This window comes from Octopus sinensis, linkage group LG9 (genome assembly GCF_006345805.1).
Source record: "Octopus sinensis linkage group LG9, ASM634580v1, whole genome shotgun sequence".
NCBI lineage: Eukaryota > Metazoa > Mollusca > Cephalopoda > Octopoda > Octopodidae > Octopus > Octopus sinensis.
In genome coordinates this window covers 88,142,275-88,214,363 of record NC_043005.1, presented here as the reverse complement: position 1 = coordinate 88,214,363, position 72,089 = coordinate 88,142,275, and the positions used below count along the sequence as shown (strand labels likewise).

The 72,089-nt window shown below is 36.6% G+C and overlaps 2 protein-coding genes and 1 long non-coding RNA gene across 4 annotated transcripts in view; 1 reads left to right on the top strand and 2 right to left on the bottom strand.

The window, feature by feature from the left end:
- Window positions 1-22,793, bottom strand: part of LOC115215458 (organic cation transporter protein-like) — a 68,115-nt gene extending 45,322 nt beyond the window's left edge. Inside the window, exons 1-3 of one of the 2 annotated variants that reach the window (XM_036506072.1) lie at window positions 22,557-22,793; window positions 19,682-19,835; window positions 14,020-14,242 (exon numbers count right to left, since the gene is read on the bottom strand). In XM_036506072.1, the coding sequence (XP_036361965.1) occupies window positions 14,020-14,242; window positions 19,682-19,824 (366 nt within the window). In that variant the 5' untranslated portion in view covers window positions 19,825-19,835; window positions 22,557-22,793. Of the gene's footprint in view, window positions 1-14,019; window positions 14,243-19,681; window positions 20,127-22,556 lie in introns of those variants that run through there. The other variant, XM_036506071.1, reaches the window with a different exon arrangement.
- Window positions 8,889-25,491, top strand: LOC118764899. Its single transcript, XR_005000735.1, has 3 exons — window positions 8,889-8,898; window positions 11,239-11,241; window positions 25,405-25,491. It is a non-coding gene; the product is annotated as an uncharacterized LOC118764899 (long non-coding RNA).
- A 13,434-nt stretch (window positions 25,492-38,925) lies between these two features.
- Window positions 38,926-70,279, bottom strand: LOC115215457 (organic cation transporter-like protein). The gene is made up of 10 exons (XM_029784621.2): window positions 69,993-70,279; window positions 65,914-66,017; window positions 62,239-62,393; window positions 60,136-60,307; window positions 58,960-59,172; window positions 57,437-57,663; window positions 48,356-48,537; window positions 44,710-44,873; window positions 43,082-43,161; window positions 38,926-38,959 (listed from the first exon to the last, which is right to left on the bottom strand). Exons 1-9 carry the CDS (start codon window positions 70,047-70,049, stop codon window positions 43,083-43,085), a joined length of 1,353 nt encoding a protein of 450 aa, XP_029640481.2. The 5' UTR covers window positions 70,050-70,279; the 3' UTR covers window positions 38,926-38,959; window position 43,082.
- Between the last annotated feature and the right edge of the window lie 1,810 nt (window positions 70,280-72,089).

Genomic DNA, 72,089 nt, shown 5'->3' with positions numbered 1-72,089 from the left:
TATCAGAAATAGAAATAGAACATCTAAAAGAAAAAATACACCAGGAAAATGTAGATAGAAGCCACACAACAATGCCCAATAATATAAACACTGAAACTGTAAAACACGAAGACAAACGCAACATTCCCAACAAACACGATGTAAACAACGAAGGGGAGCCTACTGATTATTATAATATAAAAAAATAAAATAATCAAAGAACTGAAAACCACAGAGCTCAAAATGGACCACCGACCATACCTCCCAACTAATAGCCACTGAAACAAAAAAAAAAGTGATATCACTGAGCTAAATGACTTACGCAGCAGCCACTGCAGCCACAAAAGAAGCTGGATACTCACCCTAAACAGGAGTACCACCACCCAAACAAACCCTGTGGATAAATAACATCCAAAACAAAATTTAAAAAAATTAGAAAAGACCTGTCGATTCTTAATGAAATCAGCAAACAATCAACGCTACTGAGCAACAAAAAGAAAACAAAAATACAAAAATACTCACAGAGAAAGATTTGCCTGAGATAACAGAAAAGCTGAAGCAAGATATCCTTGCCAAAGCACAAAGGATCCGCCGGTACGAGAAACGCCAACGCTTCTTTGAACAGAACAAAAAGTTCAACTCCAACCCCAAAAAGTTCTACCAAGAACTGGGCAAAAATAAAATAGAAGTCACTGCAGCACCAACGGTAGAAGAATTGGAAGAATTCTGGAGAGAAATGTGGTCGGCGAACGAACAACCAAAAAAAAAGGAGTATCAAAATAACAAACTCGGCATCTGAACAACTTTGGACCCCCATAACAACTGAAAAGGTCACCCAGGCACTGCAAAGGCTAAGCAACTGGAAGGCACCTGGGCATGACAAGATCCCCAACTTCTGGTTGAAATATCTAACAGGAATGCACAAAATGCTGGCTGAAAACTTTAACAACATACTAGCAGAGCCAGAGACAATGCCTGAATGGCTCACGAAGGGGAAAACCATCTTAATTCCCAAATCAAATGAAACAGCAAAACCAGAAAACTACAGACCAATAACCTGCCTCCCTATGTTCAAGGCATTTACTGCAGTGATATCGCAAAGGCTGAACAAGCACCTGGACGAAAACAACCTGTTCCCAGAAGAGCAGAAAGGATTCCGCAAAGGCTCATATGGCTGTAAAGATCAACTAATGATTAATAAAGCCATAACTGAAGACAGCCACAGAAAGAAGAAAGGCCTCATTATGGCCTGGATTGACTACAAAAAGGCGTTTGATAGCATCCCCCACACATGGATCCTCGAAACACTAGCCATTAACAAAGTAGCACCAACAATCATAAAATTCATAGAGCACTCTATGAATAAATGGCAAACAGTCCTACACCTCCAAACAAAAGAGGGACTCATGAAAACCAAAGACATCCCCATTAGAAGAGGAATATTCCAGGGAGACACGCTCTCTCCACTCCTTTTCTGCTTGGCACTGTCACCTCTATCTGATATACTAAATAGAACTGGATGTGGATATAAATGTTACGGCAAAACGATCAGCCACCTTTTATATATGGATGACCTAAAACTATACGCTGCAAATAACAAACAGCTGGAAACACTATTAAAGACAGTTCATGGATTTACCAAAGAAATAGATATTAAATTTGAATTAGAAAAATGTGCCAAAGTAACCATGAAAAGAGGAAAACTAGTTAAGAGTAACAACATCACACTAGATAAAACCAATGAAATAAAAGAATTAGACCAAAGCCAAACTTACAAATACTTAGGAATCCATGAACTAGATAAGACACAACACACACAAATGAAGGAGAAAATAAAAAAAAGAATATTATAGACGAGTTAGATCAATACTAAAAACAGAGCTCAATGCTAAAAACAAGATAATAGGTATCAACACTTTAGCTGTCCCAGTTATAAGTTACAGCTACAATATCCTTAACTGGACACGAAATGAAACTGACCAAAATAGATAGGAAAACAAGAAAATAATGACAGGATCTAGGATGCATCACCCAAAATCTGACATAGAAAGACTATATATACAACGTATAGAAGGTGGTAGAGGCCTTATACAGCTGGAAAACTACTATAAAATAACCACCATAGGACTGCAAAAATATCTACTTCAGAAGGAAGGAAAACTGATCCAGATAGCGGCAAAACAAGAGCAAAACAAAAAACTGTACTCAGTATTTAAGGAAGCTGACAAATACAAACAAGAAAGCATACCACCTAATAAACATGAAGAAGAAGAAGAAGAAGAAGATGAAGAAACAACAAAAGCTATAAAACAAATGAAATCCAAACTAAAAATAGAACAGCAACGAACCATGATAACACGATGGCAAGAAAAGCCCCTTCATGGTAAATACTGGACTAAACTAAACGCAAAAGAAATAGACAAAGAAAAATCCCAGCAATGTTTGAGAAGCTCAGGACTTAAAGCAGAAACAGAGGGATTTTTAATTGCAGCACAAGACCAAAGCCTCCCCACCAGAAATTACCAAAAACATGTAATGAAAAGAAATATTACAAGTAACTGCAGAATATGTGGAGATGGACAAGAAACAATAAATCATATTATCTCTAGCTGCCCAGTCCTGGCTAAGAAGGAATATATTCACAGACATGACAGAGTTGGAACCTACATACATTGGAAGCTATGCCAACATTATGGAATAACAACAGAAAAAAGATGGTATAGGCACACACCAGAAAAGGTCACAGAAAACGAGAAAGCAACCATACTCTGGGATATGCCGATACACACAGATAGAGAAATTAAGACCAACAGACCAGATATAGTTGTCAGAGATCATGAAGAAAAAAAATGCTTTCTAATTGATGTATCAATACGGCAGATGACAACGTGTCTCTAAAAGAAATGGAGAAACTCTCAAAATACAAAGACCTGGAAATAGAGGTAACTAGAATGTGGAATCTGAAAACAGAAACAATTCCTATCATAGTAGGTGCATTAGGCATGATAAAATAAATATTCAGACAAATACATAACAAAAACACCAGGACTTACAAACACATATAACATACAGAAAATTGCACTACTAGGCACTGCACACATCCTACGCAGAACACTTTCCATACAATAACCATCAGAGCATCACAACAAACCACAGCACATACCCAAGGCACACAGAGCTGCGCTCGGTAGTGAAGTGAAAGCACGCTATAAAAATAAAACTACTGAATAAATAATAATAATAATAATAATAATAATAATAATAATAATGATAATGATAATAATAATAATAATAATAATAATAATAATAATAATAATAATAATGATTACAATAACAATAACAATAACAACAACAACAACAACAACCATAATAATAATAATAATTAATCTTCTTCTTCTTCTTCTTCTTTCTTCTTATTATATTATTATTATTATTATTATTATTATTACAACTGTATCTGTTTCGATATTAAGATTGAAAAAAAAAATTGACGTTTTTTGTAAAAAAATTTCCACCTGGATTTGCACCCCCGAAACAAATTTTATTCTCGTATTTATGCCACTGTTGAGGGTTAACCCAGAATATTTTGTGTAGAGGGACTTTATTGTAAAGATTGTTTTCCAAGATTGTTTTAGTCTCGGAATCTATTCTGACCCAGGAGTTATATTGGAAAGATTATTAAATACCATTTCCAGAACACTTCACGCTATGGCGACAATGTCTTGGAACCACAATCAATATCCAGTCCTAACATACATTGCATCATAGAGATGTACTTTTGTAGAAAACTCTATCAATAAAACCCCAGAACATATTCCATTTTCTTCACTCCCCGATATCTCCCTGGATAAAATTGTGTCTATCTTTGCTCTGGACCTTGTCAATCTGGGTCTTGTAGGAATTATCCTAAACCCATTCTGCCAGTTGCCATGTTGCACATGAACTCCTTTGGTATTAGGCATAACCTTGAAACCTTCCATTTCCACTTTGATGCCAATTGATGACACCTTCAGGTCCCAACTGTCCCTTATTCTATGATTTCTCTGCTTGGTAATTGAGGGGATTTGAAGGATGGCAGAGATTTCAGAGCTGTGTAAAAGAGTTCTCCTGATTGTTAATTAGTAATAAAGTGACTGCTGGTTATAGACAGTAAGAAATGGAATTTTTCAACCATCTTCCCTTTCTCTGGCATCATGGAACTTGATTTGATGGGTTGTAAGTCTTTCTTGGTAAAGTATGTCTTGCAAAATTCACCAACTGTTTGGGACTAATGTCACCAATGTCAGCTATAAATACTCTTACTGGGGGCTGTCCAACCCCTGACTTAGATGAGGATCTTCCTTATTTCGCCGCAGTCCACTTGGTCCCCATATTTATGGCAATGGCCAACAGGAGAAGAAGCTGATGCTTGTCTTGTGTTTTTGATTCTGAAGTGACCGGCAGATTGAAATTTCTGAATAAATCAAAGATCGGGTGGTGCAAACATGACTGTGTGGTAAGAAGTTTTCTTCCCAAGCACACAATTCTGGGTACAATCCCACTGCATGGCACCTTGGGTGTGTGTATATATATATATATATATATATATATATATATATATATATATATATATATATATATATACACACATACATATATATAAATTTGAATTTAAAATGAGGGTGAGAAATTAGATATTTATTTAATCAACATCGATTTCACACTAGTGGTCGAGCATATAAAAAAACTGAAGGTTCAGAAAAATTGTATTATATACATGTTAGAGGGAAACCACTATGTGGACACCCTTGAGCTAGAAATAGATCCGCTATGGTCTTACCACTACGAAATGTTCTCAAGAAACATTTAACAAAACAACCAAAACGTAATCGAGCAAGACAAAAGAAAAAGCAATAAAAATATGGATTATTCGCATACATGTTCACTATTAACATAGTGTTAATAGTAAAACATGTATGCGAATAATCCATACATAAATTTTTCTTGAGAACATTTCTTAGTGGTAAGACCATAGCGGATCTATTTCTAGCATAAGGGTGCCCACATAGTGGTTTCCCTCTAATATGTATTTTATACATATATATATATATATATATATATATATATATATATATATATATATATATATATATATATATATATATATATATATATATGTATATATGATAGATCGTCAGCCACTACACACATTTTTCTCTCCTTGTTTCTCGCCTTGTTTTCTGTGTCCCTTTCTGTAGAAGAGCGTAGGCTCGAAACGTAAAAGACTTTTTCTATTCCTGAGCGTTATACTAATACATCTGTTTGTTTTGTATACCACCTGTCTTCGTCTTTTTTTTGTGAACACTCCCTATATATATATATATATATATATATGTATAAGGGTGAAAAGGAACACACGAGTTGATATATATGAAAAAACAAGTAAAAAATAGAAAATGCTAAAATTATTTTATAGTGAACATTTCAGTACCGGTTTCGGTCATTTTGAGACCTTTTCAACTGTAACGATTAAATAATTAAATTTAGAAAAATTAGAAGAAAAGTTTTCTTAAAAGAATATTTCTATAGTAGTGTTCAGATTTAAGTGGCATTCTGCCTTTCTCTGACTCCCTTGTTTGCACTTGTGTGTTCGAGGTAGTTGTGAGTTCTTGGTAGGGTAGTAGAGGGAAGGCTGGTGAGGAAAGGGGGGTGGGAGAATCTGGGAGTGCCCTGATGGTCGTATTTTGAATGGTCAGTGGCGGCTGGCAGTCTCAGTTCAATTCAGGAGAATATTTATATTCACAGGCTTGTTTATAGAATTAGCGTAGGTGTTATACTAAAAAACATTAGTGACAAACTTAAGGGGTAGGGGGTGGAGAAGAAGAAGAAGAAGAAAGAAGAAGAAGAAGAAGGAGAAGGAGAAGGAGAAGATGACGATGATGGTGATGGTGGTGATGATTATGACGACGATGATGATGATAACGATGATGATGAAGAAGAAGAAGAAGAAGAAAGAAGAGAAGAAGAGAAGATGGTGGTGATGATGGTGGCGATGATGATGATGCCGATGATGATGATAACGATGATGATGAAGAAGAAGAGGAAGAAGAAGAAGAAGAAGAAAAAAACAGAGAAGGGAGAATATGAATGGGTTGTAAATATAGCTATGAAGGGGCTGATTAGTAATGGATTCTATGGAGTGTAGTATTTGTGTGTGTATATATTTTTTTCTTTTATTCTAAAGTTGAGGTATATTAATTGTTTGTCGTAGACCCGTTAAGAAGTGGCTTGTATTTTGTAATAAAGAGATTTTCTTACTTATTCGTTGTCTCGAGGTTGTATCGTCCCTAAATTGGTAGAGGGGGAAATTCTGAAGTTGGTGTTTTTTTGTTGGCGCAAGTATCTATGTGTTGGCTAAAAGCTATTTTCTGTTTTGGGGAATTTTTATCTGGGATCTGTGCAGGGCCATTCGTTTACGCAAACCATTTTTTGTTTGGCCTTTCCTCACCAGCCTTCCCTCTACTACCCTACCAAGAACTCACAACTACCTCGAACACACAAGTGCAAACAAGGGAGTCAGAGAAAGGCAGAATGCCACTTAAATCTGAACACTACTATAGAAATATTCTTTTAAGAAAACTCTTCTTCTAATTTTTCTAAATTTAATTATTTAATCGTTACAGTTGAAAAGGTCTCAAAATGACCGAAACCGGTACTGAAATGTTCACTATAAAATTATTTTAGCATTTTCTATTTTTTACTTGTTTTTTTCATATATATATATATATATATATATATATATATATATATATATATATATATATATATATATATATATGTATGTATTCATTAACTCATTTACTTGTTTCAGTCATTTGACTATGGCCATGCTGGAGCACCGCCTTTAGTCGAGGAAATCGACCCCAGGACTTATTCTTTGTAAGCCTAGTACTTATTCTATCGGTCTCTTTTGGCGAATCGCTAAGTTACGGGGAGGTAAACACACCAGCATCGGTTGTCAAGCGATTTTGGGGGTCAAACGCAACACACAAACATACACCACATATATATATACATATATACGACGGGCTTCTTTCAGTTTCCGTCTAACAAATCCACTCACAAGGCTTTGGTCGGCCCGAGGCTATAGTAGAAGACACTTGCCCAAGGTGCCACGCAGTGGAACTGAACCCAGAACCATGTGGTTCGTAAGCAAGCTACTTACCACACAGCCACTCCTACGCCTATATATATATATATATAATATTAATATATATATATATATATATATATATATATATATATATATAATTAATAAGGGTGAGAGAATTAGATACTAATTTAATAGTATATCTATTCAACACCAAGTGGCCTAGTGCTCCGAGAAACCTGGATTATTATAATATTTTATAATATATTATAATATTTTTACAAAATAAATATAAGAGAGTGGTCACTATATGGCTCACTCTAGCACTAGTTAATCCAAAAGGTTTCGACCACAAAAATACATGTTTCCCATGAAAGTCAGTACGATTGTTAGCTCACACGGACAGGGCAAATAAAAAATAACAAAAATACAGATTATTTGGGGACAATTGTTTCGCTATTAATGAATTAAATGTAAAATTACATGTATTTTACATTTTTCATTAATAATTAGCGAAACAATTTACATAATCTGTATTTTGTTATTTTTTATTTGCCCTGTCCGTGTGAGCTAACAATCGTACTGACTTTCATGGGAAACATGTACTTTGTGGTCGAAACCTTTTGGATTAACTAGTGCTAGAGTGAGCCATATAGTGACCACTCTCTTATATTTATTTTATATATATATATATATATATATATATATATATATATATATATATATATATATATATATAGATAGATAGATAGATAGATAGATAGATGAATACAAAAATGGGACAACAACGCGAAACATCCAGACAGACGATACAAGGGTCATTCAGAGTTTTCTTTCCTCAATCGAGTTCCAGATTATCTTTGCAATTTCGGCTGGCTATACTCGAAGTTGCTCCAATCTGGCCAGCCCCATATATATCTCTATATTATAAATCTGAAATGCGAAAAGTTTGTTCGTTTGTTTGTCTGGTTTTGGCATTGAGAACGGGTTAAAGACCACTAGATCCCGTCGGATTGACTCCAAAATTTACAGGGAGATGTAAAATGAGGTGAGGATGTTAGTGGGATACGTTAAAAGGTGTCAATTTTATATTTTATATATTTTGTATATTATATTTTTATTTTTATGTTTTGCTTTATGTTTTTCACTGTTTGATTTGCCTATTAGTGGTTTTATCTCTAACTTAATTTATACATATATATATATATATATAATTTGTATATATTTGTATATATAATGCGTGCACACACACACACACACACACACACACACACCACACACACACACGCACACACACACACACATATATATATATATAATGTGTGCATTATGTGGTCGGTTGAGCTGAAAATATGCAGACCTATGTTAAAAGTGCTGGCAAGTTTACATGACAACTATTTTTTTCCTCAAATGAAAGGCGTGACCTCTAGGACAAAATTCCTCATCTTATAAAATGTGACCCCAGTAGACCCGAATGAAATTGGGTTATATTAACCAAAATGTGAAAAGGGGTCTAAATGGGGCTGGAAGGGGATTAAAATTTAAAGGAGCGGGTGTTTAGCAATTCTCTGTTACATCAAGCTAAAAAATTTGCACCAGCCTTTTAATCGTCATGTGTTGCCGTCCATGATGAAGTTTTGAATGCTTGCCATGGTGAGTCTACTGTCGTGAGAAAGAATCACTTCAAAACTTGGTGTTCAGGAATTTTCTTTTACATCAACTTCAAAATTTTACGCCAGCCGTTACACTGTCAATACGTTGCTGTCCGTCGTTAAGAAATGCCAGCCATGGTGACTCTACTAACCTCAGATTCTATCCCTTCAAACTTTGGTTTCCAATATTTTATTATTTTTATTCAGCTCGCAAGTTCGTCTGTCCCTTTTAAATGTTAGTGTTTTGCTGTCTGCCTTGAAGCAGACCTTTCCGTTGTCACTGCCTGATATTTATGATTAATCTTTCAAAATATTTTATTTCTCAACTTACTCAAGATCTTTTGTTGTTTATAAATGGGGGAGATATAGATAAAGATAGAGAGTAAGAGAAAGCGAGGGAGAGTCCGAGAGAAAAGAAAAGTAAGAGAGTGGGAAAGTGAGAGAGAAAGGAGAGACAAACAAAGAGGGAGAATCATCATCATCATCATCATCGTTTATCGTCCGTTTTCCATGCTAGCACGGGTTGGACAGTTTGACCGGGGTCTGGGAAGGTGGATGCCCTTCCTAACGCCAACCACTCTATGAGAGTAGTAGGTGCCTTTTTCGTGCCGCCGGCACAGGTGCCAGGGGGCTGGCAGCGGCCACGATCGGTTGGTGCTTTTTAGGTGCCATCGGAACAGAAGCCAGTCAAGGCGGCGCTGCAATCGGCCACATTCAGATGGTGCTTTTTACGTGCTGAAAAGAAGCAACAGAAAGTAACAACCACACTCTTACCCGCGCGTAGAGCGGGTCACCTTAAGCTAGTATATATATATATATATATATATATTACTACTATATATATATATATATATATATATATATATATATATATATATATATATATATATATATATATATATATATATATATATATATATATATATATATATATATATATGTGTGTGTGTGTGTGTGTGTGTGTGTATGTGTATGTGTTCATTCCTACCACTGCTTGTCAACCGATGTTGGTGTGTTTACAGCACGAGTGAGCAATAGATTAAATACCAGGCTTTATAGAAAAACGGTAACTATTGAGGTCGATCGTCCAAGTAGAAGTCTTCGAGCATTGCCCCAGCATGGCCACAGTCTAATGACTGAAACCAGTAAAAGATAAAAGATAAAGGATATTTACGATTATGGGGAAATGCTTATTTATGACGGGTGCATAGTCTCAAACAAAATTATATCGAGCAACGCCTCCTTTTTATAAAACGCAGACACCATGAAATTGTATGGATTCACACAGCAACAAGTTCTGAATGCTTCTTTCATATAACATTTCAATGTTTGTATTGTTAAAGCTGTTACTCACAATGCCATCTGTGGCAACCAAAGCGAAAATAATAACTTTTAGGTTATTGAGGAATATTCAATATTCAAGATTTGAAGAGGTTAACTGTACTTCTTTCCATGAACAACTTCAATATTTTTCATGATTATGACAGCTTTATACATATGCCCTCTCTCTCTCTCTTTCACACACACATGATATGTAAACATGCACACATATATATGTAAATATACGTACACATATTTATATGTACTAGCAGGCATACCCGCCGTTGCTCGAGATTAAGTAACACAATTGGCGAGTCACGATATCTTCCAATCGTGATATTTCACATTTGTTTTGTGGTAATTTCTCTTCTGTACCTGAAGATTTGCATACCTTTTCCCCTCTTGCTCTTGTCATCAACAATCGCCCACACCACTGCATGCAACAAGAATATTAATGCTTAAATTACACTCACCCCAACAGGGGCAACAGTTTTAACACGTTCGAAAGTTGATGGGTTAAAGCGAGAACAACTGATGTGTTATCAAACTACCACTGAAACCTTCTTTTTGGGTGCCGAAAACCATCATTCCCAAGTTCCTTCTCATGTCCCTTTCTCAGTTTTCAGAGTTTGCACTGTCAGTGTAGGCACATTGAAAAGTAGATCTAGCGAGATTGTTGAGATGCTTGAACGGGGTCGTGTCGATTTAAGCTGCTGCATCCAAGAGTTAAGGTGGGGAGGGGCTTCAGCCAGATTCCCCACAAGGAAGACACCTAGATATAAAATCTTCTGGGAAGGCAACAGTGACGGGATAGGGAATGTGGGCATACTTCTTGCTGAGAAATGGGTGGATAAGGTCAGAGTGTGCAACAGAGTGATTATACTCAGCTTACTCCTGCAGAATAGCTTATGCCCCACAAGCAGACCTACCAAATGAACAGAAGGACCATTTTTATTATATTCTTCTGCAGGTTACCTCAAAGACAAGTGACAATGATCGCATCTTTGTGGCTGGGGATTTCAATGGGCATGACCAGTATCATTCATGGTGTCCATGGGGGCCATGGAATTGGCCCTCGAAACGAAGAGGTTACAAGCCTACTGCAGTTCTGTGAAGCGAATAACCTATGGATTTACAGCACCAGCTTCAGGAAGCCAGACAGTTACCTGATAACCTATCAATCAGGTAACTGTGCTAGCCAGATTGATTACATTCTCACCAAGCAGCGGAATGCATGGCTGCTCTTAAATACAAAGACCCTCCCTGGTTAAGAATGTACACCCCCCCATCAGCATAGACTAGTCATTAGTGATTTTAGACTCCAAACCAGAAGGTTGCCAAGAAGCAGACGAATCTGGAAACGAAGGATTTGGAAGTTTAAAAACCCTTCATATGGTCAGAGATTTAGGGAGATTCTAATTGAGAAATTTGATGAGAGGGAGGAGGGGCTACAAACTTGTGACAGAGAGGGCAGCGCAGAATTCCTGCGGGACATCCTGCTGAGTTCCACAGACCAAATCTGCGGCTGGTGCAAAGTCCCTTCCAGACCTAGGGTAACATGGTGGTGGAACGATGCAGTAGACAGGGCCATTAGAGCAAACAAACAGGTCTGGAAGAGGGGTGGCAGGAAGCTGTATCAGATAGCTAGAAGGGAAACTAGGGGCAGGTGTATCTAGCCAAGGGAGAAGCGGAAAAGAGGTCTGCATATACTCAACGACGCGAGGACCGAAGAACTGAAGTGTTTCGGATTGCAAGACTGTGTGAGGGAAAATCGTGATGTCATAGGAGAGAAATGTGTCCGCATGGATGATGGTGCATTTGCATTTATCGATTCTGCAAAGAAAGAGGCTTGGAAATGCCATTATGAAAAACTGCTGATGAACGTGGAGAATGAATGGAAATATGAGGGTCTGCCAAATGATGACCCAACTGAGGAACCAGCTACCCTAATCGACAGTTCCTTGGTAGATAAAGCAATTAAGGATATGAAGATAGGGAAAGCCCCCAGCTCATCAGGAATTACTGCTGAGATGTTTAAAATATCTGGTGGTGTGGGTTATGATCTACTCACCCGTATTATAAATCAGGTGGTTCACGAAGGTGTCATACCAAATGACTGGTGTAACTGCACCATAGTCAACTGCTACAAAGGTAATGGTGAGCCTTAGATAGCAATAATTACAGACATATCAAATTGTTAGATCAGGTGATGAAACTTACGGAGAGAGTCATAGTCCAACTGATTAGGGAGAGAGCTTAGATGAGATGCAGTTTGGTTTTGTGCCAGGTAGAAGCACCACTGACGCTATATTTCTGATAAGGCAGCTGTAGGAGAAAATACCTAGTCAAAGATACACCTCTGTACTTGGCCTTTGTTGACTTGGAGAAAGCCTTTGAGACGGTCCTCCGACCCCTTATCTGGTGGTTAATGTGGAAACTAAAAGATGCACGATCATAAAAAGCAAGAGACAGCTTAAATCTATGAAAAGTCTCCTAACACAAGCCCGAATACACTCTTCAACACAGAAGCCGACAGTAAAAAAATGTGTAAGACCCAATTGCGGGATATGCGATTATCTAATTGAGGGATCAGAGTTCTCCTTCAAACAGGGACAACGGTTTACAGAGAAAAGCAACTTCACATGTGCTTCGGAGAACCTGATATACACACTAACCTGCTCTGGGTGTCAAGAGCAGTACATAGGCCAAACAAAAAATAGTTTGCGTAAAAGAATGGCCCTGCACAGATCCCAGATAAAAATTCCCCAAAACAGAAAAATAGCTTTCAGCCAACACATAGATACTTGCGCCAACAACAAAACACCAGGCTTCAGGATTTTCCCCCTCTACCAATTTAGGGACGATACAACCTCGAGACAACGAATAAGTAAAGAAACTCTCTTTATTACAAAATACAGGCCACTTCTTAACGGGTCTACGATAAACGATTAATACACCTCAGCTTTAGAATAACAGAAATACACACGCAAATATTACATTCCAAAGAATCCATTACAAATCAGCCCCAATCACAGCTATAATCCATAACGTGCCAACTTCAAGTCATACAACACCTCACTACTTCCACTCATTCATATTCTCCCTTCTCTTTTTTCTTCTTCTTCCTCTTCTTCTTCATCATTATCATTATCATCATCATCATTATCATCATCATCGTCGTCATCATCATCACCATCATCATCATCTTCTTCTTCTCCTTCTCCTTCTTCTTCTTCTTCTTCTTCTTCTTCTTCTTCACCATCATCATCATCATCAACATCGTCATCTTCTACTTCTTTCTTCTTCTGCACCACCTTCTACCTCTTAACTTTATCACTAATGCTTTTTAGTATAACACCCACGCAAATTCCATAAACAAACCTTTCAATAGAAATATTCTCCTGAATTGAACTGCAACTGCTAGCCGTCGCTGACCATTCAAAATACGACAATCAAAGCACTCCCAAATTTTCCCACCCCCTCTCCTCATCAACTTTCTTCTTCTTCTACCCGACCTTGAACACACAAGTGCAAACAAGGGAGACAGAGAAAGGCAGAATGCCACTTATATTTGAACACTATACAAATATTCCTTTAAAAAACTTTTCTTTTAATTTTTCTAAATTTAATTATTTAATCGTTACAGTTGAAAAGGTCTCAAAATGACCGAAACCGGTACTGAAATGTTCTTTATAAAATTATTTTAGCATTTTCTATTTTGACTTGTATATATATATATATATATATATATATATATATATATATATATATATATATATATATATAATAGATACATCTGTGCGTGTATGGATAGATAGATAGATAGATAGATAGATAGATAGATAGATTGATAGGTGGAGAGTAAGACAGTTTGGTAGGTAGATAGAATGATAAACAGATTAGCTTGTATGTGACTTGTGACTTTCAAAAGAACCTTACCTCAGTGGTGATTGAGTTGTGCGTATTGGTTTTATCATACACCCAAGAGTTGCACTTCTGTGTCGTTCGATTTCCATTTTCTGTGGTATTGGAATATATCAAACATTTATCATAAACCACCTCCCCTTCATCCTCACTCTTTGGAATATATTCGTTGATCAGTTCTTCATGGATTTCACTTTGGATTTTATACGTGTCGTTGTCGTAACCAGGAATAGCACACCTAGGAAAATATACAAAATATGTTTCTTTGATCTTTCATTTAAATTAAAATTACATCTTCTGTAGCGTTACCCTTCCCCACTTCTTACTTTCTTTTTCTTTTTCTGTTTCTTTGTATTCAAATGTCATAATTTAGACACAAGTTTGTTTATCTGGATAAGAAGTTTACTTCTCAACCATTTCGACTTAGGTTCAGTCCTACTTAGCAGCACCTTGGCCAAGTGCTTTCTACTAGGGCCACATGGCTGACCAAAGCTTTGTGAATGAATTTGGTGGATGGAAACTGAAAGAAGCCCATCATATATATATGTATGCAGGTGTGTGAATATGTGTGTATCTCTATATATATAAAACTGAGAATGTGTGTCTGTCTATCTGTCTGTCTGTGTGTTTCCCTAAAACTTGAGAACTACACAACCAATTTCATTCAAATTTTACACATGCCTTACTTAGGGTCCATGTAGTTTCATGGGCAAAAAATGTTCAAATTCTTGCCTTGGGCGAGCCCATAGCAATATCATATCTTCTCCATTATTTCAGTATTACGTGTTAAAAGTGAAACAAAAACATTTCTCTATTTTATGTCAGATACTTTCACTTTAACAATAAAAATTAGAGATAATAATAACAACTGAATTATATGTAGTAAGTAATAATTAAAATCAAACTAAAGTATAATATAATAATTAAATCGTAACATAACAATTAAAAGTAAAAATAGCAATTAGTATAAAATTGCATCAATGACTTGAACTTAAATAAGTTGTTTCACATGAATGGGAATAAATAAAAATAAAATTTAAGTGCAGAAATGGAATAGTCCAGATGGAGCTGTGCACATACCCTTTGCCATGGCTTTTACATTAGATTACCTGCTAATTAGCTAGCATTAAGTATCTATATGAAGTTTGGCTGTATGTAATGTCTGTTTTTCTCGAACAGCCGCTTCTACTGAGTACTGCTGTTGGTTTATTTCTGATCTATAAAAGACTATAGCTTCAACTGAGTACTGCTTTTTGATTCACCGTAAGGTTTGTTGTTATTATTATTACTGTTTAACTATTGTTATCACGTTTGTTGGTTCCTCGCAAGGGAAGCGTTGTTGTGTTGTATTTATTAAATAATTGTAAACCGTAACCCTACCCCTTTCGGAGAAGAGCTTTGGTTATTGTTTAAAAATTGAATTGTGTCCATGTTTGGGGAAATTGACAATATTTTCACCGTTTATACGGAAGCATTTTTGTTAAAATGTCTTCGATAGAAGAAAGTCCAAAAATGAATTTCGCTGCAGACGTCGGCGGGCGCGAACTCATTAAAATTACATTGGAAGAAATACAAACCTATTTCGGATTGATCACCGACAAAGACGGTGAATCTAGGATAACACCACCAAACGAAATAAAAAATTAAATTAAAGGAAAGACTATTGTCTATAAAGTATACAATGTAGGGAAAAAAGATTTGAACACCTGGAGGAAAGTACCATTGAAAAGTGTCTTGGTGCGACTATGAAAGATATCAAGTATCTAACCAGAAGCGGTAAATTCGCCACAATAGAAGCAAGGTTCGAGTCAACGGAGCGTGCAAGAGAGTACTCGACTCGAACCTTGCAAAATGGAATTATTTTATTGTTACCTTTATATCTGGGACGTATGACGTCCCGGATAAAAATTAAAAATCCCCCCTCCCACCAGAAGTAGAGGTAGGCTGGATTGTAGCTACACTTCTATACAAGAGGGAGGACAAGATACAATTGATCGAAATTGCAAGAGACGGGCCTACAATCCCAGTCTGTTAATCCTAGTATATATATATCATCTATGTGTTCATGTGTGTGTATTTGTGTGTGTATATATGTATATATAATTGAATTAATTTGGGGTCAACAAGAAATAGTACGGTTGGACATTTATTTTCAATCACTACAAGGAGCATAGACAGCTGCCAATCTGAAGGACTTACCGCTGCTGTGCTTCACGTGAAAGACGACCAACCTGCCCTCTGGGTCTACAAGGACAGTTCTTACCTCTAATTCCAGATTTTTCCTGAGTGGAACTGCAACTCACCCCTCCAGGTTGTCTTGGAGAAATAAACACCTCGTAGCCATTTAGGGGAGTGGTGGTGAAAAAGTCTGCAGTTCCCTCAGTCTGATTTCAGTAGTAACTACTAAATATAATCTAAGCAACCTGAGGTCATCAAGGAGGAAGTTTTGCTTTCCATTCGTCCCCAGCCTGCGTACATTTATGCAACCTATGTTGAACAAGAGCATAAAGTTGTCTTACCTTTTTCTGCCTATTTTTTGTGTGTGGGGGGTGACAGTAGTCCATTTATTGTCTTCTTTGGGTAGTTATTGTATTTCATTCTCTGTTGCCATTCTTGTAATTGGTTTCGTTGAAACCTTTGGGGCTGGTGGCTGGGTTTCAGGTGTTTTTTCATCTGGTTTTCCCGTATTTTCAGTGTTTTTTTTACAATGCTGTTGGTTTGGTGGTCGGTATAGGCACCGATGGTGGAGGGTATTCGGATCTTATGTGGCCCTTTTAGCCACACTTATAGCACCTGGGCTTTCGCCCCTCCACTATTACCCTTAAATTAGTTTCATCCCCGATTACTATAGTATCGGGGATCTCGTCCAAATCGGCAGGGGCTGCTTAGGTTAACATTTCTAATCCCTGTCCCTGCCAATTTTGTTGGTGGAATTTGTGACCCGGAAGATCGTTATTTGGTACCCCAAGTCCAATGTCAATGCCGGGCATAAGCTAAGCAACATCCACATCTGGTGGTATTTCTTTTACCTTCACGACTTGAGCGGGGAGGTGGAATGCTGCTTGGCCTTTTCTTCCATGGCGAATTTTACTTCTACAGAGGCGAACTTTTTTCCCCTGGTGATGTCCTTCCATATAAGCTGCAGGTACTTTTCTATTGCCTCCTTCCAGGCCATATTGATTTTTAAAAACTTTTTACAATATACGTTTTAAAAAACACAGTTCCCCTCTATGGGTCACATCTTCTGCCGGAGTAACTTTCACATTCTGGAATAGGCCCTTATATTTATTCAGTTCATTCCTACCGTCTTCTTTAGTTATACTAGCTGCCGTGATTGAGTTTTGTGACATTTTTGGTTGCGTGTTCGAAACATTTTTTCAGGATTGAATGCTTTTTCCAATAAGGCGTCAGCTAACGAATCTTCCTCCTTCAAAGAGGTCAAGCTTTCAAAACTAGTTGCCATTATTATTTAAAATTTCTCCCATCCAATGAAGGGGTGGAAACGTAACAAATCTGCTACGACGCAGATAAAATGTCAAGGATGTAATGAAGATTACATAGGTCAAACAAAGCTTACTATAAGAAATAGACTGACCATTCACCGATAAGAAATACGGGACCCCAGTACTAGACAGATCCCACGGAGTGGTCACATAGACAGATGTGCAAAAAGTCTCTCAAATTCCCACTCAACCTATGTTCGGCGAATACCACAGTTGAAGCACTGATAAACAAAGAGAATACTTTCATACAAAAGTACAAACCAAGAATGAACAGACTTTAACAGAGTACACACACAACTATTCACACACAAAACTCATTCTTCCATTTATGAGGAAACTAAACAGCTAACAACCTACATTTTAGCCATTGGACTATATACAAACGACTACTGTCCACTCTCACACCAGACAGATTAAATTTGGAGTACTTTGATTGTAACTAAACAGGTTCAATCAACCGTGTCAGCCTTCTTTTTAGTCGTAAAATATACTGTCACGTGACACTAACGTACAGACGTAGCTGGAACCGTACAAAAGGTTATAAACTTAATCATGTCTTCGTACCTGTCCATGCTATATTGTTAGAATTATCCTGCGTTTGAGAATAAAATTATTTCCTTATCTGTATCTTTCAATATACATAATAATAAATGATAGAGATAGAATGTATGATGGACTTCATTGGTCACAACGATCATTTAGACCCATCTTGCATCGATCCCTCATGGTGGGGGTGGGGAGGTAGTGTGCAACTGACTGTGGTGCATACCTTTGTGTAGAAGTGTCTCGTCAGGGGATTTTTCAAAGGGTCTCTTGTTAAATTAACCCTTTTTTGCTCAGTTATAATAAAACAATCTAGTAGTGACCGTATGTTTTACGCCTTGGGCAGGAATGGCGTGGGGCAGATTCCATTGCAATATTATATGTGTGTGTGTGTGTTTGCACATATATATATATATATATATATATATATATATATATATATATATATATATATATTTATATACACACATTTACATGTATTTCTTTATGATATTGTCATCAATCAAAATAAATTCTAAAGAACAAATCCAGAAGAGAGAGCATACATTCTTAAAAATTACTAATGTACCAAAATACCTTCTGCTATCCATCCATCCATCCATCCATTCATTCTGCTTGTTGACTTGCTATTGGAGGTGTGACCACATTTGAGACTCTTTGCTTTTTAATTAATAGAACTACCCTGTCGTTCACTTTAACTACATTTGGTGCTCATTATTTTACAGAATGCAACAATTATGGCTGTGTGGTTAAGAAAATAACTTGGCAATCACCAGACTTCAGGTTTAGTCCCACTGTGTAACACTTTGATGAAGCCTATCATTTGTGCGTGTGTGTGTCTGTGTGCATGCGTTTGTGTCTGTCAATCACCACTGCTTGACAACCAGTGTTGGTTTGTTTAGACTCGTGTAACCTAGCAGTTTGGCAATAAAAACACGGATAGAGTATATACGAAGAATTAGGATTTATTTGTTCAACTAAACCCCTTAAGGTGCTGAACCGCTAAGCTACAGGGATGTAAACATGCAAGCACAAGTAGTAAGTAGTCTAGTGGCTGTGGCACACAAACACAGACACACAGATATGCATATGCATATATATATATATATATATATATATATAAAGTAACGAAAGCAGCTTTAAGCAATATATAACCAAACAGGATTCTGGAGTGAAGGATGAGGGTACCCTTGATTAAATCAATGACACTACATCCTTAGTAACATATTGATTGATGTCTGAAGGAGTTTTTAAAAAGGGAGACAAAAGAGAGGGCTCTAATTATAGAGGGATCGCTTTGTTGAGCCTCCCTCTTCAAGTCTATAACTAGGTGTCTGGGAAGGAGATTTAGGAAGTTGCTTCTGATGGGACCCTATGGGGGATGTACCTGAGGACTCTGCGCCCATGATCCTTCCAGGAATTATGGGTAGAGAATATGCAGGGATGATATCAAAAGGTTGATAAAATCAAGTGTATAGTAAACCCATGGTAGGGGCGGAAAGTGAGAAATATTTTTGACCCCCAAACAACAAAAGAAAATTGTTTCAAGGAATTTGTGGTTGAAGCGCTACCATTTTAACGACCCACCTGGAATAAATAATAATACGAAGAAATCATTATTATAAACTTACCTGTAATCTAAGTCAGGTACAATAAATATCATGCTTCCAATTTGTAAACCATCCATAATGGTTGAAGAGAATAGAAAAGCTAACATCAGTTTCTGATAAAGTCCACATCCTCCAATTGTGCCAATCACTTCTTCGTAGTCCATGGTGAACAAACCTCTCAGAACAAATGTGTCGTCTGCTTCAAGCAAGTTCTAAATGTGTCTGCCTCTATTTCCTCCTTTCGTGCATACATAATATATGTATCAGGTGTGAAAATGAGAATACCTGTGGGAGTGTAAGTGGAGGTATGGGAGAAAGAGGGAGGAATGTGAGTGAAAGGATTGAATTTGGGATTGGGTGTTGTATGGGAGTGAGAGAGGGAAGGGAAAGACAAAGACTGTATTTGTGTGTTTGTGGTGTGTGGTGTGGGTGTATAAATGTATATGTACTTACATTTCATTTGTAATATTTTTTTATTTAATGGACCTGTTCCAGTATGTATGTATATGTATCTATGGATATGTGTCTATATATATGTATCTGTATATGTGTCTATGTATATGTGTCTATATATATGCATTTAAATACATAGACATAACAGAAGTGTATAAACGCCCATGTAATCATTAAAATTGGAAATACATTAAATTAAACTCTAAGAATATCGGTTCTGGAAGTCCATATCTGCTGTATTTTGTGTCCTTCAGCTTGCTGCCAATTGGTGGTGGTGGCCAGGTTGTAAAAGTTGTGGTATTCTGAAAGCTAAATTCCATGTATAGATTCCAGAGTATAGATGGTGGCAATTGTCATCTGGCCTACCCTGAGGTTCGAACGTCATAATATAAGTGGCAGGATATTGCGAAAGAAGCGTGACTAGAAAGTGTGGAGGGGTGAGTGAGAGGTCAGTGGCGAAAACCTGGGTATATATAGAGTGTGTATATATATAGCTGTGCAACCGGATAGAGCAGTGAGAGAAATAGAGCAGTGAGAACAGGATTGGGAAGTGGAAGTAGGCATACATTAGATTGGTTTGTTGGGGTAGGGGGAATGAAAAGTTTTCTTGTTACATGTGGGTCGGAAGCTAGCGGATAGCAATGATTCAGTGAAACAAGGCGTGCGGGTGGAACACACAGGTCGGGGCAAGTCAATAGCAATGATACAATGAAACAGGGCCAAACGAGGTAATCATAGTGTATGTTACGTTCTAAAAAAGAGATTTGGACGAGCGCCAGTACGGAAACATTTTTATATTTTGATGACGTAGTAGACATGAGTTACACAGTGACGTAAGAGAGGTAACTCTGCAGGGAAACATCACGTACTGTTCATGAATTGGAAATGCGAGGAAGAGGTGTAGTTTGGTTTGCTGTGGTAGAGTGTGCGAGAGTTTTCCTTGTTAAGTGTTGGTGGGACACACAGCACTTCTACAAGTTATTTTTGCTGATGTGGGCGGGTCTTCTCAAGAACTTCATATCACCAGATATCTTGGCCCATTGTCATTTCTTTCGTGAGGCCCAACTTCCTGAGATCAGTCCTCACCACTTTATTTTGGGTGTCCCTCTTCCACAGGTACCATCCACATTCAGTGATCCACACTTTTTTTTATGCAGCTGTCCACATTCATACACATCACATGTCCAAACCAACGTAGTCTACTCTCTTGCTACATTTGATTCCTCTTATGACCAACTACCATCCCAATACATTTGCACTTCATTGTATATGCGCACTGATGCTGCACATCCATCGGAGCATACTACCTTCATTTCTTTCTGCATGTCTTCTGCATGTGGTAAATGAATAGATTTAACATAATTTCAGATAGCATAAATTTGAAAATGAAAGGAGACTCTAGCAGAAGGAGTGAGAAAGAATTGGGGAAAGGAAATACTGCAGAAGTATATAAACAATTAAATAAAGCTAGGTTCAGCTACCTGTAGAAAATGAATATGTATATATATATAATATATATATAAATATATATATATATATATATATATATATATATATATATATATATATATATATATATATGTATATATATATATATATATATATATATATATATATATATATATATATATATATATATATATATATATATACATATACATATATATATATATATGTATATATATATATATATATATATATATATATATATATATATATATATATACATACATATACATATATATATATATACATATACATATACATACATACATACACATACATATATAACTGTATATACACACACATGTATGTATATGCATGCATCTTCATCATAATTTAACGTCCGTTGTCCATGCTGACATGGACTGGACGGTTTGACCAGGGCTGATGAACTAGAATGCTGCACCTGTGTCGGTCCTCTACAACCCAGTGATGCTGTGGCTGTTGACTGTTTATTTATAGAGAGTAGCCCTAAAGATGGCAAGGGAAAAAGGAAGACCTTTCTTTGGAGAAGGATAAGGGATGTATGGTGTGACCTTAACAGATAAAAAGGTGATACTGAGATTTTTTAAATGATAAGGGCTGCACAGGGCTGACTTGAAAAGGTAAAAAGGCTGTACAGGGCCTCTTTATATGGCAAAGGCTGCATAGGACTGTTCAGCCAGCAACTTTAATAACATCCTTAGAAGGTAAGCTATGGCCCTAGACAGGGAAGTATAAAGCACTGGACTAGATTCTGTAAAAGACTTAACAGGATTCACAATCCACTGTTGCTTCTTAAGTGAAAATTGTAATTGTGATTCTAGGGTGGAAAATTAAATATAAATTGATATTTATGAATTTAGGTTTATTTTCACTTGTTTCAAAGAAAGCTTTTAAAGTATTTCAAAGAGTTTAAAAAATGAAATAAAATGAAATAAAAGCAAACAAGCAAGCATGCCATCTGGCAGATTAGAATCTGTCGACAGCTTGGTGTTAGAAAGAAAGCTCCAACCTGCTTCCAAATCGATGCTATCTTTGGTGATATTCGGTCTTTTACAAAGGCAACCATTTCATTCCTGGCAACAAGGCATAAAAAAAGCAAAACAACAAAACAAAAAAGTAAAAAATAAGACAAAACAGCAGTTGAGTTGAAATTTCCAAAAGTCAAAACATCAGACCTTGCTTCTTATTAAGGCTTTCTAGGGTTTTAGTCTTTTCTAACTCAATTCTAAGGCCCCTTGATTCCAAACGTTGCTTCCACACCTGAAATTTCTTCTCTAGTTCTTGTAGTGATTCAGCAATAAGTTCAAAGTTATCAGCATAGAGGAGCTTTCACGAACAACACATCTGAAATTCTTCTGTTATGGCCTGGAGGACTATGATGAACAAAAGGGCGCTGAGAATCGATCCTTTGTATACACTCCTACCTGTAAACTGAAGTCACTGTTATACTCGTTGCCAACCTTCATCTTACAATCAGCATCTCTCTACCTGGTATCTACAGCTCTCACCAGCCACTCATTTATCTCTAGCCTTCTGCATTGCTCACAAGATAAGGGAGCAGGGGATCCCGTCAAAGGCTTTCTCCATGTCAATGAAAGCAAAGTACAGAGATTTTTTTTAACAAGTACTTCTCCTGAAGCAGCTTCACCTAAAAGATAGCATCAGTTGTGCATCTTCCTGACACAAAACCAAACTGCATTCCATCAAGACTCTCCCTTTTTAAATTTTGACCCTCTCTGTAACATTCATCACCTGTTCCAGCGATTTGATACCTTTGTAATTATCTCGGTCTAAAGTATCACCTTTACATTTGAAGAGTTGACTATAATGTTGCTACACCAACCATCGGGTGCGTCACCTTCATGGACAACCTGGTTAACTGTATGGGTGACTAGCTCATATCCCCCGCCACCAGTTATTTTATACATCTTAGCTTAATTCCTGATGGGCTGGAGGCTTTCCCTGTGTCATATCCTTACTTTATCTACCAGGCTACTGCCGATTTAGATAGCTAGTCCCTCATTTGGGTCCACATCAGGTAGATTCTCCTTCTGCCATGCTTTCTCTACATTTATCAGCCTTTCATAGTGGCAACTCCAAGCCTCTTTCTTTGCAGAATCTCTAAATGCAAGTGAACTATTATCCATGCAAACACACTTCGATCCTACATCATTATTGTTCTCTGCCATACTCTCATGCAATCCGAAACACCACAAATATCTGGTCTTCATGCTGCAGAACATTAGTAAAGTTCTACCTTTTTGCTTCTGCCCTCTCTAAATATACCTGTCTCCTATCTTTCCTTCTGGCTTCCTGGAATAGTTCTGTGCTTCCACCACTCTTCTAGTCCTTTCAGGCCCGTTCCATTCTCCAATAGCCCTGTCTACTTCCCTGTTCCACCACCATGTCACCTTAGGTGTGGAGAGGACTTTGCACCAGCCACAAATTTGGTCAGTGGCCCCCATTGCGTTGTCTGGTCGGAACCTCCAGTTGTCCTCTATGTTATTCCTATATCACAATCTTCTCCTCCTCCTCCTTCTCCTCCTTGCCAAATGCTTCATTTAGAACCTCTCTAAATCTCTGACTATTCAGAGGATCCTTAAGCTTCCAAATCTTTCTTTTCCAAACTGGTTTGCTTCTAGGTGTCTTTCTACTCTGAACTCTGAAGCCACTATTAACTAACATATGTTGAGGTTAGCACTCTTCACCTGGGAAGGGCTTTGTATTTCTAAGCAACCAGCTTTCCTGCTTTCTGGTGAGAATGTAGTCAACCTTGCTTTGTGTGGCCACCAGATTAATAAGTGAACAGGTGACTGGGTGGTTTCTTGAAGTCGTAACTGAAGATCATAAGGTTGTCTGCATTGTGTACGCTCACATAAATAAACAAACGAATAAATATATACACATATGCAACTGTGCACATGAATATATATATATATATATATACATACATACATACATACATACATACATATACATATAAGCTACTTCTTATGCAACTCATTGGCCTCATGCACCACTGGGTGTGTATCACCTGGTTTGTTACGTTTGGAATGGTATTGATGTTATTCCTTTTGAATCTAGTTGTTGAAATGGAATATTTTAATATCTAAAAAGAAAAAAGAGCAATAAGTCACCTCCGCTACGAATACTGTACACGTTGTGTTCAAAATTGTGAAGTTATGAAGAATTCCATCGATTCTCGTTGGAATTATTGGCCACCAACTGCATTTATTTTCCTGGCGATACTCTTTATTCCTCTTCTTCTTCCTCCTCCTCCTCCTCCTCCCCCTCCTCCTCCCCCTTCATGGCACCAGAGGGTAACTTGCAAGACGAGATCCCACAAGTGAGTGAGGGCATTGTTTTGAGGGATATGAAAGTATGAGTGAAGGGCAGGAGCAAGTGTCTGACTGAAGAGGGGAATATATGGCTTAGCCTTCTGGAAAAACCAGGAGAGACATGAGGTGAAGACACAAGGTGAATACATAGGAAAGACAGACAGACAGAGAGAGAGAGAGAGAGAGAGAGAGAGAGAGAGAGAGAGGAAGAAGAAAGGTGGGTAAATGTGCTAGTACCTAACAATGGAGAAACACCTACAGGCTTGTTTACAAATTTTGAAATTTGATCACTTCTTATTTCGAACTTGACAAAGACAGACGTACTGTTGAAATATCGTTCAACTAATAAAATATCTTACAATCGAATCGCGCTCTTCGTCTTAATAATAATAATAATGATGATGACAATAATAATAATAATAATAATAATAATAATAATAATAATAATAATAATAATAATAATAGGCGGCTGGATGTGTTTCTCGCTGCTCTGACCATTCAGTAGCTGAAAGCCATAGAAACACTAATATGACCCATCGGGACAACGGGGAAAAATAACTCTCAAAGACTGGAATATCTTAGAATATCCTGTGAGTATTTAAAATTCCCTTCAAAATAAGTTAAGAATTTACAAATTTACAAATTTACATATCAACAGTTTTCAAACACACAAACGATCAGCTTTAAAAACTTTAATATCCACAACTGCTGTGAATACTCATCCTTTCCTCTGTAAACATCATTTGTTTTCTAAGAACATTACAATTTTCTTTTTGTGAACATACAAAAGACCATGTTTGGTGAATCTTAAAACATTCAGTGAAAATTTCCTTTGTTCCTGAGTAATCAAAAATGTAAGCATCCTTTCTATTGCAAAAACTCAACTGTTTTCTCTAACTGGACATACAAACGAATATCTCTAAAAAAGTCAATTTCAATCTCTACAATATTACATTTATGTTATCCCTGACTACCCGAAATATGCAAACATAGCTTTTATTGCAATAACAGAAATGCACGTTGAAAAAAAATAATGTTAATAATAGATTCTCTCAGGTCGAACACAACTTTTCTCTTCACAAATAATACAGAACAGAGTAAGTCAGCCCTTCCTTAATTTTTCTTAAGATCAAGGTCACTGTTCGCTGCTGGTAGTAGTAGACATTTGAACTCTTTTTGACCGATCGGACCCATTTTAAAAAAACATTACATGAGCCGCACTTACTACTACTACTACTATACTACTACTACTACTACTACTACTACTACTACTACTACTACTACTACTACTACTACTGCTGCTGCTGCTGCTACTGCTGTCACTACTGCTGCTGCAACCACTGCTGCTGCTGTCACTACTTCTGTTACTACCACTGCTGCTGCAGATGATAAGTGCGGCCCTTGTATGAAGATTAGTGATGAAAATAAATAAATAAAAAATATTTTTAAAAAATGAAAATTTAATAATAATTTAACTTTACTTAAAAAGAAAAGAAAATTTCAAACAGTAATCCGAATCGCTTGTCCAATGGTTATTCTGGAAGCGCGTCTGATAGGAGGCTGTCAGCCTGACAGCGAAAAATTTTCAAATGGCAGAATATCTTCCCCGAATACGAACCTGGAAGGTCACTTAAACGGGATTTGTCTCAAATTAAGCCCCCAGAGTTCACCACCACAACGATCACAAAATCAAAATTATAAAAAACTAAATGGAACCGGGAAGAATATGAAGAAGTAATATATGCTTATTACTTTGCATTAAGTAGGCCAACCCAAGAGAAACAAACAACAACAACAACAACGACATTGGTCGCTGGTAGTAGTAAACACATTGGACCTCTGCTGACCCAAAGGGAGCAAGGATTCTTTTATCTTCTATTGCTGACCTCCTCACCATCTGCCGAATCCATTTATAGACTTGTAGAATTTGATCTATTCACTAAGCTGATACTTTTCCCCCAACTATTTCCTTCAACAAACACATCCTTTTATTCTTTTATTCTTTTATTTGTTTCAGTCAGTTGACTGTGGCCATGCTGGAGCACCGCCTTTTTAGTCGAACAAATTGCCACCGGGACTTATTCTTTGTAAGCCTAGTACTTATTCTATCGGTTTCTTTTGCCGAACCGCTAGGTATCAGGGACATAAACACACCAACATTGGTTGTCAAGTGATGGCAGGGGGACAAACACAGACAGACACACACATATATACGATGGGCTTCTTTCAGTTTCCGTCTACCAAATCCACTTACAAGAATTTAGTCGGACCGAGGCTATAGTAGAAGACATTTGCCCAAGATGCTACGCAGTGGGACTGAACTTGGAACCATGTAGTTGGGGAATAAGCTACTTACCACACAGTCACTAATTTGAAAATAAAGAACATTTAATAAAACCTGTTAATAATAAATGGAAATAGTAATAATGATAACAATAGTAGTGGTGGTAATGGTGGTAATGATAATAATAAAAATAATATTGATATGCTGCGTCTGCTAAAACTACAACTACTACTATTCTGATAGCACAGGAATCTGAGGATCAAATACCACTACTACTACTACTACTACTACTACTCCTACCCATACTACTGTTGCTGTTGCTACCACCACTGCTGCTACTACTCATAGATACAACAATAAAGGCAGTAATTGACAACGGCGAGAGAAGAATGAAGAAGACTGCCCAGCAAAGAGAGCAAAGACAGCAAGTAATACAAGAACATCAACAACACAGGAAGTAACTAAAATCTACCGCCCTCTCAGAACCCGTGGTTAGAGAACATAGCCTAGCTAGCGAATAAAAAACAACATTAAAAGAAATACAAGAAAAAAACCCAGTTATCTTGGCTACAGAAATAAGGACGAAAGCAACAATCTTAGTCTTCATACGCTGAGATGATTACAAGATGATTTCTGCATGACAGAAAGAGTAGTTACATCTCTTTCAAATTACAACTAACATCGCTGAGGAAGACCAGATCAAATTGTGTAATTTTCTATGCGGCTGTCCATGTGAGCAGCACTGGAAATTGGTGCCCCTCCCGCCCTGCATAGGCCTGTGTAACCTCTGAGTCTACTAATAAAACAATCACAAATAGTAAAAAATAAAAACAATATCAGTGATATCAGTGATGATAATGATGATGATGATGATGATGATGATAATAATAATAATAATAATAATAATAATAATAATAATAATAATAATAATAATAATAATAATAATAATAAGAAGAAGAAGAAGAAGAAGAAGAAGAAGAAGAAGAACACCGGGGGACGTTTAAGATGTAAGAACGATAAAACAGAGCTCCGAAATCTATCCATAAACATCGAAAACAAGGACATCGTATGGAGCCAAAGATTTACTAACAAAGGATTGGACTGTACCGAGTAAGTAATACTCATTGAAATTTATTACTATTTTCGAAACGAAATGATGTATTTTGACTCGATATCATCTCCACCTCTAACACAACACATGTAAACATGTGTGGTACATTACGATCCATCAACACCAGATCATCCCCGACCCCAAACACCATGTACAAAGGAACTACGAAGAAATTAAATACCACCGATATTATTCAACCCAAGAATAACAATCGGGAGGTACGTACTTTAAACTTACAATACAAAATGTACGAAAAACTACACGTGCAAAACAATGTGACAACAGAAATGAACGGACCGGTACCCTACGAAAATGACGACCGTCAAAATAATGGGCCAGACGTTGTTCCTCATGTCCCGCAAATAAAACCCAAAAGACATAAATGGACACGTGAGGAATACACTTCTATCCTACACGCATACGTCACGGCAGTGCTCTACCCAAAAAATGAAAACACAACAACACATACATATAAAATATGGAAGGAAAATAACATAAATATAGACTTGGATACAGCAATGAACCCTTATAAACTAGCTAACGTACGAAGATACATTCTCAGAAATATCAGAAATAGAAATAGAACATCTAAAAGAAAAAATACACCAAGAAAATGTAGAGAGAAGCCACACAACAATGCCCAATAATATAAACACTGAAACAGTAAAACACGAAGACAAACGTAACATTAACAACAAACACGATGTAAACAAAAAACAACAAACCCAGACCGTAAGGATGCATAATAATACACAACAAACAGCTAGCCAAAACACGACAAACAAACATATAAATAAGAAAGAAAGCGACACAAATCTAAAACCTGGAAACAACGAAGGGGAGCCTAATGATTATGATAATATAAAAAGTAAAATAATCAAAGAACTGAAAACCACAGAGCTCAAAATGGACCACCGACCATACCTCCCAAAAATCAAAATAGACGAAACAACAACACCAATTATAAACAGTATAAACCTAGCCGTCACGGAACTAATAGCCACTGAAACAAAAAGCGATATCACTGAGCTAAATGACTTAGTATACGCAGCAGCCACTGCAGCCACAATAGAAGCTGGATACTCACTCAAACCCATCCAAACAGGAGTACCACCACCCAAACAAACCCTGTGGATAAATAACATCCAAGACAAAATACAAAAAATGAGAAAAGATCTCTCGATTCTTAATGAAATCAGTAGACAATCAACGCTACTGAGCAAAAAAAGAAAACAAAAATACTCCGCAAATATAACATCACAGAAAAAGATTTACCTGAGATAAAAGAAAAGCTGAAGCAAGATATTCTTGCCAAAGCACAAAGGATCCGCCGGTACGAGAAACGCCAGCGTTTCTTTGAACAAAACAAAAAGTTCAACTCCAACCACAAAAAGTTCTACTAAGAACTTGGCAAAAATAAAATAGAAATCACTGCAGCACCAACGGCAGAAGAAGTGGAAGAATTCTGGAGAGAAATATGGTCGGCGAACGAACAACCAAAAAAAAGGAGTATCAAAACAACAAACTCAGCATCTGAACAACTTTGACCCCCGTAAAACTGAAGAGGTCACCCAGGCACTGCAAAGACTAAGCAACTGGAAGGCACCTGGGCATGACAAGATCCCCAACTTCTGGTTGAAATATCTTACAGGAATGCACAAAAAGCTGGCTGAAAACTTTAACAACATACTAGCAGAGCCAGAGACAATGCCTGAATGGTTCACGAAGGGGAAAACCATCTTAATTCCCAAATCAAATGAGACAGCAAAACCAGAAAACTACAGACCAATGACCTGTCTCCCTACAATGTACAGGGCATTTACTGCAGGGATATCGCAAAGGTTGAACAAGCACCTGGACGAAAACAACCTGTTTCCAGAAGAGCAGAAAGGATGCCGCAAAGGCTCATATGGCTGTAAAGATCAACTAATGATCAATAAAGCCATAACTGAAGACAGCCACAGAAAGAAGAAAGGCCTCATTATGGCCTGGATCGACTACAAAAAGGCGTTTAATAGCATTCCCCCACACATGGATTCTCGAAACACTAGCATGAACAAAGTTGCACCAACAATTATAAAGTACATAGGACACTCTATGAATAAATGGCAAACAGTGTTACAGCTCCAAACAAAAGAGGGACTTGTGAAAACCAAAACCATCCCCATTAGAAGAGAAATATTCCAGGAAGATACGCTCTCTCCACTCCTTTTCTGCTTGGCACTGTCACCTCTATCGGATATGCTAAACAGAACTGGATGCTGATATAAATGTTACAGCAAAAAGATCAGCCACCTTTTATATATGGATGACCTAAAACTATACGCTACAAATGACAAACAGCTGGAAACACTACTAAAGACAGTTAATGGATTTACCAAAGAAATAGATATGAAATTTGGATCAGAGAAATGCGCCAAAGTAACCCTGAAAAGAGGAAAACTAATTAAGAGTAGCAACATCACACTAGATAAAACCAATGAAATAACAGGATTAGACTAAAGCCAAACTTACAAATACTTAGGAATCCATGGACTAAATAAGTCACAACACACACAAATGAAAGAAAAAATAAAAAAAAGAATATTATAGACGAGTTAGATCAATACTGAAAACAGAGCTCAATGCTAAAAACAAGATAATAAGTATCAACACTTTAGCCGTCCCAGTTATAAGTTACAGCTACAATACCCTTAACTGGACACTAAATGAACTATCCAAAATAGATAGGAAAACAAGAAAAATGACAGGATCTAGGATGCATCACCCAAAATCTGACATAGAAAGACTATATATACAACTTATAGATGGTTGTAGAGGCCCTATACAGCAGGGAAAACTACTATAAAATAACCACCATAAGACTGCAAAAATATCTACTTCAGAAGCAAGGAAAACTGATACAAATAGCGGCAAAACACGAGCAAAACAAAAAAAAGTTCTCAGTATTTAAGGAAGCTGACAAATACAAACAAGAAATCATACCACCTAACAAATATGAAGAAGAAGAAGAAGAAGAAGAAGAAGAAGAAGAAGAAGAAGAAGAAGAAGAAGAAGAAGAAGAAGAAGAAGAAGAAGAAGAAGAAGAAGAAGAAGAAGAAGAAGAAGAAGAAGAAGAAGATGACGAAACAACAAAAGCTATAAAACAAATGAAATCCAAACTAAAAGTAGAACAGCAACGAACCATGATAAAACGATGGCAAGAAAAGCCCCTTCATGGCAAATACTGGACTAAACTAAACGCAAAAGAAATAGACAAAGAAAAATCCAAGCAATGGTTGAGAGGCTCAGGACTCAAAGCAGAGACAGAGGGATTTTTAATTGCAGCACAAGACCAAAGCCTCCCCACCAGAAATTACCAAAAACATATAATGAAAAGAAATATAACAAGTAACTGCAGAATATGTGGAGATGGACAAGAAACAATAAATCATATTATCTGTGGCTGCCTAGTCCTGGCTAAGAAGGAATATATTCACAGACACGACAGAGTTGGGACCTATATACACTGGAAACTATCCCAACATTATGGAATAACAACAGAAAAAAGATGGTATAGGCACACACCAGAAAAGGTCACAGAAAACGAGAAAGCAACCGTACTCTGGGATATGCCAATACACACAGATAGAGAAATTAAGGCCAACAGTCCAGATATAGTTGTCAGAGATCATGAAGAAAAAAATGCTTTCTAATTGATGTATCAATACCAGCGGATGACAACATGTCTCTAAAAGAAATGGAGAAACTTTCAAAATACAAAGACCTGGAAATAGAGGTAACCAGAATGTGGAATCTAAAAGCAGAAACAATCCCTATCATAATAGATGCATTAGGCATAATAAAAAATATTCAGACAAATACATAACAAAAACACCAGGACTTATAAACACATATAACATACAGAAAATTGCACTACTGGGCACTGCACACATGCTACGCAGAACATCCACCAGAGTATCACAGCACATACCCAAGGCACACAGAGCTGCGCTCGGTAGTGAAGTGAAAGCACGATATAAAAAAATACTACTGAATAATAATAATAATAATAATAATAATAATAATAATAATAATAATAATAATAATAATAATAATGAAGGGAAGCAGGTGGAATCTCCACATATCCTGATTAATGATACATCCAGTGATGGTGTCAAAAAAACACTGGTAATAATGCAACCTGATAATCGCTACTTCATATGAGTGACAATGAAAAAACAAAATAATTTGAATAACGGTGGTAGTGAAACTGAAGTCATTGATGGTGACAGTGTTGCACCCGGCAGGCTCAGAGATTGTGGTCCCGCTCCAGCCTCTCGATATCCAGAAAAGGACCGCCACACACCTTTCCTGTCATGTCTTTTAACTTGTGATAATTCTCCTTCAACATGAGGTAACACCTTACACTCGATTCTAACCCCTTCACAATCCTTCGTGTCCACCTCTATATCAGAGTTCACTATCTCAAACCCCTTTTTACTGAAACATTTGCACGGTTTTTACTGAAACATTTGCTACTTTCTCTGGGTGGGGTATTGAAAATGTATGGCTCTCGTGTGTTTACCTTATTTGTGTTCATGTCTGATGGGGTAAAGAGAGGGCTGGTGCCTGCAGGGGAGGGGATTTGAGGTGTGGTGCGGGAAGGGTGGAACGGGAATGGGTTGGGGTTCTTCCTCGTTGGTTTACTGCTTTCTTCTTCTCCTATTCTCTTTGTCTACCTCTGTCCATTCTGTTGATTTTTCTTACTGTACTCCTGGTTTTTCGTTTCCATCCTTCTCATTTCTTGGTGTTACGACTGTCGGAGGCACGGTCTTTACTGAATCTTCATTTGGTCCTTCTACAGGGAGGGGGACACTTGGCTCTTATATGTCCCAAATATCCAGAGTTGTAGCAGCTCGGCCACCTGCCTTCCACAGCTCTAAGCTTCACCTCGTCTACCACCGTTATGGTGTTGACCAATTTCTTCCAAGTGCCCTTGAGCAGCCTGGATTATCATTTCCCATGTTTTCCCTACCCAATTCTTCGTTGGTACTTTTGTTACCTGTAGGAGTGTAATCCTTTCCTCGAAGCCCATTAAAATTGCTGCTATTATCCAGTTTATATCCTCCTCCGGTGGTGTTCTTTCCAACCTTACTCTGGATGCATATCTTCCCTGGTACATACGTAGAAGAGCTATCTCGTCTTTCTTCATGGAGGTCGCGGAATGATACCTGGTTATTGCCTCGCTGGTAAACCGTGCCACCGTCGCGAACTTCGATCCTCTGGCATGGTATGAAATGTCTTGCCAGATGGGCCTTAGTTCTTTTTCTATTTGTTCTTTTGTCACAATCTCCACCTTGTTGGATTTTGGGTTATATGTTCTGTATATGATACTTCTTTAGTTGATAACTCCTGTGCTGACGCTGGAGTATGATACCTGCACCTCGTGTCCTTCTCTCTTCAACATTTCTTTGTATTTTTGCATTTCCTTTTCGTTGACGCGGATTTTTTCTTCCTTATCACCAGCTACAGCTGCAAAGTTCATTTTCTTCCTGTCTTCCATTACTTTGTCAATCCTCTCCAGACTTCTCATGTCCTCCTAGGACGAGGTCATAGGGTACGAACTAAAACTCTCATAGTCCATATCAGTACACACAGCGCTTTTCCCTTCAACCGAGAAAAGACGCTAGCCGTATCACCACAAGGAAGCCAAAACGGCGTGTAGAAAACCACACAACAGAATAACGTTACAATTACATGAAACGAGCGAGCAACTTACGCGAACTCGGAACCTTGGTATAACGGCGTCTACGACGTTAACAGGATAATGAGGGCTACCAAAACGCTCTCCCTTACTACTACTACTACTACTACTACTACTACTACTACTACTACTACTACTACTACCACTGAACTCTATTTTTTTATAAGAGTTCGGCTAGAGGTGTCAATGACTGTTGCCACAGCACCACGAAAACAAACAAAAGGAAAAGTGGTCGTGGTGGTGGTGGTGGTGGAGGAGATGTCAATTGAATGAAGGGGCGGTTGGTCGGAGGCTATCGTGACCAAATTTATCACAGCAGGGGTTAACGAAGAAACAGAAAATCTTGATAATGCGCGTCCATTGGGATATTTTGAGATTCTGAGATATGATGGATGTCGTCCGTAAATTGCGATATAAAATCCAGGTGTCGAATCCTCTCCAGCGAGTAGTTGTCCGACTTTGAATGAAGGGCGAACGTTAACAATTTATGGTCAGTGAAGATCACAAAATCTCGCCCCACTAGAAAGTGGTAAAAGTGTTTGACAGCGAGATAAGTGGCGAGGAGTTCTCGTCCAAACGTACTATATCGCGTTCCAGTGAATTTTAAACAGCGTGAGAAGAACGCCAACGGTTGCATTTGTCCATGAACAACTTGTTGCAAAACTACACCTACTGGGAAATCTGAAGCATCAACTGCTAATGCAAGCTTTGCTCCTGGAACAGGATGGGTAAGATGATAGAGAGTTGCAAGCTCTGACTTCACTATATCAAAAACGCGTAACTCTGTCGGAGAAAAGGAAACAACTGCATCGTTCTTCTTTCTATCCTTGAGTAGATTGGTCAGAGGTAATAGTTTCTCCGGACAGTTTGGAATAAATCAGCGATAAAAGGTAATTAGCCCTAGAAAATGGCGGAGCTGTCGCAATGAAGTTGGAGGTGAGCGCTGCAGGAAGTGGACGGATGCCATCACAATCTATGATGGGTCTCAAGAATTCCGAAATATTGGAGCCAAACACGCATTATGCTGGGTTAACTTTGATGTTGTAGGACTGCAGACGCTGAGTTGAGTTAGATGTTGATGAAGAAGATCATCAATAGCACTGACGATGAGGAGGTCGTCCACATACGCGTAAATGAAATCCAAATCACGAACGACTTCATCTATGAACCGCTGAAATGTGCTTGCGGCATTGCATAATCTAAACGGTATGGACAAAAACTCGAAATAACCCATTGAAGTAGTCTTAGCTATTTTGGGGATATCTTCCGGGTTCACTAGGATCTGGTGGTATGCGCGTAAAAAAGCGTTGGAAAAAGTGTTGCTTCCATGCAGATGTAAATGATATTTGTCGGGGGTGGCGGCGGCATTGAGACGTCTATAATCTTACACCGGGTGGGATTACGCATCAGCCTTACGAACAATGTGCTAAGGAGACGCCCATGGACTCGTAGATGGCCGAATCAGTTTGAGCTGGAGCATGTGTTCGAATTCAGCTCGAGCTGCTTTGATTTTTTCCGGTGCCAACCAACGCGGACGGGAAAGAAGAGGAGGGCCCAGGATCTACCATGTTAGTGGTCCTGTGGTGAGTAGGAACATGGCTGCATACATCGTCTGGCCTGGCTTTTGAAACGCCGATGATACCGACAATGTGAGGTGTTCAGAGAGATTGTACGACTAGAAGGAGTGGAAAAACCATTCCTAGAACATTGTTCGGCAGAGGAACGAATGTTACATATGGCGGAAACTTGTTGTGCCAAGTCCTTAATGGCCTTGAGGGTTGCCGTATGACCTGAAAGTTCGGTAGTAGAAGAACGTATGGTTGCTATGTTAGCGGAAGAAAATAGAAAATACCACGTAATCTAGACATTAAGATTTCTCCAGAATCCAAAAATTTCGGTGAAAATTCCTCGTATAGAAAACTGTGCAGAGTCACCATAAGAAGTTGTTAACACGTGTTAAACGATGAAGAAAACGTGATCAAAGTTGAAAAATGAGAGGGAATGCATATTCTGAGTTGGGGTTCACCACTGTAACAAGTAGTTTCCACTGTAACCTGAACGTTGGCTACTATAATGATAGTTAAGGTTGTAACTTGGCTTTGTTACTGCTGGAACAGGTTAATTAAAAAGCAAAAATTCTCGTGTTACGAAAGGTAAAATGCATTCTTGATTCGAATGAATGAAAGAGTCATTCTTGAACTTCACAAATAATTTACTACCAGTTCAGAACCAGGTAAGAATTCACCAATAACATGCTTCGGTTGACACGGCACATAAATGAGTACATATTATCTTGCCTTGTCACGTTCCATCTGTAAAAGGTAAATTAAAATGTACGAGAGATGCTCGTATACCACTTTGGTTTACTTCTCATGTAAATGGAAGTAGTGGATATGTTGTGCGATTTAATAACTATGAGGTATCCGGTTGCTCTTCTAAGGCATTTATTTCCTTGGGTCACGTATATCGAAATCTATGTGCTCTCTAGGACTAAGTTCGGTGGTCGAAAATAGATCGAAGTTCTGCAGCTGTTTAATTCATAATCCAGAGACTGTTGGCTCACCTGGCGACTAAATTACATTATAGAACATTCCGTAGCTAATTGGAATTAATCAAATTTCTTAGAAGTTTCTAGAGTGTTTGCCACGGCCGATCACTGTGTGTAACTCCCATGATTCGTAAATTAGGCAATAACAAACCTTATTCAAACTATGCAACTCCTACACATCCATGCAGGGTCTGAGAACACCTGAGCTCTCTACAGTAACAGGTACAAACAGATAGCGGCCGGTCAGGCTCCTCTATTCTTTCCTCTCCTCTGTGTTACGGATCTTTATTCCTTGTGAGATGGAGAACAATAATATAGTTTGATTGGGGGTGGGGTTGTTTTGTAGTTTCTGAATGCAAAGGTGGACATACTTACAGATTCACAATGGCTACCATAAGAACATAGAGACATTCATACATACACGCACGCACACACACACGCGCGCGCGCATATGAAAAGATGCTGAAGACTACACTGAAATACGAGAACAGATGTTTTATTCCATTAGAAATATTAAATTGACCACACCAGATCAAAACAAAACAAGAGATTGGAAACAACAACAACAACAGTAATTACAAGAAATTCCATGGCATCATAATGTTTGGCGTTGTTTATATTTATGAAGAAATGGTCGTGAGAAGAATTTCTGAAACATTTCAAATAACAAACAATGCAAGCAAAGAATGATGTGTATGTCTATTTATAATGTGTGTGTGTGTATGAGTGAGAGGGAGAGGGAGGGAGAGGAAGAAAGAGATGTGGTGAGTTATGTATTTGTGAGAGTCTAAAAAAATCATCTCGTGTGGATTCATCAGACAACAATTCCTGTTTGTTGAAATAGAAAAAAAGGTCTTTATAGAGATTTTACTCAGCTTTTTGAGGCAAACGAAAGTTCCAGTTGTGATTGGCTGAACATAACAAACAAAAGACAGTCATGTGATGTTTCATCCGAGCTGCCTGCTAGGCTTGCAGAAACACAGTAGTCTAACCATTGGAATTCAGTATTTCTTATTGTGAGACAAGTGGCCGGGTGGAAGATTGTGCACAGATACTGACAAAGGGACATCAAAATATCTGGTAAAATAGGGGTCATTGATTGAATGAAATCCAAGCTTAAGGGGATTTGTCAAAGAAATACTTGTAAACATACACAAGATATTATGTAGTAACTTGAGGGAGATTCAGCTACTATTTCTAACTGATATGTGGAATGGTGTGTGCACGTCAGTGTTTTTACATGTTAGTTAAGCCAAGAACTTGCATGAAGTGAGGTAGCCAATTGCACATACCATCCACATCTAGTGAGAAAGTATTAGCACTGACAGAAGGGTGACTGATGTGGAGCTGAGATGTTCAGGTTTCAAGTCATTATTGAAATAAGCCTCTTTCAATTGATGCTCATGGATTCTGCTCATCTATTTACACGAAGAATAAAATTCTTAGGGGTCTGATGAAGTACTTTGAAGGGACAAAAGTTGAGTGATAAGGTGCTTGAATTGGACCCTTAATTCAACCCTTACGGACAAACGCAGGTGGCCGGTCACTGGCAAATGTTGGGTGGCACATTTATGGGAATCATCTAGACACTGTTTGGATGGTCATCAGGATTTGACATGGTTTAACATAAGGGGTGAAATGTTGCAGTGTGGACATGCTTTTCTCTTTCCACTGTCCAGTCTACCCTCTATGTTCTTGTGGTAGCCATTGTGAAATGGGAAAGGTGGACTTGGTCAGAGTTTGACAGTTGCTCTTCCTCTATACTGTATCAGTTGTTGTGGGCATCAAAACGTGGTTCTTGCAATGTGTGTGTGTGTGTTTTAGGAGTTTTATTGTTCTTGCTAATTGTATTGTAGTGGGTATTTAGCCTCAAATCAATGCTCATAGACCGAAGATCAAAGGCATTTATTGTTGTTGATGGTGGTGTTTGTGTTGATGATAACCAATCCTAACTTCCCAGACAAATGTCAGAGAAGTTACCCTTGGAAGATCCTCTACAGGTTTTCTTCACCTACTTAACCCTTATGAAATTATTCTATTTATATTATTATCATTACTATCATTGCTATTGTTGTTGTTTTCTATTTAGTATATTAGTTGTTATTATTAAAATTATTATTGTGATCATTATTATTATTATTATTATTATTATTATTATTATTATTATTATTATTATTATTATTATTGTCGTTGTTACTATTATTATTATTGTTATTATTATCATTATTATTATTATTATTATTATTATTATTATTATTATTATTATTATTATTATTATTATTATCTTCTTTGAATTTCGTCTTCAATTCTTGCTGAGTGTCTTCCTAGCACCTAGAGCAAAGAAACTCATTGTATACATTGGCAGGCCATCAAAATAAACACATCAGATTGTTCATTTACAAAGTCATGAGACAGAAAAAAGGGAAGAAAGACAGGGGAAAGAAGGAGAATAAAGAAAAAATGAAAAAGAGGAAACAAAGACAATAAAAGGGGAAAAGAAAAGGAAAGAGCAACAATGTTATTCTCAATACTTGTGACCAGTTACTAGTTAAGACAAACTTTTGCACTTCCTGCAAGGGTGGTAAGCCAGGGATTATCCGCCAATCGCTTTCAGTTCCCTTTTTAATCATTCCAAGTTTTCCTACAATTTCTGGTATTGTAACTGTCTTGAGATGCCACATGTTTTTCAATTCCAATCAGGAAATCTTTATATTTTCTGAGCTTATCAAGCTTTTTTGCCAAGATATTATGATCACAAGGTATGCTCATGTCAACCAGTAACCAGAAATTATCGTTTTGGTCTTTCACAACAATATCTAGTCAATTAGCTTTGATGTTCTGGTCTGTACATACAGGAAAGAGCCAAAGGACCGTTACGTTTTCTCCCTCAGTTCCAGCCTCAGGATGGTGATTATACCATATGTCAGCAGCTTTGATTTGATAATGCTGACATATTAACTAGTGTGGATATTGATCAACTCTGTCATGTCAAGATTTATACTCTACTGATATTAAAAATATTTTTCCTATCATGTCTGTAATAGATTTGTGACTATTCGGTGGTGCAGAAGTATTTTTGACTTTTGTTTTTAGCGATATAGGTACTCATGTAGTACCCTTGTGTATATATATATGTACATATCTAATATTGTATGTATATATTTTATTAATTTGTCTGTTCGGCTGATAATTCGCTTACCACTCGTGATGGTATTTTAATAATATCATCCCTATATTTATTTATAATTTCTACAAATTTCGTTTGTTCCTATAGTGCTTTGTGACTTCAAACAAACTTTTGCAGACATGGTGGGGGAAAATGTTAGTAGTAATTTAGCTGGCAGACCTTGGCTGATGAAAAATCAGGCACCTATTTGGCGCTAAATTTCGAAACCGGTACCAGGTTGACCAGCATTTACTTGTTCTGATCCAGTAGAGGTAAGACATCATTATTGTTCACTGATATTTTTTCCTATCATGTCTGTAATAGATTTGTGACTATTCGGTGGTACAGAGGTATTTTTTACTGTTTAGCGATATAGGTACTCATGTAGTATCCTTGTGTATATATATGTACATATCGAATATTGTATGTATATATTTTATATATACATGTATATGTATACAGACAGATATACCTATAAATACACATACATATATATTTACACACACACACACATATATATATATATATATATATATATATATATATATATATATATATATATATATATATATATACACACACATATATACACATATTTATATATATACATACATATATAAAAAAACATTGGTCAGAGAACAAACATCAAATTCGAGTCAACGAGTTTCTAGCTAACAGCACGCCTCCAAACATTTGATCATATATAAATATTACCATGGTCTTTCAACATACACATACACACAAGCACACGCACACACTCAAACACGCGCGCGCACATACACACAAACACATACCCATACGTATACAAACGCACACACACGCACATAAACACACACACACACACATACACACACACACACACACACACACACATATATATATATATAAGAAATGGAGAACAAATCAATAAATTGAACAATTATAAATTCAGTTTAATCTAAATATTTAAGCATATATGACTATTTGATGAAGCATCATTACATATTCAAACAGATTTGATTATTCTAGAAAAAACTTCCTTTTATTAATGAAGCGGAAACAGCTGTAATTCTTGGTATGTGCCATGTGTTTGGATAAAATATTTAAATTGAATTGAATTTCTAATTGTTCAAATTATTGTTTTGTTTTCCATTTGTTATTTATATTTATAAATAAACTGTATATTCATTTTTTATTTACCTGTTGGAATAACATTGCTATTAATATAGAATATAGATAATGTAAACCAGTAAATTCATAATTCATCGGATATTTAATTTCCCTTAGGTCATTTACACCTAGCTAAACTATATATATATATATATATATATATATATATATATATATATATATATGTATATGCGTAGTGCGTATATCTATATATATAAAACTGAGAATGTGTGTCTGTGTGTTTCCCTAAAACTTAAGAACTACACAACCAATTTCATTCAAATTTTACACATGCCTTACTTAGGGTCCATGTAGTTTCATGGGCAAAAACTGTTCAAATTCTTGCCTTGGGCGAGCCCATAGCAATATCATATCTTCTCCATTATTTCAGTATTACGTGTTAAAAGTGAAACAAAAACATTTCTCTATTTTATGTCAGATACTTTCACTTTAACAATAAAAATTAGAGATAATAATAACAACTGAATTATATGTAGTAAGTAATAATTAAAATCAAACTAAAGTATAATATAATAATTAAATCGTAACATAACAATTAAAAGTAAAAATAGCAATTGGTATAAAATTGCATCAATGACTTGAATAAGTGGTTTCACATGAATGGGAATAAAACATAAATAAAATGGAATAGTCCAGATGGAGCTGTGCACATACCCTTTACCACGGCTTTCACATTAGATTATTTGCTAATTAGCTAGCAGTAAGTATCTATATGAAGTTTGGCTGTTTGTAATGTCTGTTTTCTCGAACAGCCGCTTCTACTGAGTACTGCTGTTGGTTTATTTCTCATCCATAAAGGACTATAGCTTCAACTGAGTACTTCCTTTTGATTCACCGTAAGGTTTGTTGTTATTATTATTGCGGTTTAACTATTGTTATCACGTATGTTGGTTCCTCGTAAGGGAAGCGTTGTTGTGTTGCATTTGTTAAATAATTGTAAACCGTAACCCTCCCCCTCTGGGAAAAGGAGCTTTGGTTATTGTTTAAAAATTGAATTGTGTCCATGTTTAGGGAAATTGACAATATTTTCACCGTTTATACGGAAGCATTTTTGTTAAAATGTCTTCGATAGAAGAAAGTCCAAAAATGAATTTCGCTGCAGCCGTCGGCGGGCGCGAACTCATTAAAATTAAAATGCAAGAAATACAAACCTATTTCGGATTGATCACCAACAAAGACGGTGAATCTAGGATAACACCACCAAACGAAATAAAAAATTAAATTAAAGGAACGACTATTGTCTATAAAGTATACAATGTATAGAAAAAAAAAGATTTGAACACCTGGAGGAAAGTACCATTGAAAAGTGTCTTGGTGCGACTATGAAAGATATCAAGTATCTAACCAGAAGCGGTAAATTAGCCACAATAGAAGCAAGGTTCGAGTCAACGGAGCGTGCAAAGGAGTACTCGACTCGAATCTTGCAAAGTGGAAATATTTTATTTTTGCCTTTATATCTGGGACATAGGACGTCCCGGATAAAAATTTAAAATGTCCCCCCAGAAGTAGAGGTAGGCTGGATTGTAGCCACACTTCTATACAAGAGGGAAGACAAGATACAATTGATCGATATTTCAAGAGACGGGCCTTCAATTCCAGTCTGTTATATATTTTGAGTATTGTTATCACTAGCGATATCAAGATATAACGTTGTATTTTGTATTTTATGTGTAGATGTATATATATAGATGTACATGTAATATGTACACATATATATACACATATATAAATGCACAAGCACTATGACCCGGCAACGACGGGTCATGATACTAGTATATATATATATATATATATATATATAAATATATGTATGTGCGTATATATATATATATATATTTATATATATATAATTATATATACACACACACACACGCTCACACACATATAAGCATATGCACTTACAATCCTATAGTGCATTAGTATCATTTCTTGTGTCCACTTTTATGATATATCCATCTGTCTCTCTATCTCTCTGTCTGTCTCTCGGTCTAACTCTGTGTGTATGTGTGCTCACATACATATATCTATATACACACAGACATACATACACACTCATGCGTAGTACGTACATACATACATAGATATATACATACGTATATACATACATACATACGTACATTAAGATTTTATTCCCTCTGCAGATTGTCCCGGTTTCATAGGGTGAGTTTCTTCCTTGAGAATTGCATCAGTTTTAGTACTGGAAGGGAAGAAAGAAAGAAAAAGAGGAAAGAGCCAATCAGACATTTAGCACAATAATGTTTAATATTTGAAATATGATGATAATGAGGAAGTGGAGGAGGATGATATTGCTTCGGCTGATGATGCAAATGATGCAGATGACGTTGGGCAAGATGATGGTGATGATGATGATGATGATGATGATGATGATGATGATGATGATGACGACGACGACGATGATTAAGGATCTTTTTAAATCAATGATGTTATTGTTGCACAAACCTTCCCTGCCACTGCTGCTGCTCCTGGGAGTTAGCTAGTCTCAGCTCATATCCATTCAAGTATCACTGACTCACTCCTATTCTGCTCCTCTTTTCACTCATACAGTGTCCACCCTTCATTGCCCTGCATTAAACACCAGTGACATTGCAAGGGCAGCCAACAAAAGGGGGTAAAGCAATCACATTCTCAGTAAATGGCGAAAATGGGTTATTTTTAAATTTTTATATCTCTTATTTTTTATTTGTTGCAAGTACGAGTCTGTGGCCATGCTGGAGCTCTGGTTTGAAGAATTCTAGTCTGGTACATAATCTATTGGCGTCCTTTTGCTGAGCCACTATGCTGTGGGACTATATACAAACCAATGCTGGTTGTCAAGAGGTGGAGGGGGAACAAACAACCAGAAACGCACACACATATATATATACATACATTCATGCATAGATACATATATATATATATGTATATATATATATATATATATATATATATATATATATATATATATATATATATATATATATATATATATATATATATATATATATTATATATATATATATATATATATATATATATATATATATATATATATATATATATATGTATATATATATATCTGTGTGTGTGTATGTCTGCATGTGTGTGAGTTTGTGCTTTGTAGATCCAATAAATGTAGAATCAACAAAAATGGACTATATCTGTCTATATCTATCTACCTATACGTACATAATACAACAGGCTTCATACAGTTTCCCTCTACCAAATCCACTTATAAGGGTTTGGTTGGCCTGAGGGTATAGCAGAAAACACTTTCTCAAGGTGTCATGCAATGGGACTGAACCTGACATCATGTGGTTGGGAAGCAAACTTCCTACCACACAACCACTTTATTTAATTTTTCTTTTGGAATTTTGTGCCTCTAAGAAGTTTTTGTCTAGATCCACAGTTTTGCCCATGCTACTGCACTGCTAACCGCAGCAGCTAATCTTTCCTTCCCAGGACATTGTTCCAAAGTAACTGGCTTTGTTTTCTGGCCATTGTCCCTCAATATTCAATGTGTCCTTCCTTTTTCTTTCAGGTGACAGACTGTAATTTCTAGCAGGTCGAATGATCGATTAAAGTCTTGCTTCTTGGTTTATTATTATGATGATGATAATTACTATGTTGCTTATAGTGATTGTTATGATAATGTTAATGCTGACAATAATGTTAGTGATGACAACGATAATAATGCTAACAATGATGATGGTGATCATGGTGTTTAAATCCTTTAAGAGACACGTACACTAACTCCAGTTGTCCAGATTTGGTCAAATCTCTGAAGTTGTCCATCATTTTCCGGTTGTTTGTTTCGGGTAACAACAATGACAATAGCCCCGCTATTATGGAAAGTGCTCCCATAAGAACCATCGGCAGTATTCGACCAACCTTGCCAGAAACCAAATCTGACTGAAAGAAAAAAACACAGCAAATTAAAAATATGTTTTATTTATTTTGTTACTATTGTTGACTTTTGGCCCCAGATCATTACTGAATAAGCATACTTATGGTCAAAGTTGTTCCCATTCTGTGCTAATTTCAGCAGACACAGACAGACACACACACACACACACACACACCACACACACACACATATGTATATATATATATATATATATATATATATATATATATATATATATATATATATATATATATATACTAGCTGAGGTACCCGGTATTACCCGAGAGTGGGTATATTCTCAGTAACCATTACAATACCTCTCAGACGAAAAACGAAATCAAGATATAGGACAGATAATAGAAGGCGCAAGCAAATTCATTCAGGAAACAACAATACAAATAAATACGTGTGGAATCGGAAAATGACAATCGTTTGGTCAGATGAGTGGAAAGCTGCAAATAAATAATCAATGGAAACACCAAGAAGGGAATTGTAAAGGAGTGCTATGAAAAAAAAGGACATAAAAGTTTGAAAAGTAAACAAAAACTATTTAGAGAAAAGGTACTTAATTTGACGACTGTGTTTCATGAATATAGTTCCACTGATCGTGAGGAACAAAAATCGATTGCAACGCTTAGAACCGGCAAGTTTAAGTGCAGGTGTTAAGAACTTACATGTTGCATATTTAGCACACAATGTTGCAACGCTTAGAATCGATAATTTTAAATGCAGGTGTTAAGAAAATACATGTTACAGCAACCTGGGAATGCTGAAATAATTGATGAACATTTTAATCCCACAACAATTTGGGCCAAATTTCTTTAATCAGTTAATCAAAAATCATCATACGCTTTGTTTTAGTGGCCTTGTCTCAACCTATCCTTAACGCATATTCCATCTACGTATAAAATTTCAAGAAAATCAGTTCAGAAATTTAAAAGTTATGGCAGAAAATAACATTCATATGAGAAATTGCATTGAAAGGCCCTCCATCTGTTGCAATTAATGCGTACATAGGAAGCACAAGAAAACTGCATATACGCACTGGGTTCGATATAATCGACTTAATCCCTTTGTCTGCCCTTGTTTGTACCCTCTATGTTTAGTCTCCTGAGGGCAATATATATATATATACTCTTTTCCTCTTTTACTTGTTTCAGTCATTTGACTGCGGCCATGCTGGAGCACAGCCTGTAGTCGAGTAAATCGACACCAGGATTTTATTCTTTATAAGCCTAGTACTTATTCTATCGGTCTCTTTTGCCGAACTGCTAAGTTACGGGGACGTAAATACACACCAGCATCGGTTGTCAAGCGATGCGGGGTGACAAACACATATACACAAACATATACACACACATACATACATACATACATACATACATACATACATACATACATACATACATATATACGACGGGGTTCTTTCAGTTTCCGTCTACAAAATCCACTCACAAGGCTTTGGTCAGCCCGAGGATATAGTAGAAGGCACTTGCCATGCAGTGGGACTGAACCCAGATCCATGTGGTTGGTAAGCAACCTACTTAACCACACAGCAACTCCTGTACCTATATATAAACGAGAACTGACACCTTTATGTTATATATATATATATATATATATATATATATATATATATATATATATGTATATTCATTTTAAAAATGTAACCACATACGGATCGTTGGCGATTTTTTCCTCCGTCTTCCTTTTCAATTGGACTTTTCTCTGACTCCTGTTTCTGACGAAGAGCTTTCCTCGAAACGTAAAACCATCTTTTATTTCTTTCCTGAGTGTCTGTTAATACTTTGCATGTACCAAGTCCTCGCGTTGTTGTTTCTTCTCGCGCTTGTTCTTCGTTTTTTAGTGGGGGATTTACTATATATATATATATATATATATATATATATATATATATTATATATATATATATATATATATATATATATATATATATATAAATATATAAATATACATATATATATTTGTGTGTGTGTGTGTGTGTGTATACGTTGCTTGTACCACATCCTTGCGTTGTAGTTCTATTCTTCTGATTTTTCTTCATTTTGGGGGGAGAATTTACTATATATATATATATATAAATATATAAATACAATATTAGGGAGTATAGCTCCAAACTTACGGGGGAAATTCAATTTTGTATTAAATCAAATTTCACAATATAAATATATAATATATATACGTTAAAGAAAAACCACTATTATATAATTCAAACAATGATAGACATAAAACATATCATATAGAAAAATTAAAATATATTATAAAACACATACCTAGATCATAAAAAGTACATAATAATGAATAAACATTATATAATAAAAAGACTACTTATAGTTCGTGGCTATAACTTCAATTCGAATTACAATTAAATTTAAATTTAATCCCAAAACAATTCAATTTAAAAGTATAGTCACTCATCAGGTCAACAATAATAACATTAATAGTTAAATAAATACATATTTTTAATAAATAATCAAATAGAATTAAACAATATTTCTTAAAGAAATAAAATCATGATTCTTCTTATAGAAGAAACTCCGTTAGCTAAATTTGAAACTTAAAAAGTAGGATCAGGTGTCTATAATACATTTATCACGTTAAAAACCTATGGTAAAAAAATGAATAAATATATAGAAATATTTATTTTATCTGTGAAGATATATTTTAGTTTTGAGAATAATTTTAATAAACTATAATGTATCTTTACTGGAAAAATAAAAGTCCAATTAATAAAAATACTAAAAATAAATCATATACTTAAGTTAAGCTAAATTACTATAATTTAATCTAAACCAACTTGCTGCCGACCAAAGTAGGTCCTATGAAACAAACTTTCTGTTTTACGGTGATAATAAAAATTGCACATCAGATTTAGGTTCCAAGCAGCAGCTTAATAAGAGATTCAATTTTTGGCACAAGGCCAGCAATTTCGAGGGAGTTGGGGTAGGTCAACTACATCAACCCCAATATCTAACTGGTACCTATTTTATCGATTCCGAAAGGATGAAAGGCAAAGTTGACCTCAGTGGAATTTCAACTCAGAATGTAAAGACGGACGAAATGCTGCCAAGAATTTGTTCCAGTCTGTTAATGATTCTGCCATCTCACCACCTGAAGTAGCAGCTTAATAATAACAAAGTTATTCCACTAAATTCTTCGTTATTTCAAAATTAATTAAAACAAAGGCTGTGTATTTCAGAAATGTGGTAACAAAAGGCTTAGCTATTTTACTAAATTCTTTGAAACAAATACAGTGTATTTCATCTCAAATACGGTAAGAAAAGGTTTATAGCCATTGTGCCTGGTCTGATGGATAATATTTCCTTATTCGTATGTTATGTAAATCCACAGAAAGATAAGCCTAGCTCTGTCTCTTTACTAGTTGTGCTGGTTCCACGATGGATGGACTAACAAAAGGGGCGAACAACAAAACAAATAGCAAGTTTGAAAGAATTTAAATACTTACAAAATTGAGAGTGTAAGGTGCCAAAGCGCCGCCAACACGGGCAAAGGTGGACATAGTCCCCAATGCACCATTTCTTATACAAGTTGGATATAATTCCAAAGTGTATAAAAACACGATTCCAAAAGCTGCAGTGCTAAACATACGGCCTAATATCGAACTGGCAGTTAACATCCATTGATGGGCTGAAAAAGAAAAAGATAAAAGACAGAATTCTTAAGTAAAAACAACAAAAAAATCCTTTTCGGTATTTCACAGACATGTGGACCCTCAATATAATTCTCTGGTAAAATCCAAAGGACACAATGGCTGACTCAGCTGTACATAATTTCTATAAGTGGGCTTCACTACAGTTTTCATCTACCCAGTCACATTCAGAAAGCACAGGCCCTCACAAATTGTGGGTTGCTACCCAGCATGCTGGAAACCCACAAGGAGTGAGTGACCCCTTAGCTTTTTTTGCAGCATGTCTTTAGGAATCCCCTTGAAACCCAGGCTATGTCTTCTTCAATAATTGGCAGAGACTTGGTCAGTGGATCCTCTGCGATGGTCAACAATCAACAGCAAGATGAGCTGTTATGGATCCCACTATCCCAAAGTGTATGTGTGCATGTGACTGGGGACCACATGTGAACTTGTGACCCCACTGAAAGTCGGAGCAAGGAACCATTTGATCATACGGAACATTACATTGAACCCAGTGCTTGACTGGTTCTTTAGTTTGATCGTGAAAGAATGAAAGGCAAAAACGACCATGTCAGGATTTGAACCCAGAACACAAACCAGAAGAAATGCCACTAAGCATTTTGTCTGGTGCAGCAATGATTCTGTCATACTAAAACACTCACAACACTTGAAACAACAGAAAACATGCGATTTGGGCTTCGAATAGGTAGACCATCCACCTTGACTTGGCCCCCTCCGACTACCACCTCCGTCCACAACTGAAGAAAGTCCTAAAGTGAACAAAATTTCACACTAATTTGGGTGGGATCTTTTCTAGAGACGCTTGGTTGGAGGCCCAGCATTTTGATTTCTTTTTACAGGGCTTACATAAAACTGAAGGACTGCCGCAATATGTGTGTGGATCTGGGCGGTGAATATGTTGGGTAAAATCACAATTAACTGATCCTTGTATATTTGAAAACCAATCTTCAAATAGAGTTCCTGTCCTGTCATCAAAGCTTTTTAGTTTTGCTTCCAGATTACAGGAAGTTTCGTCTTATCAATTCCTTTTAAAGCACGGGGTTTTCAGATCGATAAATAAGCATGGGCTTGAGTGTGCAGTCCCCTTCACAATATCCTCCCAGCTTTGAATTCTGGCAATAAATCCCCGCAATAAAAGTCCTTGAAGGCATTCGTTTCCAAAATAGGCCCCTCTCATCCACATGAAATATTAGAGACAGTATAAAGCCTTCTTCTTCAATCAAATCTTTTAATTGGCGAGGAAAAGTTTCTGCAGCTTTTTGATCTGCGCCAGACGGTTCTCCTTGGATTTTCACATTGTGTAGATTTGCTCGTTTTTTGAAATAATCGAACGAATCATTGCTCGCCACAAATGTTTAATTTAATCCATCTGATTTATCCTTAAGCGAGTTATAAAGGGAAATTGTTTTACTGCAAGTTATAGCCTGACTAAGTGGCATATGAAGTCTATGAATTTGATGGTTTATCCAATGTCAAAAGGTTTTCTGTGCGTGAAATTAAACTTTCATTATCTTTTCATCGTGACCAAGTTGAATTTAGAGAGTCACTTCCTTTAACTTTATTTAAATAATCTTCCTTTTACTTCAAGATGGTACAAACAGATAAAGGAACCATATCAATTTTTTGTTTTTGATAAATCTTTAACAGTTGCACCTTTTTTTGTGTTGTTTAATCAATTCGTATTTTACTTCTAAAGTAATTGCTTTACATTTCTTCTTATCCCTGCTTAGCATCTCAGAATTCTTTCTTTTGGAAGCCATCACAAGGGTATTTCCATTGTCCGGAAATCTTTCGTCACACGTCTGTGACCTCTTCAGCGACACTTTCCGCCCTCATCTGTGCTCTTGCTCCGCTTAGTCCATTCTGTTCTTCTGTGATGTGTATCCTTATATGCGCATGCGTTTGCGTCTGTATTTGTGTATGTGTGTGTATGTGTGTGCGTGTGTGCGTGTGTGCGTGCATGCGCGTACGCATATCAATGTGTTTTGCATGTTATAGACTTTGTTCTTAGTAGTACTATGGCCCACCCCTTACCCCTTCTCCTTCCCCGTTGCTTCCGTTGCCCTTGACCACGATTTTTGGTACTATACCTGTACCTCTTTGTGTTTGTGTGTTCGCCCACAATGTTGCTATCTTGATAGTATTAGTAGTAGTAGTAGTAGTAGTAGTAGTAGTTGTTCTTGCCGTTGTTGCTGTTGTCGTTGGTCGCGTTGTTGATGTTGTTGTGGGCGTTTGTGAAATTACTGTATATGTGTTTGTGAGTGTATATGGGTTCACTCACTAGGTTGTTTGTATCCATGTCACTTTCATAACGCCTTTATACAACTTCTGTTTTTGTTTATCTATTTATCTCTATTTCTTGTATAGGTATGTCCATATTTATTTACTGTGTGTATTATACTGTTTGTATCTATTTTTCTTCCTTCTGTCTTTAGCTGTCGTGTTGTATGGTGTGGTGGTGGATGTTATTTTTCTGCTTGTGTTTCCTGCTGAGGTTCGGTCTATCTATTGCTATGTGTGTAACCTTTGTAATCTGTCTGAGTATCGAATCAGTTTTATGCGTTGATAATACCTTAACCTCTATGTTATTAACCGAGCCTCTATGTTCTACTTGAACATATTGGTAGAGCACTGACGAACATTTCTCCTCTTTGAGTTCTCGCCAATGTCCATCTGTATGCTCCCCTGTGCTGCGTGCTGTCTCTCCATTGTAAGTGGTTACCTTATTCTTTGACAGATATTCTCTAGAGCAATACTGTGTAAAAGCAAAAATAACACCAACTTGAACTTTTAATTTGTTGTCTCTTAAGATCTCTGGGTGAGACTTTGAGTCAATTTGTAGGAATACAAAGCAAAAGCCAAGCATATGGTCATAAGACGAGCATTATCACTGTGAGAAGGATAACCTTCCATGAAGGCATCTTTGAAAGCTCAGAGCTACTGGATAATTTACTGACTGGGAAATGTTAAGAAACATTTTTTTACATAACATTATTTCAGTTTTTAAATAAACAATCGGGCGTGTTTATCAATGCATACAGTGAGTTTATTTGCCCTAGGTATTGAGAAGTCACTTGGCAGAAATAGAAACGAAGTTGAAGGAAGGAGCAAAGCATGATGATGATTCTGATGGCAATGTTGATGATGGTGTTGGTGGTTTCAAATTTAGGTACAAGGCCTGCAACTTTAGACAGAGTGATCATATCGACCCCAGAACTTAACTCTGAAGTATGACAAGGAAAGTTGACCTCAGCGGCATTTGAACTCAGAATATAAAGAATCAGAAGAAATGCTGTTAAGCACTCTAATGATTCTGCCATTTCACTGTCTTCATAATAATAATAATAATAATAATAATAATAATAATAATAATAATAACAACAAGAACAAACATACAAATATTTAGGGATATATGAAGGCTCTGGTATTCAGCATGCAAGCATGAAAGAGAAAATCAGGAAGGAATGTTATAGGAGAGTTCGTGCAGTCCTGAAATCTGAACTAAATGCACGTAACAAGGTGTTAGCTATAAATTCTTTAGCAGTTCCAGTTGTTACTTATAGCTACAATGTGTTGAACTGGAATATGAGTGAAGTAAAGAATATAGATAGAAAAATACGCAAGCTGCTGAGTTGTAATAGGATGCACCACCCAAAGGCAGACGTAGATCGCCTTTACCTTCCCAGAGCCCAAGGAGGTCGAGGCCTGATCCAATTTGAACTAGCTTACAAAACAACCACAATTGGACTGGCCAAATATCTCGAAATATCAAATGACTGGATGCTAAAGCTTGTGGAAAATCACGAGAGACGAAAGAAGCTTCATTCTATCATAAAGGAAAGCAAAAAATTTGCTATTGATCTCGTGCAGGATACCCAAACTGAACAACCCGAGGGAAGTACGGCAACTATTGTTGCAAAGAAGGTGAAAATGATGGCAATGAAGAAAGCGCACGAGCAATTGGCTGATAGGTGGGAGGAGAAACCTCTGCACGGCAAATATGTGACCCGCAGCAAACAAGCTGATGTTGACCAGAAGCAAGCCCATCAGTGGCTACGAAGCTCAGGGCTAAAAGCAGAGAGCGAAGGTTTCATCCTGGCTGCTCAAGATCAAAGCCTATTAACCCGGAACTACCAGGCCAATGTGATGAAAAATGGAGCAGACCCAAAATGCCGATTCTGCAACGATATGATTGAAACAGTGGACTACCTAATCTCTGGATGTAAAGTCTTAGCTCCAGTGGAGTATAAATTAAGACATGACAGAGTTGGCCAATATCTACACTGGCTAATAAGTCGGCATTACAATATCAAAACTGCCGGCAAGTGGTATAATCACCACCCTGAGGCTGTAACTGAAGGGGAAAATGTAACCATTCTGTGGGACTTTCCAATACATACAGACCGAACCATCAAGGCCAATAAACCAGATATTGTTGTGAAAGACCAAAACAATAAAGTTTGCTTATTGATCGACATGAGCATCCCCTGTGATCATAATATCTCAGCGAAAGAGTTTGACAAGCTCAGAAAATATAAAGACCTACTCATTGAAATTGAGAAAATGTGGCATCTCAAGGCGGTTACAATACCAGTGATCGTAGGAGCACTAGGAATGATCAAGAAGGGAACCGAAAATTATATGAGAATGATCCCTGGCTTACCATCCCTGCAAGAAGTGCAAAAGATTGTCTTAACTGGTACATCACACGTATTGAGAAGAGCATTGTCGATGTGATAACTGTTGCTGCTCATGTATTTGAATTTAACTTTAAAAAAAAAAAAAAATTAACGAACTACTGAGTTTGGTTTAATGGCCTACCAATGTATACTATGAGTTTCTTTGCCCTAGGAGTCGGGAAGACACTCGGCAAGAAATGGAAGCAAATTTGAAAGAAGAAGGAAAAAAATAATAATAATAATATATGGATGACCTAAAATTGTATGCTACAAATGATAAACAGCTGGAAACACAACTAAAGACAGTTCATGGATTTACCAAAGAAATAGATAAGAAATTTGGATTAGAAAAATGCACCAAAGTAACCCTGAAAAGAGGAAAACTAGTTAAGAGTAGCAACATCACACTAGATAAAACCAATGAAATAACAGGATTAGACTAAAGCCAAACTTATAAATACTTAGGAATCCATGAACTAGATAAGACACAACACACACAAATGAAAGAGAAAATAAAGAAAGAATACTATACACGAGTTAGATGAATACTAAACACAGAGCTCAATACTAAAAACAAGATAATAGGTATTAACACTTCAGCCGTTGCAGGTGTAAGTTACAGCTAAAATATCCTTAACTGGACACTAAATGAACTGACCAAAATAGATAGGAAAACAAGAAAAATAATGACAGGATCAAAGATGCATCACCCAAAATCTGACATAGAAAGGATATATATACAACGTATAGAAGGTGGTAAAGGCCTTATACAGCTGGAAATCTATTATAAAATAACCACCATAGGACTGCAAAAATATCTACTTCAGAAGCAAGGAAAACTGATACAAATAGCGGCAAAACACGAGCAAAACAAAAGCTGTTCCCAGTATTTAAGGAAGCTGACAAATACAAACAGGAAATCATACCACCTAACAATAAGAAGAGAAGAAGAAGAAGAAGAAGAGAGAAGAAGAAGAAGAAGAAAGAAGAAGAAGAAGAAGAGAAGAAAAGAAGAAGAAGAAAGAAGAAGAAAGAAGAAGAGAAGAAGAAGAAGAAGAAGAAGAAGAAGAAGAAGAGAAGAAGAAGAAAGAAGAAGAAGAAGAAGAAGAAGAAGAAAGAAGAGAAGAAGAAGAAGAAGAAGAAGAAGAAGAAGAAGAAGAAGAAGAAGAAGAAGAAAAAGAAGAAGAAGAAGAAGAAGAAGAAGAAGAAGAAACAAAAGCTATAAAACAAATGAAATCCAAACTAAAACTAGAGCAGCAACGGACCATGATAAAACGATGGCAAGAAAAGCCCCTTCATGGCAAATACTGGGCTAAACTAAATGCAAAAGAAATAGACAAAGAAAAGTCCCAGCAATGGTTGAGAAGCTCAGGACTCAAAGCAGAGACAGAGGGATTTTTTAATTGCAGCACAAGACCAAAGCCTCCTCACCAGAAATTACCAAAAACATATAATGAAAAGAAATATAACAAGTAACTGCATAATATGTGGAGATGGACAAGAAACAATAAATCATATTATCTGTGGCTGCCCAGTCCTGGCTAAGAATGAATATATTAACAGACACGACAGAGTTGGGACCTTCATACACTGGAAGCTATCCCAACATTATGGAATAACAACAGAAAAAAGATGGTATAGGCACATCCCAGAAAAGGACACAAAAAACGAGAAAGCCACAATACTCTGGGATATGCCAATACACACAGATAGAGAAATTAAGGCCAACAGTCCAGATATAGTTGTCAGAGATCATGAAGAAAAAAATGCTTTCTAATTGACGTATCAATACCAGCAGATGACAACGTGTCTCTAAAAGAAATGGAGAAACTTTCAAAATACAAAGACCTGGAAATAGAGGTAACTCGAATGTGGAATCTAAAAACAGAAACAATTCCTATCATAGTAGGTGCATTAGGCATGATAAAAAATATTCAGACAAATACTTAACAAAAACACCAGGACTTACAAACACGTATAACATACAGAAAATTGCACTACTAGGCACTGCACACATCCTACGCAAAACACTTTCAATACAGTAACCATCAGAGCTTCACAACAAATCACAGCACATACCCAAGTCACACAGAGCTGCGCTCGGTAGTGAAGTGAAAGCACGATATAAAAAATATACTACTAAATAATAATAATAATAATAATAATAATAATAATAATAATAATAATAATAATAATAATAATAATAATAATGATGTTACGCTACACATGGTCATCTGATACCACCATGGGTTCCAGCACAAACAGCCTCCAGTTTGCTAGCTCAGCAAGTCAACTGCCTAGAACATGAAGAGGCAGTAGCGAAAAGCCAGAAAACCGTTGCGAATTGTCAAAGTAAAATATTCTTTAAAAAATCATTTAACAACACAAAGAGTTCTTTTTTCTTTCTTTTTCTTTTAAAGCATTTAACAACAACATTTAGCGATAACAAGCAGTTCTTTCATTTACCTCTGCGATGTTCATATTCCTGGCTGTGTCGTTCGCTCCTACCGTTCCCTGTTTGAATTCTTCCTCCCACCAACTCCCTCTAGCTCCACTGCATAAAATGTGCGAGTTTCCTGCTAGGCGGCTGGTCTCTCCCTGTCCTCACAACTCGATGGTTACCTGTATATATCAGGTGATGCTGCCAGAAAGACAGGTATATCACCGGTAATACAGTGCCTGTTTATCTTACAAAGTGGGTTACTCTGTCGTTGTTCCTCGTTGTTTTTCGTGACCGTAGCGGTCGAGAGATCAATTACCTACAGTTATAAGAAACCGAGCTTTCTGACAAGACAATCGAAATCCCGCTGGCATGAATAACTAGAGCACTGTTTCAAACCCAGTGAATGGCAAAGGGATATGTGTCAATATCACCCCTCCCTGTGTTCAATATTTTTTATTCCCTTCTCTAAAATTTGAAACCAGATAGCGATGTTCGCATCGTGTGAACGTGAAATCATCAGGATATTATTTTTCTTTCCATTCGAAAGACGAATAATAATAATATTTATACTACTACTACTACTACTACTACTACTACTACTACTACTACTACTACTACTACTACTACTACTACTACTAATAATAATAATAATAATAATAATAATAATAAATGCCCTGATGCAGTACCAGGCAGTGGCTCTCGTGGCTTCTGATCTTAACTGATTGGAAGTGTTATCATGTACATTGTTTTGTCTTGGTATAAAAGATGGGCTACAGCAAATATTCTGCTCAATACCACAGATTTACTTGTCAGTTGTTTGACCTTAACCAGTTGAGCATGTCCCTTAGTGGCTGACGATATGTGCATCTCTGATCACGAGCAGAAGTAGTGGGGGAGCATCATAGCCATGCGTTGAGAGGGATTGTTTGGGGTTTGAATAATTCACCTCTGTAAACATGGGTGTTTCGTTCAACATCCTTAAACAACCCTTATTCAGGGACCTTTTAAATGGGATGGGTTACTCGACTAAAAGAAAATTCTAACTGGGACCCACCTGCAAGATCATGCGCGGTTATTTTGATATGAGATCACCATGTCGCGCACATATGGTTGTGATCCATGTGCCTGGTGTACCCTTATCAGACGGGTAGTCATGATGGGTAAACTGGGCTTCGTATATTTGTAACCCAGTGTCACTTTGATGGCATGCACTGCTCTCTCACTCAATAATAATAATAATAATATAAAATATAAAGTAAATAAAAGTAAATAAAAGTAAATAGTAAATATAAGGACCTGGAAATCGAAATACAGAGGATGTGGAATCTTAAAACAAAAACTGTTCCTGTTATTGTAGGTGCCCTAGGTATGATAAAAAAGGGATATCAGAAACACCTAGACAATATCCCTGGAAAACCATGTCTCAAGGAAATCCAAAAGATTGTGCTAACAAGTACTACCCACATCCTTAGAAAAACCCTATCAATGTAAATGTTTGTGTTTGCATTACATGGAGATATATCTCTACTTCTCCTCCCCAAGCTTTCAGCTATATTCCAACAACTCTTAACCTTCACTTGCCCTAGGGAGCTGGGTGTGCCCCGGCAAGTGATTGCATCAAACATGCAGATTAAAAGTAAATGACAATAATAATAATAATAATAATAATAATAATAATAATAATAATAATAATAATAATAATAATAATAATAATAATAATAATAATGACAACAACAACAATAATGACTTGTTTACCTTTTGTACCATAGAGGACGGGAAATATTCCAGCAATACAAATGACTCCAGCCAAAACCATCATGCTAGTATGCAATTTTTTTCTTCCGACACGATTTAACAGAAGTATGCACAGAGTATAGGCCGGAAACTCGATAACCGAATTCAAAAAAAAATTCAAATAGAGATTGCCATACAATTTGCCAACATTAAGAGTAAGGCCGAAATATACCATACTCACAACCACCCTATAGAAAAGAAATGAAAGATTTTATACAATGTACAAAAATGCACAAAAATTTCAGATCAATCCCTGGTTAGATGGCTACGTAATTTCTTAGAGAGAATTATGATAATTTGAACATTGAGACCAACAGCAAGTAAAGTTATACAACTAACTGTCTAATATAGACAACTAAGATAACTACTGTAACATTTTGTTAGTTTGCCTCATGGTCCCCCGCAGACAAAATAGAAAATGTGTTGCCCCAGATGCACTGGAACAGCCACTCTGACCCACAAGGGCTCACACTTGCGGATAGCTGTATCCACCCTGATAGTGGTGAGCAGGGATGTGGTTGAGGGTCTGGGAATGCTAGAAGTCTCCACTGACGCAGGCTTGACCACAAACCTGTCAGAGAATGGCCAATACTTTAATTACCTACATTTAGGGGCATCAGACTGTGTTCAGCTTTAACCCTTTCGTTACCATGGTTTTGTTAAAAAATGTTAGTTTCAATTAATTTTGAAAATAAAGAAGAATTTAATAATATGAGTTGCCCGTAATTAAGACTGAAACACAAATAAACATGAAATTTTAATGGAAAATTTCAAATTAGATCAAACAGGAAGTCTGTATGATACAACAAGGGACATTCTCATGTGGCTTGATATCAAAAGGGTCAACTAAGTTTTTACTTCTCATTTTATCCTTCTTTGCTTTGCTCTAAAAAGAGTTCCTGTATTTCATCTTCATGTAAGCATCCTTGCACACTTAGTATCTTTGATATTCTTTCAAGTTTAACTCTACATGGATTTCTTGCAAGAAAACTTCCACAAATATCTGCATCATTCTGATCAATATAGGTGCATGCATGGCTGCGTGGTAAGAAGCTTGCTCTCAAACACATGGCTCCACCTTGAACAAGTGTCTTCTACTCTAACCATAGGCTGGCTAAAGCCATGTGAGTGGACTTAGTAAACGGAAACTGAAAGAAGCCCATCACATATATATATATATGTATATATATTGAGAGAGAGAGAGACAGAGAGAGGGAGAGAAGGAGAGCTTTGTGTGTGTCTTTGTCTATGTATTTGTTCCCCTACCACCATCCGTTGTCCAGTGCTGGTTTGTTTGTATTCCCATAACTTAATGGTTAAAAAAAGAAATAGAATAAGCATCAGGCATAACAAATTCTGGAGCCAATTAATTCAAGTATAAGTTTTTCAAGGCCTGCAGTCAATGGTCGCAGTCAAATGTGAGAAACGAGTAAGCGATAAAAGATAAAGAACACACAGAAAATGGCAAATGTAATATCACTAACCAGTTTAGCATCAGAATTAGGGTCCGTTTTAGAAGCTGAGGAATGGTAAACATTTTCCAGATTTCTACCTTTTTCTCGTTCGATGAGGAAATGTTGACGATTTCTGTTGGAGGCAAAACTGTTTTATTCAGTTTGGCGATGTTGCTAAGAATTAAGTTGGCATCTTTTGTTCTCTTTTTATTGAGGAGCCATCGGGGAGACTCGTCTAGGAACCTTGCAAATAGAAAACGGAAAATACAACCACATACACACATATATATGAACACACACTCATATATACATACATGCATACATACATACATGCATACATACATACATGCATACATACATACATACAAACAGACAAATAAGTAAACAGACATTTGTTCAAGGTGCCATACAGTGAGACTGAACCCAGAACCATGTGGTTGGGAAGCGAACGTCTTACCACACAGCCACACCTGCATCTTTGATGTTAATAAAGGTGTTTAAAAGTCAGGTGAAGCCTGTATTTAAAGCTTCTTAAGTTACTCGTCTCTAAACATCGCCCCAAAAGAAGAACTAATCTACAAAATTGGATTCAAACGAAGGTACAGGGGTTAGATCAGCGTTTTCCTTCCCCTAGAAAGATAGCTAAACAAAGATTAAGAGTTTCTCACTCCCAGCTGTCCTTTGATGGGTTTTGCTTCTCTTCCTGGAGGGTGTCCAATATAAACACACCCCACTCCCACCCCCTTCCCAAACTAACTTGTTAGGGTTGCAAGTTTAGTCGCCAACTATGTAACGGGTTGTATATACATATACACATACGTGCACCCTAACACATACACATACACGTACTTATACTCACATATCCATTCATCTACCCATATATACATCCATACATATATACATATATGCACCCATATATACTAAAGTACGTCCGTATATATAAATCCATGCACCCATACATTCATTTACTCATACGTACATACATGCATACATACCTTGATACATACACCCAGCCATATATACACCCAACCATACATACATACGTACATGCATGCATCAATATACACTTACATATATACATACACTCATCCAGCTATACATATACATAGACATCCATACACTCGTACATACATAGATCCATTGAGCATACACCCATATATGCACGCACATATCCATCCATCCACCGATACACACATGCATACCTACCAGATATAGACGATTCCGAGCACCAGTGACGGGACTGATATTATGATCACCACCGGCTTCCAGGTCCTCACAAAGTAAGTCAGCAGAGAAAGGATTATGTATCCAATGGTAAATACCATTTGGATGGCAATGGATGATTTCATTCTACTGTCCACCGAAGACACTTCAGAAGCTAGAATTTGAAAGAATGATGACGAGGAAAAATGATGACAACAATACGAATATGATGATGAAAAGAATTAATTATATTACACATACGCGCGCGCATTTATGTATATATATATATATATATATATGTGTGTGTGTGTGTGTGTGTTTGTGTGTGTGTATTTATATATATATATATATATATATATATATATATATATATATATATATATATATATATATATATATATATATATATATAATATAACATTCTAAGAAAAGCCAACTTAGCATTAAACCTTTGTTGACGTCAGTCGATAACGAAAGAATAAAAATAAACATATGAATTCTACGTCACGTCATCCAGAAATATTGAGATCCTACATCACAACAATCAGTTATCTATATACTAAATATAATAAAAATTTTTAGAAAATTCATGCTTATTATATAAGAATTGAAATATTTAAGGGTTTTCCAAAATTTGTGTCACCATTTCAATGTAAAATTGCCATTAAAATTTAATAGTGTTAATTTAGAAGTAATTACATAATACCTTTGTTTTCAAGAGAAAGATCGCATGTAGAATGTCCAATATTTTACAATAATGGAACACTTTAAATCATACTTAATGTTCCTGTCTTTTAAATCCCAAATGCATTTACTAAGATTTGTAGAATTACCTCTTCTTCCATACTTAAGTGAATGACACTGATTATGAAATCTAGATTTCCAAATTGTAGCAGATGAACCTGTGTAATAATAAGTATGATCCCCTTTTATTACCTTACATTGATACATTACATTTTTCATTAAGCGCTGATTTTCTAAAGGACAGACAATTTTTGCTTTTATAATCACTCAGGCATTATTCACTTGTATTTGGTGTTGATGATTAAAAGAACTTCAAAGAGTCCTCCTGTCAGAATTAGTTGTTAAGACAGGATTATTATAACTGTATTATCAGAATCGGAATTACTTTTACTCAAAGAGTCGAGTTCTTGTTTTAAAAAATATATCATTAGAGTTTATTTCGCAATTCACACTATCGATTCTAATCTTGTTTACAGATTTTGAGTTGCCATCAAGAATATGCATGGATACGAGATTTTCTGTAAGCGTGACGATGACCTGCCTTTCGTTCTTGATCTTGACAATGGTTTTGAAACGGCAAACTTTGAGCTGCATTTTCATCTTGGGGAAGTGCGCAGGTGCAAGATCTGACGAATATGGCAGGTGTGGAAGCGATGCCATGTTGCTTTGGCGGGAAAATCACAGGTGAGGAGAGCTCGGTGACAGGGGGCACTGCCGTCGTTATGAATTTTAATTCTTTCTTCTCCACAAATCCGATCGCTTTCGCCGAATGTCCTCCCTCAAACGCTTCAAAACCTCGTTCGTTGCCATCCGTCCATCCTCAGACACAAGCGGATCAATGCTCTCCACATTTCCGGTAGGTGACGCTCGTGGCAGGTCTTCCTGATCGTTCATCCTCTCCCAGGGACGTTCTTCCTCTTTTGAAGCATCCGCGCCACTTGAAACTGCGAACAACTCATTGCCTCATCATCGTAAGATTCCTGAAGCATGCTCAATGTCTCTGTAGGAGACTTCGCAAGTTTGACGCAAAATTTCACGTTGGTTCTTTGTTCCAACTTCCTGTCCTTGACAGAAAGTGCAGACTACACCATACTCGTGATCTCAAGAACACAAATTTTACAACTTGCGAACACAGCAATGTCGCATGGCACACTGCCTCATGAAGACTGTTGCCTTTCCACTCAGAGCAACGTAACATTTCTTGCGTAATGAGATAAAACAAAGTTGTTGATATGATTAAAACATCTGAAAGGGCTCCTTCTAATCGATGAGAACAGACAAAGAATAAACGACAGAACATAATTGAACTTGCATTCAAATTCAAAAGTGGACATTTATGGTGTTTTATTGTTGTTTGCTTACCAAAGACAACTGAGGGAACATAGGATCCAGCACCACCAACAGCAGTGAGAAAACGGAACACATATATGGCATAAATATTGGAGATGAAGGCCATTGCTATTCCAGTTGACCCTTGCAAAAATACACACACAATTACCACTTTCTTTCGACCAAATCTGAAAAAGATTAATAAGACAAACTTAAATTTCATTTGGTTAAACACACAAACACACACACATACGAGGTGTACTCAAAAGGTATCCAAATCTAATGTCACGTGGGCAAAATCCTTTGGATGGGCGGTGACAAAACCCTTCTTGCGCCTGTTGGCTGCATCAGTTCTCAGCTGTTATGCCTAAAGTACAGATATGTACTTTCTCACTTGGATTTTCATGTTTGGCCAAAAGCTTGGTGGTATCAAGCTCAAACCATCCAGAGAATTCAACAAACCATTGGCGATATGATACCATGGACAAAACTTAAATCAAGGAGTGGTATAACTGCTCCAAACATGGTTTCTACTGAGTGGTGAGGGAGGCATGTTCAGGCAGGCCATCCACAGGCGGATACGAGGCGGTGTGTGAGAAGATTTGGTGAATAGTTATGAAAGGACATCATGTAACAATATAGGAAATTACTTATGAAGGAAGTTATCCATGAATTCCATAGAATCTTTAAATCATCAGATCTTTTGTCCCCCATTTTCCCTTTTGTGAAATTACTTTGGTGAAGAGTTCTTTTATATTATTTGCTTATATTTTCATATATTTTTTGTATTATTTTTACTTCACCTCTTGTTATTTTTTCTTGTTACTTTGCTTAAATTAAGGATGGGGAATTCCTGAATTTCTTTCTAGCATTTGAACTTAATTGATATGAGGATATCCAAATGCGATGAACATTTTTTTGTATAATGATAGCAACACAATATATCTTCACTTTGATATTTACTTCTATTGCCCAAATCCATGTAATTTCGTCCAATTCTGGCCTTAAGTACACTGTATATATAAAGAGTGGACTTTATTGTGTATATTTAAAGTTCAACAGTTGATGTTCCGCTAATCAGATGACCTAGCTTTCTTTATTTGCATTAATTTGTGAAGAAACGGTTGTGCTGTTTATTCACGTGTCTTTTACTTGTTTCAGTCTTTCGAATGTGGCCATGCTGGGGCACTGCCTTGAGGAATGTCTAGTCAAATGAAACGATCCCATTACTTTTTTCTCAAGCCTGGTACTAATCTTATTCTATGTAGAAATTTATAAACGTTTAGGTATTTCTCAGCCAGAATTTACCATCTACCTACATTCTTTTGTTAGAAACAAAACGTTGAGGCACCCGATTACTAAGGACTTGAATACTGGACTTTGTACCTTTGACCTTTGCATTGTCAAATCCAATACATCCAATAATACCAAAAGCAAAAACAATACTCTCCCACCTCGTGCCTACCTAACAAAAGAGAAACACCTACACACTTGTCTACAAATTTCTACCTGCATGAATAAATTCTAAACAATAACATCGTCCCACATTTAATCAATTAAAATTTCTCCAAAACACCTCTCCATAATAACTAGCCATAAAAACGTGATGACCACTCCACTCAAACCCACACACAAAAAGAAGATTCTAGCTCAGACTATATCAAGGCAAGACTAACTCTAATGCATTGCAGTCGGACAGTGGCTTAGCTACCCGAAACTTCGAAGTCACTGTCAGCAACATTCTTGCTTAAGAATTATAAATATTCATTTATATATATATATATATATATACACAAACACATTCAACACCTACCCACCACACACACACACACGTACACCCACCTACATATATATATATGAAGCGTAAATAAGTAACAGGTGTGTCCAGACTTCAATGCATTACGACCGTTTCAAGTGGATCCATTTAATCGATCAACAAGGACATTACATCAATTTGAAAGAAATCGCTCTCCTCAGTTGTAAATGACTATATAGATTTACAGCATAAAGGATAAACCATTTTTAGAATTTTTAGCAAATTTTTACCATTTGTAGAAATTAAAATAATTACATTGATTCCTTATTACATTGTTTCTTTATTTATTACATTATTATATTACAAATATAACACAAGGAAACTATGTAATTATTTTCGATTCTAGTATTGATAGATTGTTACTAAAATTCTAAAAATGGTTTATCCTTTCTGCTGGAAATCTACATATTCATTTAATTCTGAGGAGAGCTGTTTTTTCAAACTAATGTTATGTTTTCATCGATCGATTAAATGGAACCGCTTGAAACGGCCGTAATGCATTGATACCGGGACATCCTTCCTACCAATACGCAGGTTGTTCAACTAACCTCGAGGTGTGTGGACTATACCGAACTGGCTTGGTGCCTCAATTGAAGTACCTATTTCAACTGAAGCTTAATTATATCACACACATACCCCCCCACACACACACAGACACAGGAGTGGGTGTGTGCTAAGAAGCTTCCTCACCAACCATATAGTTCCGAGTTCAGTCCCACTGCGTGACACGTTGGGTAAGTGTCTTCTACTATAGCCTCGGACCGACCAAGGCCTTGTGAGTGGCTTTGGTAGACGGAATCTGAAAGAAGCCCATCGTATATGTGTGTGTGTGTGTGTGTGTGTGTGTGTGTGTGTGTGTGCCTGTTTGTGTTTTCCACCCCACCATCGCTTGATAAACGACGTTGGTATTCACGTTCCCGTAACTTAGTGGTTCGGCAAAAGTAACCGATAGAATAAGTACTAGACATACAAAGATTAAGTCCTGGGGTCGATTTGTACGACTGCAGGCGGTGCTCCAGCATAGCCGCAGTCAAATGAATGCAAGAAGTAAAGAATATATATGTGTGTGTGTGTGTTTGCGTGTATGAATATGTATGTATATGTGTGCTTGTGTGATAGGGGAGATAGAAAGATGCTCAATATAGACAAAGCGTAACAGAGCTGGAATGATGTGAACTTACATTCCAAAGTCTTTATCAAAAACTGAGTCTGTGAGTAAACGGTGGCCATAAGAGAAATCCATGTGAGCTGATAGGGAGAGAGGGATGTAGGCAGACACACCCAAGCGACTTTACCAGTGGCACTAGCTCGCTCTCTCTTTCTGTATATATATGTCCGTGTGTACGTGTGTGTGTGTATGCGTGTGTGTGGGTGCGTTTGTACGCGCGCGCGCATGTGTGTACCAATCTATATACATGTGTACATATTTATGTATGTATTTAAAGTATTATTCCCAGACCTGTAATAGAAGTACCTGTTAGGATTCCAGGTATGGTTTAATTAGCATGTAAATCACTGGGAATGAAGGACCCATTTTTCTTGTCAGAACTTCCTCTTAGGCAAAGGTAAACTTGTATATAAAAAACATTGAAGTGCAGTTGGCTTCTGGTCATCTCAGCCTCTGTTGTGCCTCTGGTTTTATGGCTGTTTACTCAGAAAAGTGGTTCTTCTCAAACCAAATCCATGCACAGGAACTTCTTGGACTCCCAGAACGTGTGCAAGGAGGTTTTGAACTTATGAAGTGGTCATGCTCGGTCATGAGTTAACATCCACAACCATATATACAGATTCATGCACTACACACACACACATATATATGAATTAGGCAAAAATATAAAATAGAATGCAAACACTAAACACACCAGCGTGGAGATATGATACACAGAACTTACCTGTCTGATAAAATTCCACAAACGACCATGGCAAAAAGGTAGCCCATGAAATAAAACGTAAAGGCGTGCCTTGCCAGAATCGCTTTATCGCAAACTAGATTCAGCTGCAATGAGAAATAGGAAAACTATTTAATGTATACATTTTATAATTTTGATAATAATAATTTTATATTTTGGAATTGTAGAAACACTGTTTCTTGGAGACAACTTTCATAGTCAGTGTGTATTCAAAGGACTTTGTTGTAGGAACAACGGTAATGTGACACTCCTTGAATCGATTGTATAATAGGGAAGGAGCTACAGTCACAGGGGCCACTGTTCATTGGCTCAGGAACAGTGCGAGTACAGCCACTAAAATTTGGTGGTGCAGGGGCAATGAAAACGCTTTAAAGAACCTCCTAAAAAGCTTTATCACCAAAACGAATGAGCATTTTTGGGTTGATTTGAAACATTATTTTCTGTGATGGGATTAATCCGATTTGACAAATATAATAATAATAATAATAATAATAATAATAATAATAATAATAATAATAATAATAATAATAATAATAATAAGACTTACCAAAAACTGAGCAAATATAAAGATCTTGAAATAGAAATCAGCAAAATGTGGAATCTGAAGACTAAAATAATATCTGTTGTCGTAGGTGCTGATCGTTACCTAACTCAACTACCAGGAAACCCCAAAATGGCAGAAATTCAAAAGATAGTGCTCATGGTAACTGCTCATATCCTACGCAAATACTTTCTATGTAATCTCAAGTTTTGAAACAAAGATAATTTTCGTTTTCTTTTTTTTGACATTCACTAGTACAACACAAAATACAAAACCAAATATATGGCACGAACTTCCAACCTGTTGTCTCTTGAGGTCTCTGGGTGAGACTTGGAGCCAACTTGTACAAATATAAAGCAAAAGTCAAACATATAATAAAAATAATAATAATAATAATAATGATAATAATAATAATAATAATAATAATAATAATAATAATAATAATAATAATAATAATAATAATAATAATAATGATAATAATAATAATAATAAGAAGAAGAACAACAACTAGCACTATGACCCGGCAACTATTATAATAATATAATAATAATAATAATAATAATAATAATAATAATAATAATAAATAATAATAATAATACTAATAATAATATTAATAATAATAATAATAATAATAATAATAATAATAATAATAATAATAATAATAATAATAATAATAATAATAGTAATAATAATAATAATCGTTTTGTCTTGGTATAAAAGATGGGCTACAGCAAATATTCTGCTCAATACCACAGATTTGCTTGTCAGTTGTTTGACCTTAACCAGTTGAGCATGTCCCTTAGTGGCTGACGATATGTGCATCTCTGATCACGAGCAGTAGTAGTGGGGGAGCATCATAGCCATGTGTTGAGAGGGATTCTTTGGGGTTTGAATAGTTCACCTCTGGAAACATGGGTGGTTCTTTCAACATCCTTAAACAACCCTTATTCAGGGACCGTTTGAGCGGGATGGGCTACTCAACCCGAAGAAAATTCTAACTGAGCCCCACCTGCAAGGTCATGTGCTGTTTATCTTGATATGAGATCACCATGTCGCGCACATATGGTTGTGATGCATGTGCCTGATGTACCTTTATCAGACGGGTAGTCATGATGGGTATATTGGGCTTCGTATATTTTACCCCAGTGTCACTTTGATGGCATGAACTGCTCTCTCACTCAATCGTAATAATAATAATAATTGTAATAATAATAGTAATAATAATAATAATAATAGTAATAATAATAATAATAATAATGATGATGATGATGAAAATAATAATAGTAATAATAATAATAATAATAATAATAATAATAATAGTAATACTAGTAATAATAATATTAATAATAGTGATAATAGTAATAATAATAATAATAATAATAATAATAGTAGTAGTTATAATAATAGTAATAATAATGATAATAATAATAATAATAGTAATAATAATAATAATGATAATGATGATGAAAATAATAATAGTAATAATAATAATAATAGTAATAATAGTAATAATAATAATAATAATAATAGTAATAATAGTAATAATAATAATAATAATAATAGTAATAATAGTAATAATAATAATAATAATAATAATAAACCTCTCTCAAAGCTGCTCAATGACGCGCAGTACGGGTATAAAATGTTTGATAAAAATATAAATCATCTCGTTTACATGGATGATTTAAAGCTTTTTGCAAAAAATGATCAACAACTCAAGGGCTTACTAGCGATAGTCAAACAATTCAGTGACGACATCAGAATGCAATTCGGCCTCGATAAATGTGCAAAGGCTACCTTTATCAAAGGAAAAATGACAGAAACATCTAACGTTAACCTTGACCAACAGAATGTCATAAAAGAACTAGACCCAGCGGAGAGCTACAAGTACCTAGGGGTAATTGAAGGGAACGGAATAAGGCATTCAGAGATGAAGGAAAGGATCATGAGAGAATGCTATCGAAGAGTGAGAGCAATACTCAAGACAGAGCTGAATGCAAGAAACAGGATCGAAGCAATCAATGCATTAGCTATACCAGTCGTGACTTACAGTTTCAATATTGTTAACTGGTCAATTACTGAAATATGTCAGCTCGACAGAAAAATAAGGAAACTGTTGACAATGCATAGAATGCACCACCCTAAGGCAGATACAGAACGACTCTATCTGCCAAGAAAAGAGGGAGGCCGTGGTCTTTTGCAACTGGCAATAACAATGAAGATTGCTACAATTGGCCTAGACACCTACCTGAAAAACTCTGAGGACTGGATGTTAAAACTTGTCTCAAAACATGAAAACAAGAAAGCATCATACTCAGTCACAAAACAGGCAAAGGAATATCTAAGTGAATTCCGAATACAACCAATTTCGGAATTAGAGATAGACATACAAGAAACAAGCACAGAAAAAGCTAGGCGCATGAAAACCCGTGCCAAAACTGCGGCCTTAGATATTCTGAATAATAAATGGCAAGAAAAACCTCTCTATGGCAAATACCCAAAGAGAGCGAATAATGCAGATATCGACAAAGCCCTGACCCATCAATGGCTAATGGCCTCTGGCTTAAAATCTGAAACAGAGGGGTTTATCATAGCAGCTCAAGATCAATGCCTACCAACAAGAAACTACCAGGCCAACATATTAAAGATCAGAAGCAGTCCAACGTGTCGTGTATGCAAGCAACAAAATGAAACCATCGACCATGTGGTCTCCAAGTGCAGTCTTCTAGCGCCTACAGAGTATCTCAACAGGCACGATAGAGCTGCACAATATATTCACTGGGTAATCTGTAAAAACCTGGATTTGCCCCATGAAAAAAAACTGGTGGGAACACAAACCACCCCCAGTGCTTGAAAATGACCACATCTCACTCCTCTGGAACTTCACCATTCAAACTGACAGGAAGATAGATGCAAATAGGCCAGACATCATATTGAAAGACTTCAAACAAAGAACATGCCTCCTCATTGATATGACTGTCCCAATCGATATAAACGTATCTGTCAGGACCTACCAAAAACTGAGCAAATATAAAGATCTTGAAATAGAAATCAGCAAAATGTGGAAGCTGAAGACTAAAACAATACCTGTTGTCATAGGTGCCCTGGGAATGATAGCAAAAGGGGCTGATAGCTACCTAACTCAGATACCAGGAACCCAAAAATGGCAGAAGTTCAAAAGATAGTGCTCATGGGAACTGCTCATATCCTACGCAAAATACTCTCTATGTAACCTCAAGGTTTAAAACAACCATAATTTCGGTTTAAAAAAAAAAAAAAAAAAACTTTTTTTTTTAGACATTCATTAGTACAACATCCCCACCCCCCAAATATATGGCACACTAGGTATAACAACAACATGAACTTCCAACCCTGTTGTCTCTTGAGGTCTCTGGGTGAGACTTGGAGCCAACTTGTACAAATATAAAGCAAAAGTCAAACATAGAATAATAATAATAATAATGATAATAATAATGATGATGATGATGATGAGGATGAGGATGATCCAAAAGAACCTTACCTGACTGGTGATTGAGGTGTGCGTATTGGTTTTATCATACACCCAAGAACTGCACATCTGTGTAGTTCGATTTCCATTTTCTGTGGTATTGGAATATATCAAACATTTTTCATAAACCACCTCCCCTTCATCCTCACTCTTTGGAATATATTCGTTGATCAGTTCTTCATGGCTTTCACTTTGGATTTTATACGTGTCGTTGTCGTAACCAGGAATAGCACACCTAGGAAAATATACAAAATAGGTTTCTTTGATCTTTCATTTAAATTTAGTTACATCTTCTGTAGCTTTCAGACTTGTGGACCTTACCATACATTTGAAAATATTTCGTTTGATGAATTTTATAGACAGAAATAAGTATTCTTATCTCGCTGCAGAGGTCCTGTGTACTGTCTCTCACTTAAGGCGACTGAATTATACTGAAACACTAGATATGTCATTGAATTGTGTGTATAGTTAACACAACGTCTCAAAGGGAGAAAAGTTTATTCAGGCAAAATCCAACAGCGTGAAACATTATTTACTTTTCAGGTCTGCTGGAATACACGCATCAGTGATCTGATTCTCACTGCTTTACATGCTATGGATAATTGAATATATAATATACATACGTATGTATGTGCATACAATCATGCACACACACGCATATGTATGAATATATATACGGTACTTTCCATTAATATCTCTCTCTTTCTCCCTCTCTCTCTATATATATAAATATATATATATTACACACACACACACACACACACACACACACACACACACACACACACATATATATATATATATATATATATATATATATATATATATATATATATATATGTATGTACCAGAGTAATCACAGAAATGCGAGTCAAGGTGGAAAAAATAGTACTCGATTACCAGTTCGTGTTTTCCCTCTCTTACTGTTGCTTTGCTTTATTAAAAACAGTAAAAATATCACAAAACCGTTACTCAGAGTTTCACGTTAGCGTTCGTCGGACAGTTTTGTTTAAAATGGAGCAAGATTAAGTTATATGCAAAAGGACGATTACTTTGCCAGATACACATTTGAAAATGGTTTTGTTTTATTGGTCTTTTCGACTAAAGGTCTTTTCAATAACCGGTTGCACGAAATAACATATTGCATTTGAAACTTATATTATAATAAGAATCGAAGAAAACCTTAAATCAAAAATAGCTTATGAAGGAAAAAGGCGTAAATACCCAGGGTAAATAATTAGCTGTAAAAATAATGATAAATTAATGAATTAAAATATATACCCGTTTAAAAAATTTTTCACACTAAATTACACGTACATTTAGCAATACATACACATACCAAACAATCTATAAACTAAACATACAGACGTAGGCACATGGCTACATATATATGCAGATATATATAGGCAAAACATAAGTTTATACAAATGCATATATATATATATAGGCGCAGGAGTGACTGTGTGGTAAGTAGCTATATAGGCGCAGGAGTGGCTGTGTGGTAAGTAGCTTGTTTACCAACCACGTGGTCCCGGGTTCAGTCCCACTGCGTGGCACCTTGGACAAGTGTCTTCTACTATAGCCTCGGGTCGACCAAAGCCTTGTGAGTGGATTTGGTAGACCGAAACTGAAAGAAGCCCGTCGTATATATGTATATATATGCGTGTGTGTGTTTGTGTGTCTGTGTTTGTCCTCCTAGCATTGCATGACAACCGATGCTGGAGTGTTTATGTCCCCGAAACTTAGCGGTTCGGCAAAAGAAACCGATAGAATAAGTACTGGGCTTACAAAAGAATAAGTCCCGGGGTCGAGTTGCTCGAGTAAAGGCGGTGCTCCAGCATGGCCGCAGTCAAATGACTGAAACAAGTAAATAGTAAAAGAGTATATATATATATATATATATATATATATATAATTAATCAATATAGGGTGGTGAAAAAAAATTTGGTAGAATTCTTTTTGCCACCAGCGGCCTAGTGGGAAAAAATTAAATAGTCATAGGACCATTTTTAAGTTCAACATCAACAATCAAGGAACGGCATAATAGGCCATTCACCACTAGAAATAACAGCCAAAGCTTCAACCGCAAATAAAGATCAATTCCGTAAA

Coding starts and splice junctions, on each gene's coding strand:
- LOC115215457 (XM_029784621.2), bottom strand. CDS start 70,049: ATGTGCAGTTCTTGGGTGTATGATAAAACCAATACGCACACCTCAATC. Junction 60,308..62,238: donor TGTTCCCTCAGTTGTCTTTG/GTAAGCAAACAA, acceptor TTCAAATTCTAG/CTTCTGAAGTGTCTTCGGTG. Junction 57,664..58,959: donor CTAATTCTGATGCTAAACTG/GTTAGTGATATT, acceptor TCTTTTCTATAG/GGTGGTTGTGAGTATGGTAT.